Genomic DNA, 72,089 nt, shown 5'->3' with positions numbered 1-72,089 from the left:
CGAATTTTCAAAAATTCAAAATCTTCATTTTCAAACAGGAATTTCGAAAAAGTAGGCCTTTAATTAGCGCAAAATCCGGTCAAAACTCTGTCCGTTTGTCAAGTCAAAATTCGGGCCACAAGCCCATTTCAAAACCTCACTTCGAGTCCACTCCTACAACTACACTACAGTTGACTAGGACACACATTTTCAAAGACCTTGTCTTCCTTCAAAACTCACTCAACACAAGTGGCACACACCCACTTCACGAGTCAAATCTTTCCTCTTTTAGCAAGCGTGATAGAATGGTCGATCGTGTTTTGATTCGTCGCCGATCTCTTATCCAGTTTCCAAGATGCCCGGATCAAGTGGTGAAACGAACCTCCAGCAAATTCAAGAAAGTAATGATCGAATCCTGGCCGCGATAACCCAAATGCAAATCACTCAAGAACAAACCTATGACCGCCTTGAGCTTATCGAAGGCCGTATCTTTGATGTAGAGGGAAAGTCGCCTCCCCTAAAGGTGGAGTACTACAATTTTCCGATGACGAGTCTAAAGATGAGAATCCTGCCCTAGGAACAACCGCAGCTGAGAAAAGACTCCAATACTTAGAGGAGCAATTGATGTACCTTAAGGGGGATGACATTTACAGGGAGAACAATCGCAAGTATGAAGCCGTCAATTCCAAATTGCCCACTAACTTTAGCATGACAGATATCCCTAAGTTTAAAGGACATGAGAACCCTTTGAACCACATCCGCGCCTTCAAGGACTACATGTCTATCAAAGGCATCAAACCCGAGATGTTCTTAAGGATCTTTCCTTCATCTCTTGACACCATCCCGAAGCAATGGTTCTACACTTTAGATCACAAAAAGGTCGCTACTTGGGAAGACGCCGCGATCGAGTTCTCGAAACAATACGCGGATAATGCCGAGATCCAAGTCAACATGCGTACTCTAGAGGTTCTTACCCAAAATGACAAAGAAGGATTCACCGACTTCCTAAGTAGGTGGAGGAAGACTAGTACTCAACTAGTTGAACGCCCGGATGAGGCCACCCTCGTGTAAAAATTCGTGGATAATCTCAAACCCATATATGCCAACCATTTGAGATATCAAAACATCAAGACCTTCAAGGACTTGACTGTACTAGGGACACGAATTGAAGATGACATCCGTAAAGGACTCTTGTCCAAAACGGTAGGTCGAGGATATCAAGGGTCCACAAGTCGTTCATACGGCTCTACTAGCAAGACCGACGAAGTTAACCTTCTCGAGCCATCCAAGAAAACTAGCCCACCAAGGAAGTTCACAAACCTTGGGGATACGTACTCCAACGCTCTAAAAAGGCTAATGAAGCAAGGTAAACTCCAACCCATTGGACCTACTCCCGAACCTGAAAAGAAGTCCAAATTCTGGGATGAAAACTCCTACTGCGAATACCATAGGGGCAAAGGGCACGACGCAGAAAAATGCTACAAGTTGAAACACGTGCTTCAAGATATGATCGAAGATGGTCGACTCCCAATTCCACCAGGAGGTAAGCCCAACAACACTCAGAATCCTCTTGGAGTTCTAGTGATTACAAGTGACGAATCTACCTTAGATTGCTCACATCTCATTTCTCCCACCGAAAATGAAATTCATGCAATTGAGAAAGAAAGACTCTACTCTACCATCTCCCCTATCATTTCCGACTTCATCGCATGGGCAAGGAGTGTAGATAGACAAGTGTGGGAATTAGAAAACATGGTAACGGCCTTACGCAACCCCAATGCAATGCCTAAAGAACGCGTACCATTGATCTTCTCTCAAAATGCCACTATGCAAGAAGTAGTCGCCGTGGTTGATAAACTAGTCGATCAAATCATACAACTAGAAAGTGATATCATGAGGATGAAGGAACTAGCTGCAATCAATGGGGTTTGGGCCGATGACGATGAAGACGAATACCTCATTAAAAACTCCTTAGTCAAAGAAATAGTCCAAAATGGTGAAGACCAAGATGTGGATCACCTAACTCGTTCGGGTCGCCCATATCAAAGCACTACTCAAAACGGTCCAACCAATGTCATCACACCAAATGACAACGAAGACGACCCCACCGATCATTTGCTCAAGCAATTACAGAAAACCAAGGCTGATCTTTCAGTCTGGCAACTAGTGGCAAGCTCATTTCCGCATCGCCAAGCTTTACTGCAAGCTTTGGCCAAATTGAATGTAGCGCATAACTCTACTCCCGAAGATGTAGTCAACTTGGTCTTCCAAGAATCACCGAGGTTAAGTAATCCTATTACTTTCTCAGATGAAGACTTGCCACCTTTTGGCGCTAGTCACAACCTTGCTCTATACATCACTGTCATTTGTCTAAAGAAGAATGTGCCAATGACTTTGGTAGATGATGGCTCCGCGGTCAACGTCATACCCCTCAAAACGGCATACAAACTAGGCATGAAAGAGTCGGATTGGACTCCCACCAATCAAGGTGTACGTGCATATGACGGTACACGACGAAAAGTGGTTGGACTTACTAGCCTAACCATAGCCACGGGACCAATCGAACGAAAAGTTAACTTCCAAATAGTGGACATCGAAGCTTCATTCAACATACTTCTGGGAAGGCCTTGGATTCACGCTTCCAAAGCGGTAACATCCACCCTTCATCAAAAGATCAAGATCCCACTAAATGGCAAAGTTGTGACGATCACTTCGTCACCCATCAAGGCAATAATTGAGAAGCCCATCAAGGCAATAATTGAGAAGCAATCAAACAATCAAGTCCTTGCGGATCCCATATACGAACTTGGGGGCTTCTAAAGTGTGAACGTCATAGAAAGTGAGTTGGCACCCTTATACTATAATCCCTACTCCAACTTGGTGGTCAACCACATACTCAAGTCTCAGGGATACTTCCCTGGAATGCCTTTGAACCCAATTCGGAAGAACACCTTCGCACCATACAAGAAAGGCAACTCGACAAGGATACCACTTGGACTAGGGTGCAAACCCACAACAGAAGAAGTTCTCGAAATGCTCGCTCAAGTCCAAAATCGCAATCACGTGGGAGTCCAAATGAGGCCATATCTCCCCACTTTAAATGGATATTTCGTTCAAGAGGGAAGTTCAGAACTCTTTCATGGATTTCCCGAACCTTGGCAGTATCTTGAGAGGAAGTTAGCCGGAATCGAGATCTTTCATGATTGCTACTTCATTCCTCCCGAAACGGTTCCTACCGTCAAAACCCGTCAAGCACCTTGCTTCGACGAACAAGCCGTTAGCCTACTGTTTGGAGAAGACTGATTCATTAGGGCCGCGCAGGATGAGATCATTACTATGATACTTCAGGACGATCGCTTCAACCCCACCGCGTTGATCACAGAAATCGACACAAAGCAGCAGAAAGGATGGAGAAAATCTATCAAATGGACCAACAACCAAGGAAGGCTCTTCAAGCTCACTACTGTAGAAGGAGAGATGTTCAAAGGAGAACCAGAAGACGACGAGTTCGAGTCGGAGTCGGAGTCGGAGTCAGAGTCGGAGTCTAGAGATGTCATTAGAGAGTCTACTCCTGTTGTCATCCCCACTCCCTTCGTTTCTCCTAGCCTAGCATCAAGTAGTCACGGTAGTTCGGGAATGCCCCCATTCATCGTTCCTTTGCCGCCACCGACCATGGATCGGTTGGCTTCTTTGTTTCAACTTTACTCAAATCTTAATATGAATAAAAAACAGTTCGCTTACTCTCTGTGTTCTTTCGAGTGCAATTCTGTTTACGATGATACTGAGGATGACCAAGACCCAGACTTGACCGAAATACCTCCCTACGTAGCCAAAGAAATATTACAGGAAGGGGAAGGAGGACCAGTAATAGAGGACACCGAACCCATCAACGTAGGAACCGAATTAGAACCCAAAGAACTTAGGATAGGGACTACCTTGAGCTCTACCGAAAGGGCCGATTTCATAGACCTCCTAAATGAATTCAAAGACGTTTTCGCTTGGTCCTACAAAGACATGCCAGGGATCGACAGGGATATCGCCGAACATAGGATTCCGATTAAGCGGGTTTCAAACCCGTGAAACGAAACTTCGACGAATGAGAACAGAATGGGCTCTAAAGATTAAGGAAGAAGTTGATAAGCAATTCAAAGCCGGGTTCATCAAAGTTTCCGAGTACTCTGACTGGGTAGCTAACATAGTACCTGTGCCCAAAAAGGATGGGAGAATCCGTGTTTGTGTTGACTTCAGGGACCTAAACAAAGCGAGCCCGAAAGATGACTTCCCTCTACCTCACATTGACATATTGGTGGACAATACTGCAGACCACGCATTACTATCCTTCATGGATGGGTATGCGGGTTATAACCAAATCAAGATGGCCATGGAAGATATGCACAAGACCGCTTTAGTCACCCAATGGGGAACCTATTGCTATACAGTAATGCCATTCGGATTGATCAACGCCGGAGCTACATACCAACGCACCGCAACTACACTCCTACATGACATGATGCACAAAGAAGTTGAGGTATATGTAGATGACATGATCGTCAAATCCAGGGAAAGAGAGGGACACATTGCAAACCTTCGCAAGTTCTTCGCAAGGCTACGAAAGTACAACATGAGACTTAATCCTCAGAAATGCGCATTCGGGGTAACATCCGGAAAACTCCTAGGATATGTCGTTAGCCAACGCGGTATAGAAATAGATCCCTCAAAAATCAAAGCTCTGATCGAAATGCCACAACCTCAAACAGAAAAAGAAGTCAGAGGATTCCTGGGAAAGGTACAATATATAAGTCGATTCATATCGAAACTTACCATGATTTGCGAGCCTATCTTCAAGAAACTCAAGAAAACAGACCACACCATGTGGGATGATGATTGTCAAAAGGCGTTTGACCGAATCAAGGAGATATTGGCTAAACCACCAGTGCTCATGCCGCCACAACGAGATCAACCTCTTGGTTTATATCTCACGAAGAATCGAAAGCGCCATGGGTGCTATCTTTGGCTCAAACCGTAGGAAGTGAAGAAAGAGCTATTTACTACCTAAGTAAGAAATTCTTGGAATATGAGTGCAAATACTCGCAACTCGAAAAGACATGCCTCGCTCTTGTGTGGGCAACGAAGAAGCTACGTCACTACATGCTTAGCTACTCCGTCAAGATATATTCCAAAATGGATCCAGTCAAATACCTCTTCGAGAAACCCGTCCTCAACGGACGTCTTGCAAGGTGGACTCTGATGCTCTCAGAATTCGACCTCAAATATGTGCCACTAAAAGTCATAAAAGGTCGCGCCATCGCCGAATTCTTCGCAGAAAATCCTATCAACGACGCGCAAACCATAGACACTTGGTCATTTCCCGACGAAGATATACTCCAAACAGACGTAGACTCGTGGGATCTATACTTTGATGGAGCATCAAACTTAAGAGGATTCGGAATAGGAGTGTTGCTCACTTCTCCTGAAGGTGAGCATACACCAATCGCTGTCAAACTCGACTTCGAGGTGACAAACAACGCTGCAGAGTATGAAGCTTGTCTCATTGGACTACAAGCGGCAATAAGCTTAGGCATCAAAAACCTCCGAGTACATGGGGATTCATTACTAATCATCAACCAAGTTACAGGGTCCTGGAAAATCCGAAGCGAAAGCCTCGCACCCTATCAAGCTAGGATAGACCAAGTGGCTCAATTCTTTGACCACGTAACCTACCTGCACCTACCACGGGAGGAAAAACAATTTGCAGACGCTCTTGCGAAACTTGCATCTTTGATAAATATGCCAGACCACATGGTAGAAATGCCTTTGTGTATTGAACGACGATCAGAACCAGCTTATGTCCATCAAATCACCGATGAAGAAGAAATCGCATAGGAACCCTGGTTCCAAGCGATCCTGAATTTCAAGCTCAATGGTACCTATCCACCGGATATGGACAGAAGGGGACAACGTGCTATACGCCTATTAGCTTCCCAATACATCCTGATGCAAGGAGAATTGTACAAAAGAACACCTCTTGGTGTAGTCCTACGTTGCCTTGATCATTCACAGGCACAAAAGGTGATGGAAGAAGTCCACGATGGAGAATGCGGTCCTCACATGAGTGGGCCTATGATGGCAAAGAAAATCACACGCTTAGGATATTATTGGACTACCATGGAATCCGATTGCATCAAATACGTGAGACATTGCCACAACTGCCAAATCTTCGGGAACGTACAACACGTCCCTCCTTCGTTGCTATATACAATGACATCTCCTTGGCCATTTTCCGCATGGGGAATTGACATAATCGGAAAGATAACCCCAGCCTGTTTCATTCTAGTAGCAATTGACTACTTCACCAAGTGGGTAGAAGCGGCTTCCTACACTGCTCTTACGGCTAAAAATGTGGCAAAATTCATACAGAACAACATCATCTGTCGATATGGTTGCCCACATGAGATCATCAGCGATAATGGGTCACACTTCCAAGCTGAAACCGAGCAATTGATAGCCAAATACAAGATTAAGCATCACCACTCTTCGCCCTATAGACCATAGACTAACGGCGCGGTAGAGGCGGCAAACAAGAACGTTGTCACAATTCTCAAGAAAATGACTGACAACTATAGAGATTGGCCAAGCAAGATACCCTTTGCTTTATGGGGATATCGTACATCGTTAGGGACGCCCACCGGGGCTACTCCTTTCTATTTGACCTACGGCATGGAGGCCGTACAACCAGTCGAGCTAGAAATACCATCCTTGCGTATTCTACTCGAAAGTCAAATCCCTGAAGCCGATTGGAAGAGAGATAGATATGAAGAACTCATCCTCCTGGATGAACGTAGGCTACGCGCCTTACATAATGTCCAAACATATCAAGCACGTATCAAACGAGCTTTCAACAAAAGGGTTAGGCCAAGAAACATCAAAGAAGGAGACTTAGTACTCAAATCGGTTAGAGCTCTTTTACCTGTCGACCCAAGGGGAAAATTCAAACCTAATTGGGCCGGACCATACCTAGTCAAATCCATACTCCCAGGCGGTGCGGTTAGAATCACAGACCTAGATGGGAATGAGTTTTCAAACCCCACAAACCTTGACCAACTGAAACGATACTATGCCTAGAATAGGACAAAAACGCGCCTCCCGTAAACCCATGTGTCGCTCTTGTGGCACTAAATAAACGGCCCCTGGCCAAGCTGAAATAAGCTAAGTGTCACTATGCTCTTGCATCTTGACAAGACTGTCATCCTCATATCACCAAATAAACTGAATTCGCACCTTGAGAACAAACAAAAGCTCATGCTTATTTTCTATGTTCATTACAAGCTCTTGCTTCGAACAATTATTCTTTTACATTTACTCAAACTACGCGCAAGGGTTTGATTTCGCTTTTTTAAGTGAATACGTAGGCAATCCTTCACCGGATTCAACCCAATATACCTAAAATGTAAATAGAAGGACATTTGCATTGCATTTGAAATTCAACAAGAATAATAAAAGAAAATCACAGCGGTTTCTTAACCATTCAACCTTTTTTATTCCATTCATTTTCTAATAATAATAGTACGTTACATAATAAAAAAATAGAATAGGCTAGGATCCTAAAAAATCCCTCCTTTTTATTACAACAATAATAATAATACTCAAATAATAAATAAGGACTCGGGCTATTCCGCCATCTTCCCCTTGCCCTTGTCAGTCTTGTCATACTTCTTGTCACGACCTCGAGCCGGGCGCTCTTGCACCACTTCAGACCTAATCACCAACGGTCTTTCTCGAGGCCTGACTCTTCCATTCTTGCCAACCACCATTTCCGCAACAGGAGTAGTCTTTGATTTCTTCGAAGGATGAATGACCTGAAATCCAGCTTCTTCTTCTCCTTCTGTCAGATGCTTCTCCTTCTCTTTCTCTCCCTCGCGCACCTTGTAGTCGACAGGCTCGCGTTTCCTCAGTCTCTCGCGTTCTTCCGAAGTTGCAGCCTTTCTCCACCTCAGGTAAGAATCCGACACCCACAAAGCATTGGCGGAGAAGCTCAAGAACCACATGTTCCTTTGGGCCCATTTGATAGCCCACTCCCTTCGGCTCTCGGTGGTAAGCGCCACAGCAATCTGCGGAACGGTATCAAGCCTCGGGATAGTCTGCTTCAGCCCGACTTGCCTCATCAATCTTTCCGGAAAGATGCATACCATGAACTCTAATCCCGGAATGCGCACGGACCTAGTGGGATCCAAAGAAGACACTCCAGTGACAGACTTGAGATGCCACCACGGTACGACCCACCTAATCAACGGGCCATCATCACTCTTCAGCTTGTTCTTCCAATAGTCACAGACCCGGGTGAAGTCCACCATGTACAACCGCGTCCTCATCGCAATCATACGGGAATGATAGGAAAGTGCATGAACTGGGGGCTCGAGTAGTCGGAGCCGTTCCATAATCCAAACCTACCAAAAGCAGGAATTAGACACCCACCAAAAAAAAAAAAAAAAAAAAAAAAAAAAAAAAAAAAAACGACAAAAAAAGAAAGGGTGTCTTTTACCTGTAAGATGACGGGACTCCCCAAAAGTGGAAGATCACGGTTGGATTTCCTATTATCCAAACCCAAGATAATCTCCCCTAAGCACAAGCAAGCTGGGCTCCTGCGCAGCTCCATTTGCTCGATAAGACCCAAAAGACGGGGATCACCTCGCAAATCTTCATCAACGTGTCCATGAAAGACATACACATGCAGCAAACAAAAGCCAAATGCTCTCCTCCTAGCAACATAAGAGACTGTGGGGTCAGCTCTGTTGATGAATCGGTCTACAAAGTCCAGCATTCTCACGCCTTTCGGGATAACTAAGCGATCCACCTCGAGCCTAGTCAATCCAAGCAAGTCTCTGAATTTGGTCTTATACCCTTGTGAAGTGGAAGGAATAGCGGGTAAGTGCTCGGGATCCCACCCACCAATAGCAACAATTTTCTCCGGAAAAGGACAAATATCACCACCTGGGAACGCGAAAACATGACAATTTGGGTCCCAGTAGTCAAGGCAAGCATCCAAGAACGGTTTTACAACCTTAATGAGTTTCAAACTCAATAGCGACCCAAGGTTATGAGCACCCATATCGTGCTTCTCAACATTCGAAAATTCATTAGTCCATTCCTTCAAACGGATCTCCAAAGTATTCATGATGACGAATTTTCTCTTGAAAATTTATTTTGGGAGTTTTTATGAGATTAACGAAGAAAAGACGGAAGAATTATATGATTTAAAGCTTCGTCGACACTTCTATTTATACTAATTGCTGTTTCCAAAATCCGCAAGGAGAGACAAACTTGGGAACGGCGCAGCTCCTCTGCTGCGCCTATTCAAAGCGACGCAGCTCATGCTGCGCCTCTTCCCCAGGCTCACCCTCTGTGATTTCCGCGTTTGGATCTTTCCTAATTCTATAACGAATAATTTCCTATTCCTACGGGATTTTATTTTGATAAATACGAGCAGTTTACCATGTTTCAAACTTCCTAAATTCGCGGGCACGCATTTCGAGGCGACATCGACACCTTCGCCATTTTCATCACACTTAATTCTTCTTTTTATTTTTATTTTAATTCATTTATTTATTCTTAGGAAATAAAATTTCATTTTAATTAAATTTCATAAATTTCATTTTAATTTCATTTTTAGGAAATAATTCTCTTTTGTTCTCATTTCAACATTTTCATTTCTACACTTACAGATTTCTATTTTTTTCTTTTTTTAGGGGGTAACCCTCCCTACCGTCCGGTCATTTCCGACAAAATTTTTGCTTTTTTTTGCATTTTTTGCATTTTTTGTATCCTTTTGAGTCTCATTTTTGCGCTAATTAAGGCCATGTGTATAAAATGTATGTTTTGCGTGATTTCCATGTAAATTTCGGCAGCATGACGGCGTAAACCGTTGTCTACCAAACCTGTTCAAGAACTAACCTGCGGTACAAGCAACACAACCAAAGAAAGCAAAGGCACTCAGGCCATCATATATACAAATGTACAAGCAAGCGGGGGCTTGCGCCCGAACCAAGTCCAAAGTCCAATAACCGGGGCTTGCGCCCAAACAAGTCAAAAATGTTCAAAATCAAATGTCCAAATGTACAAGTCTACAAAACTACGCCAAACTACTGATGGACACCCTCCAACTCAGCAACCCTCGCCGTAAGAGCAGCAATCTCGGCGTCCCGAAACTTGAGCTCCCTCAACAAGCGAGCCGTCTCCTCCCGAGACTGGGCCAACTCTCGCTCCAGCTCGCGGTCGCCCTGTAAACAAGAAATTGGCTCGTGTCAATCAACTCAAACAAAACTGAAAATCAAAAATCAAAAGAAATCAAACGAGGTTCGTACCTGACGACCTCGACCACCGACGAGTGCCTCGATGGCGGTAGCTCGTAGCCGGTTGGCCACCCTCCATAGTGCAACGAACCGAGATGGCGCGACCTGCATTTCAAAAGAATTCTCAGTAAAGTGAACAGAGTTCAATCAAATGTGTTCTTACACGAAAGGTATATAAGCTGGAGGCTCACCCTCCGAATCGATCTTGCCCGATCGTCTAGGCCAAAGATCCGTCACGGCTACGTCAAAGTCACGCAACTCGGAGATCGTCGTCCTCCCAGTCGCGTCAGTGTACTCAAGAGTCTCGGGGTACACTGGGGGCTCGACGCCCGCCGCCTCGACCTCCTGCAAAGACAAATAGCTCTCATTAATCGATGATCTTTCGTCGTAATTCTCAAAATCAAATCAAGAAAAATAAAAGATACTCACCACTACTGGCCAGTACGTCAACCTCCCGTAAAGGAACGCCGAGTAGTCCTCGCCAGGCAGAAGAAGGTCGTCGCCACTGGCACCAGCCAGTCCGCCTCCCTCTCGGCCTCGGTAGGCTCCCGAACATCGTCCTCGGAGGGTCAATGGGAACCGTCAACGCGCCCCGAGAGCACTGACGAGCCAAACGCTCGCCCAGATACCACACAGGACCCATCGACGTCCACAACAGCAGCCGACTCGGGCTCCTAGGTCGAAGGACCTCAGCGACAAAAGGAGGCGCTCCAGCGTACTCCGCCCAAGGTCTGGGCACCCACTGCGACAAGATAAGGCAAAGATCATTCCTATGATCAAGTGAAAGCAAAGTACAAGAGATGTAAATACGAGTGGGATACTCACGCTGCTCAGCTGAAGGGCGTTCACATCCCGTCGGTAGACATTGTGAGAAGAGCGCTTGCTCTTCGTCCTGCACATCACCCAATCCCTCACCACGGGATAGGCCTTCTCCAGCGGCTCTGTCCTCTTGGGCGCGAGACTCGGGAAGTAAGAGTACACCCATGCCTATAAAACAAGATAATCAATAACGATCTTTCGTGATTTCGATAAAGAAAGGAGTTTACTTTGGAAGGTTCATACCTCCAACAGTAGTCCAGGTCCGACAGCGCCAGGAGAAGTCCCCTTCTCCATCAACTCCGGACGAACCATGGCCCTCATGAAGCGGATGAGGACCGCAAAACCAAGAAGATGACCCGGTCCCGGCGCCCTAGGGAGCTCGGGTCATAAAGAAAGGGAAGAAGCTTTGTCGTGACCTCTCGCCCTTGTCTCCGAGGTAAATCGAAGACAAGAACCACCAAAGCCACGACGAGCCCTCGTCACCAGACAAGGAGGAGGAGGAGCGATCTCCCTCCCGTCGATCGTCACCGGACTCCGGGTCTTCCCCGCAAAGTAGTCTCGGACATAGGTACGGGTACCAAGCCCTAAGATCGCAATGACCTTCGGCGACGATGGTTCCACCGATCAATCTCCTCGCCTCGGCCGAATCCGCTCTCATAGCAGTCTCCGGCCACACCATCTCCTCGGCCCCACACGGCAGACCAGAAATCATGCCGTAGTCCTCTAGAGTAACTCCCACCTCACCAAAAGGCAGGTGAAACGTGGAAGTCGTATCCCAGAATCGATCCAAGAAAGCGCGGACCAGGCTAAGGTTGGCCCGCAACTTCCTCTTCACGATATCCCTCCAGACCTGAACCAGAGGACCAAACGCTCCGCGCTCGATCATGGCCCTCTCCTCCGCCGACAGCCGCTCGTAGTGCTCCATCGCTGTCGTGTAACCCGAGAACGACCTGATGTTCCCGGCCTCCTATAATGATTTGAAACAAAGCTATCTTTAGTTTTGAATGAAATTTGCAAGAAGTTTGGATAAAAAGAATGAAAGAGAATAGGTGATGAGTAGTGAATTCTTATTTACCAAGCTCTTCACCGTCCTGTAGGACAGGTGACCCTCTGCAGCCCACACGAGGTGCCTACTCTCCCAAGTCTCGGCCCACGCAGGAGCTCCCCTCAGTTGACGACCTCCTCGCCTGACGTTGGCCCGTCTCGGGGCCTCCTCCTCCTCCACCTCCTCGTGTGCCTCGTCTCCAGTGGCCATCGCCGCATCGGTGAAAGCCTGCTCCAAAGCCTCCTCAACCGCACTGGCGTCTATCTCCATGGGAGTCCTCCCAGAAGTAGAAGCCTCATCACCTGCAACGTTAAAGTAAATTTAGGCCGCGTCACTTGACGGCAAGCCTTTGTTAAGGAGTTTTCGAGCCTCCAGGGCCCTGAAAGCTGTCCTTTCTGGCCATCTTTGGTCATATTCCCGCCAACCCGATCACTCATGTGATAAATTGGGTCAAATCAAGTCCAAGTCAAGGCCTAGTCCCGGGTTCAAGTCGAAAATTCGGCAGCATTTCGTTATAGCGGCGATTATGCCCTAGAAAGGTGCCCTGAAAAAGTTGTCACGAACCAAAATTTCGAGATGATAGGAAGTTTAACCATCATCCGAGGATCCCAAATATCAAATTTCGTCGCCAATGGACAATCCTAAGGCTATTTTCGAAGCAATTTACGGTTCAGCTGTAAAACCGTCTCAAAATTCGCTCAAGGGCTCAAAACTCGATGAAAATTCAAAGCAAATACATGGTTATGTTCCTAACATTGCCTACTATCCATTTCTAGCATCAATTTGGCAATGCAAATCCATTTGGGGGAAAAGCCCCAAATTTTCGATCCAAAGGGTCGAAAACCCTAATTCTTGCGGCTCGAAATTCGACAAATACGGATGATTAATGCAAGATTAAGACACATACCTCGATTAGTCATGTTTAATGCAAGCTTTTGAATCCAACCTCGACGGAAATGGTGAAGATTTGAGAGAGAAATTGAAGGAAATGTATTTCGAAATAATGAAACATAAACCTTCTGATTTCGCGTTTTTACGCGGAAATAGCCAATTTGGGGAAAAGACGCAACAGGCGATGCGCCTCTTCCAAGGGACGCAGCTCTTGCTGCGCCTCTTCCTTGTGTTCCCTCCATACGAATTTTCAAAAATTCGTTATGAGTTCGTTATTAGTGGGCCCATCTTTGGTGCGCCTCTTCTTCAACGCTATTGTATTCTTTTGGTCCGTTTCGATGGTTTTCTTTCGTTCCGGCCCGCATTTTATCCCGCGCAGTAATATTTTGCAGTATTGCTCAATTCATTTTATCCAGCGCAGTAGTATTTTGCAGTACTGCTCACTCAAGACTCCTTTCATGACGATCAAGATGTTCCTAGTCGTCAAAATATTTTCCCCCAGCGCAGTAGTATTTTGCAGTACTGCTCACTCAAGATTCCTTTCACGACGATCAAGATGTTCCTAGTCGTCAATATATTCCCCAACAAGAGTTCGCTTGAGACCGACGCAAGCAGATTCGACCTCAAGTTTTTTTGCCAGAGTTCGTTTGAGACCAACGCAAGCGGATTTTCCCCCAGCAGTTTCTACCGACGTCCTGCTGCTTTCAATATTTCTTGTTTCCCCGCGGAGTCCGACAGGGTGTCGTTCTCCAGAAGTTCCTATACCCGAACCTTGGTTACCCTCTAGGTTGAACTTATATTTGACCTCCTTTCCGTCGATGCTTTCCTTTAGGGTCCCACACCCTAGCACCAATCCTTATATAACTTTTAGGTCTTACCCTTAGCTCCCATGCTCAAACCTTAGCTCCTACGCAACTCCGAAAGCATCTCGAGAAGAAGTCTCAGGTATGGTCTCTTCTTATGGCTGGCGAGCTTCCTTACGTAGTCTAATGGACTTTAAACGACCCTCCCCGATAGTCGACAGACTCTAAAATGTTCCCGACGACAGGTCCTTGGCTCGAGACCCCTTGAGCGCCTCGCGTCGCCATAGTCGTCGAGGTTGTAATCTTCGATTGACCTGATGGCTATACTTTGACTTTCGCCTTGTCCAAGCCTCGGTCAAAGTGGGGGCTCAGAGACACCTCGTTTCGCACCTCCCGCAAACCACCCGGTGATGATTGGGCCGCATGTTTGATTCGCGGAACGATTTGTGACAGTTCGTAAGATTATCGTCAAGTGTTTGCTCAAATATTAATGTCGACCTCTTAGTTGTCATCTACGTCCTGATATGGTCGTTTTGGCAGTAATTAGAGTACATTCGGAGTCCGGGTCAAAAACCGTCTCCATTTTTCGATATTTGTTAAATCCCGAGTCGAATGTTGGAATGTTCCGGATATTTCTATTCCATATTTCACAAATTTTATCTTTTGGCAAATAATATCCCGTAATATTCAAAAGATAATCGAATTATTTCCGTCCTACCATAACTCAAACACGGAAATCTTTCTTGACAGGAGGAAACCTCCCGGGAACAGTGCAGCGAGCGCCTGCGCCTCTTCCAAGGGCGCAGTGGGCTGCTGCGCCTCTTCCCAGTGCCCTTCTTTGCTTGATTTACGTATCTTTTTTATATCTTTCCGAGATTCACTTCCAAAGAGTCTCCGAAACCCTATTCCTTCACGTGATTAGTATAAATAGGAGCCTTCGTTCCTCATATTTCTCACGCGAGTGTCCGCCCTTCTCTTCTCCCTTTGCATTCTAGACTTCGTTCTTACTAATTGGCGCCTACGTGCTTGGACTTCCGACCACGTAAGCTCGGATCTTCCGGTACCACCTCTCCGTTGCATGACCGACCAATTTGACCAACTACACTCAATCAACTTAATTTAATCAATCGTTTTCCTCTTACGAGGGCACTCTCTTTGCATTCGCGTCGAGCATTCACTAGTCGATTTTCTTAGTTCATCTCGTTCCGTCAACATGTAAGTCTGAGGGTGTATAATCCTTATTTATTTATTGTATTTACTTTTATCGTACCATTATTGTAAGATTTATGTCGAAAACACCATTAAAATCGATTTCTAAAACCGTACTTTAAAACCTGTTTTTGCGGATTTCCAGTAGACAGACGTCGAGAAAAGACGCAGCAACTGCTGCGCCTCTTCGAAGGAGCGCAGTTCCTGCTGCGCCTCTTCGTGAGGCTGCCGCAGTTCCTGCTTCTTTTCTTCTTCCTCGTCCTCTGTAATTCGTGTGCTTTCTTATTTGTTTTCGTATATTTGTTCTTTAATTAGTTCACATGATAGTTTAATAATCATATGTATATTGTTCATTCATCATTAACATGTTTTAATTATTCAAATTCGACTTAAATCCCAAGTAATCTCATATTTGCGGGTTTTCGTCATTTAATTCAACCCGGATTTTAGAGATTCAATTTGTTCATATTGGGTTTCTGGAATTCGCCTTTGATATATTTGCATCCATATTTGTTGTTAATTCGTCATATATTCATCATATCTAATAATAGAGGACTCATTCATTAACATCGCTCCTTCTTGTAATTAATTCGTTTAATTTCGTCTCATTCATGTTTTACCGTTTTATGACCCATTCACATGCTAAATAATACATTAAATCACTTTCATCCGAGTCAATTGTCTTATCAATCCATAAAACTAACAATTAAAATTAACGATTTGCAGTTCCGGCTTCACAGCCAGAACCCACCCTTGGAACAGACGCAACAACTGCTGCGCCTCTTCCAGAGGGCGCAGTCTCTGCTGCGCCTGTTCCAGGATGAGTTCTGTCTCTGAACTCCTTTTCTGCCTTGACGTAATTAGTTAGTTTACGCACTAATTAACTAATATCCGTAATATCGCTAATTCCTGTTAGTTTATTTATTTCTTTTATTCTTTTATTCTTTTTCTCAAATCATCCGTTTTAAAGGTATTTTCGACATAAATCGCCTATTCCGATGTAATTATTGTAATTTCCTTTATTGTAATTTTCATCATTGTATTTCTTTTATCATTTGTATGTTTTCACATGTAAATGAGCATTAAATCCAACTTCGACCCCAATTGTATGCTAATTAATTGTTCACCGACTTAGCCTAATTCTTCACATGTTAGGATTAATCTATGGATGTTGCATCGCATGCATATAGCCGACGATATATCGAGTACGAATAACTTCCCTAATCATTAGTAGAGGCCGCTATCGAGGCGGGCGGGATTAGGTGTTCGATCAAAAGAGCTTCCTAATACGTACCCTCACCCCTTACTCCAGATCTCCGTGAGCACCCGTGTTCATTGGCATCCACGAGAGTCATTCTAGACATAGAATGCTAAGGGTAACGATTGCTTAGTGTTCATGTCACTACTTTGTGTCTTGACATGACACGAGGTATTCGAACGGTTCCAATTTCCCATAAAAATTGGTGGCGACTCCTTACAAAGTGCAAACGCTTGTCCCCGTTTCTCACCAAGCGCCCCCGTGGGCGGCCCGCTGTCCACAATAATCAATGTAAATTAACCAACGAACATTAACAAACCGCGAGTCTGACTTTCATAGTCATAACCCAACTCGAGAACTGTCGCATAAACTAATGCGCCTCTTCCAGAGGACGCAGTTTATGCTGCGGCCTGTTCTGAGATGGGTTCTGCCTCTGAACTCTTCTCGTTTTGACGTAGGGTCTCTAATTAGGTTTTCTAATCAACTATTATTCTTATTATCACCATAATTCGACATATTTTCTATATAATTCATATTTTCCATATTTTCTATTTTATTTTTATTTCTTTATTTTTATTTTCCTAATTTATTGTATTTCCTATTTTCTTTTAATTTCCTTATTTATATCAATTTCCAATTTCCTTATTTTTTTTTCCAATTTTCCAATTTTCCTTATTTCATCTATTCTTTTATTTTCTTTTATTTCTAAAACTCTTTTGAGCATGTTTATGACGTAAATTCAAGTTTATCAATTGTAATTTATTTTTTTATTTCGTATTTATTTTGTTTGATTTATTTACTTGGTTTTCACATGTAATTAATCTAAATATTCCAACTTTGACCCAATTGATTGCTAAACTACTTGTAAACCGACATAGTTAATTTTTACATGCTAGGATTAATCCGTGGATGTTGCATTGCATGCATATAATCGACGACATATCAAGTATGAATAACTTCCCTAATCATTAGTAGAGGTCGTTATCGAGGCGGGAGGGATTAGGTGTTCAGTAAATGGACTTCCTAATACGTACCCTCACCCCTTACTCCAGATCTTTGTGAATATCCGTGTTCATTTACATCCACGAGAGTCATTCTAGACATAGAATGCGAAGGGTAACGAGTTCTTAGTGTTCATGTCACTACTTTGTATCTTGACATGACATGAGGTATTTGAACGGTTCCAATTTCCCATAAAATTTGGTGGCGACTCCACAAATGCACGCTTATTCAAGCGCTTCCGCGCGCGCAGCGGGTGGCCCATGTCCACAGTTTGTCAGGTCTAATTGTAAACTTCATCTGGTCATCTAGGGATGTCATTTGGGGCGTGGTGGATATAGGCTTCCTCATACCCATATCCACCCAGAAAAACTCGTACCCATCCCCGCCCACCACCCGTGGCGGGTACAAGTTTTCAAAACCATCCCCGCCCTAACGGGGGGAAATATAAAACTGTACCCACCTCGCTTACCCATTAACCCGCTACACCATAATTTTATTCGATACATTTTTTCGCAGAAGTTGATTTAATCACTATTAATTTCCATTTTTTTTTGAATTTATCTTTATAAGTTTAGTTTTTCACCAATGAAGTTAGTAAAAAACTTTATAAAATAGCTATTATTAACATTACATCTTAATTATAACTAAATAAGATTTAAAAAATTGTCAGAATCGTATTAATTTTTTTAATGATTGGCGGGTAGGCAGGTATGAGGTGGGTAAGATGCAAAATCCATCCCCGCCCCATTACCCCTGGCGGGTACAATTTTCGTACCTGCACCCGCCCACAACCCGCCAAAGCCTTACCCATCCCCGCCTCAACTAGGGCGGGTGCGGGGCGGTACCCACTTGTACCCTCCCCGTTGACATCCCTATGGTCATCTATTCTTATTTCTTTGGTTTTCGGTTTTTATGAGTTGGGTAACTTGGGTAAAGGGTATTTTAGTCAAATTTAGTTTTAGGAATAACAAATTAAATAAAGCAATAGTTTTTTGGCCAATTTGTCACATTCCCTTTAGTTTTTTTTACCAATTTGACACAAGCGAAACTTTTTTTACCAATTTGGCAACTATCCTCCACTATTTTTTTTACCAATTTGGTTACTTGGCCAAAAAAATTACTACCATTTTTTTACGGAATTACTTTTTTTTGGTGACGAGGGAACCCGCAGCCGCTACCTTTGGTCTGTACTGGGTAAATCCTCGGATGTACGTGATAGCCTACAAACCACGTATACCAGGTAAGCCACCCAAGGGTGGCAAGCTTGAAATCTATTGGGTACTAGCTTAAAACCCGTGCAAAGTTACACGGGTATACTTGTAAACATTTTTTTAACATCATTTAAAATTATTTTAAAATAATTTGTTTATATACGTGAAATATTTAAAAATGAGTAAAATATTCATAAACATCCGTTAAAAGTTTAACTTCAAATTATTGATCATAACTTGGAAACATGAATATTTGTTAATAACCTAATCACTATTACTAAAAGCCGAACTATAACATGTTGATGATAGGAAATCGACATAGCTTAATAAAAAAAAAATCGAAAGATCTCGAACCGGATTTAGCCCAATACGTAAATTAATAGTCACTCTGAATGCACCGTTTACCAGAGAAAAAGGATTACGCATCTGGGGTAGTACCTCAGACCTTGTAGTTTTTGAGCATATACACATTCTTTCTGAGCATATTACCATTTATAAATATAGTTTTTGAGCAATATTATATTTTTTTAGTGTAATGTTTTAGTAAATGTGCTCAAAAAGTTTATACTAAAGCAGAACTCAAAAACTTTAAAATAAAACTAAAAAAATAAACAATAAGAGGTACTACCTCAGATGTATAGTCTATGAACTGCGTTTACCATCGGTTAGAGAAAGTTCCAAATATCTATGAATTGAAGACATGAGATAACCAACCAACTTAATCTTTGCAAACTTCATAATTCATACATTTTTCAAAGAGTAACCGAACATAAACATATATTGAAAATACACTAATTAACCATACTATAATAATAGAAATAAATAACGTGCAACTCGATTCATAACCTATTTTCACACGTTGTGTGCGAACCGGGAGTTACTATTTATTAAAGAATGGTTCACTATTTATTTAATTAAATCATAAAAATGTACATAAATGTTATTTTTAATCGTGTTTTCACATGTTTTGTTGTCCGTTGTATTGTTTCGTATTATAAATTATAAAATTATTTCATAATAAATTTATTGTATACACTGTATAGGATATGAAAATTATTTTTAAAAAATCGTAAAATTTTAAAACCAACTATTATATTAGGAAACCTTAGAATATAGAGGAGTTAGTAAGAATATAAAAGAATTTTATGTATTGGGCTATTTAGTTAGTGACCTATTTTCAAAGGATTATAAAGTTGGAGGGAAAAAACATATTATGGTTGTTGTTTTTATTATATTACAAGTATTGGTGTCCGACTTTGCCCGGGCTACCTCTACTTACCATTAATTTTTTTTCATTAAATAAAATTATTTAAAGTTGCATAACCCATAAATTTATCTGTAACACCCCCTCATACCAGGGTGCCTTACCAGGACCACCCTACCATGAAAGAGTGTTACCATCTCGGTTGCCCGAGGTTAGTATATCAAAAGCAACAATCCAAAACAACTTTATTAAAGTATAAAGAGTTTAACGATTACATAATCTCAGACCAACTCAAAATAAGAGTGTAAGGAACTCAATACAACTGAAATCAAAGACAGCTAAACTCGTAACAGTGGAAGCTAGACTCGAAGTGATGACTCCCCATGACTGTCCCATAGCTAAACATCTGCATTACTGGGTCATAATCGCTCACCATCCCCAAATGGATCACCGCAGTTTTACAAAACAACAACACGGGGTCGATTCTTCGCATAATTCAAATAAGACAAACAAATAATGTAACCGGCCGATCATCCTCCACGAGAATCGACTACACACCGAAGTGTGTGCCTGCCGGATTACCCATCGCAACAGGTAATCCACTCCGCCGGTGGGGGACCGCAGCCCATCCCCACCAAGTCCAGCTCATCAACGAGCGACTATCAATCCCTGTCCCTTAATGTGCACATCCCCTCCCGTGACGAGTTCCACGGAGGGCGAACTAGGGTGTGAAGCACTGAAGCCACTCCCGCAAGTGACTCCACCACAATCCACACACACATCACAGTACCACAGCATCACAGTTGTCACAACACCACCACTGTCATAACACAACCACATCACCACCGTCACCACAACACCCATACTCCGATGATCAGCAGATAACAACAATTACAATACAAACACAATCTTAAATCAATTAACAGTAACTGAGTAGGGGAAACCCTACCTTTTCACAATCCGCTCACGCTGCAATCAACCATACAAATGCATAACAAATATCACATCGTCACCTACAACAACAATCACATAATTCCAATCACTAACCGCAAAACCCCATTTCCCCCAATTCATGATTAAAGGCAAACCCTAAAATTAATCATGAACAAACATGGGAATAAAGACTTACCGACGAAAGGGTGAAGGATTGAATGCGATTGCTGAGATTATCCACACATACAAAGAGGAGAGATTGGGAGTGATTAGAGCGTCGTACGTTTGATTAGGTTTTGTAAAATGATGTTTAGAAACTGGTTATCGAAATTATATAACCTCTAATTACTCCCGAATTAAACCGCTGAAATATCACTCGCCAGACCGGATACTCGATCGAGTATAGAGTATACTCGGCCGAGTGTTCCTCGGCAGTAGCCAAACAGACTACACGACCTACACTACTCGACCGAGTAGGCCATACTCGGTCGAGTACCGGCCTATAAAATCCGTAGTATTACATTATCATTAATATATTTTTCTATGACATATCCTACAAATAAGATGAAATAAATTTTGAGACAAATTCACTACTCGCTATTAATATTTTACTCTTATTAGCCGTAATTAAGCTTAAATAGCAAATGTACATGTCAAGTTCAATAGTGCCCAACTTGTGTGTGATCAGTTTATTCAATCTGATTCGCTTGTTGGTGGTGCTGCAATATTTTTTTTTTTTTTTCAAATTTTTAATTCTAATAAGTCTTTAACCTTGATATTCTGAAATGCAGTACACATGTATTTGAATCTTGATAGGAAGCTAATCAATGTAAATTGTTGATATTCTGAAATGCAGTACACATGGTCAATGAAATCTCAGACGAATGCTAACCATTCTTTGGGGAGGGGAATTTAAGAAGGAATAATCATGTAGTCGTAATACAGTAATTTCGTGGTGTGACTTTGTAGTGGGTGGTGCGAAATAAGGGAAGGTCGGGACAGAGGACGCTGGAGTAGAGAGGGTTTGCCGGAAGGTGGAGTCTTTCGGAGGGAGGTATGCCAATGAAGAAATTGTAAAATGTCTATGTGAAGGAAGGGTATACCTTACAAAATGAAACGGAGAAAATCCCAAATTGATTGAAAGGAGGCCAAGACAATTTAATCTAATATTTTCCCGCGTGTTTCAGGTAACTCTCTACTCGTTGATTTTTCCTTTTTCATTTCTATTTTTAATCCAATAATCCAATTAGTAGTTTCTTAAGTTTGAGCTGCAATATAAATTTGATTAGGGTTCTGGAAGTATTTTAATTAACTAAAACACTTGAGTACCTAAATTAATTAACAAGTAGAGTCAAAGTAAAACCCAGTTGTTGAATTGAATATTTCTAGTAAATGTTTTTTTGACCAATTCAAATATTTAACCCAATTTCTCTCCTTTTCTAACATAGTTGTTGGATTTTACAGATTAATCAGGCTTCAAACTTAAAAGTCATTAACATTAATTAAATCATCATTAATTATTATTTGGAGGACCGACTTAGTCAGTTGATGAATCATATAGACCTGTTCTTTATTAAAACCTGTGAATTAATCCTATATAATATTAGCTCATCACAATTCATATCTGATTTTTCGAGTTTATATCCTACCAAGTATTTCTTATGAACCCATTTAAGATGTCCAAGATTTTTGTTTGTGTCTTAATTGTATGCTCATTTAGCTGGGATATTGTGGTTGGAATCACTGATTCTACCGACTGTAAGTTGCCTCTACTCATTTTATTTGCGTTATACACCCGCTTCTGCTTCAATCTTTCGTTTCTAACTTAACAACAGTGTCTTTGTTATTGTATACGAGTCTGGTTTCATGTATGAGTATTGTACTTCAATCTGCTGTGCTTGAAATGCTACAAAGTTGGTAGTTCAGACTTCAAAGTTGCGAATAGGCTTGTAGCGGGTATCCTTGGGAGAGACCTTGTCATATTCTTAACGGAGTTGATCATGAGCTAAACCCATAATGAGTCATAACCGTGATAATTATATGTTTATGCTTGTCGTGTTGAAGAATATTGATTCCCTCTCCAGTCTTACCTTCTTGCCCATGTGTAAAGGGAGCCACGAGGGCAAATATGTTGCTGACGAGATTTGAACCCCGGTCATGAATACCACATCTGCTTGACCATGGATCTTTGTTTCCTTATATTCATGATATTTTCCCTACCCTCAATGGTTCAAGTACATATGTTAAGTCAACTATGAGAATTTATGTCACTCTGAAACATGTTATATATCAACAGTTTCGGAGTTATGGTACTTTGATGTACTTCTAATGCTCTGCTTCATGCCGGCTTCTGGCTTCTTGGCCAAAATAAAACTCCTTGTTGGGGAAAACAAAGTTTGGGAGCTATTAGGCAGCTTTTAAAAACCACTGCCGCAGTCTGGCGAGCGCAGAGTAGAAACTGATATATTAGAATACAGAGTTTCATTTAGATGAGTCTTGTGTGCAGTTATAAACAACCAGATAGATCATTTTCCTCATTTTCTTTGTCAAATAATGACTGTTGGAAACCCTTTCACTAAGCCACTTGTTTAGCTTCAAGACGACAGTGACATATGAATACATAATTAATTGACGAGATCAATAACAAGGTAAACACACTCGTCTGTCTTTCAGTTGTTTAGGTTATTTAAATGAATGCTTTCTAATTAGACCAAAAGTAATGTCTGAATTGATTAGTCTGTTATACGAGGTGTGGAATTGTGAAAACTCATCAGAATCATGTCCTGAATTTTTTTGTTTGTAATGCTTGAATAGGTCAATCTAGGACTTGACTAGTTCTTCTGTTTATTTTTCTTGCCTTGCAAAGTCCATTGGCTCTTCAATCATGTTTCCGCAAAGTGTTTGCAATGTCACCCTCCAAAAGGTTATATATGTATGCCACATTTACTTACTTCACATGGAAGATATAGTATGTCTTGTACGCTTATCACCTTCTACCTCATGTATGAGACATCTAATTTATTACACTAAACGTTAAGTATTTTGGGATTATTTATGTTAGGCTGCAATGATTCTGATTAAGCAGCCAAATTTATGCGATTAATGTCAAGATTAAATTTGTCATTATACATGTAGTGGCTGCATTGAGGTCTCTCAAGAAAAAATGGCAGAACACGCCGCCAAATTGGGTCAAACGTGATCCTTGTGGTCGTAGATGGGAGGGAATTTACTGCAAAGGCTCTCGGGTGACTGATATGTGAGTTACTAAAAATAAGATAAATCTTGAAAAAACTATCAACTAGTTGTCATTAATCAGTCTATTCTTTGATAGTTACAGTTTTCCTTACCTATTAAACCTTGGATGATTTAACGTGCAGCATATTGCCAGGGACAAATTTAGCAGGTCCACTGCCTGAAGACATATTGTCATTATCCGAGTTGCAGAATTTGTAAGTTCTTCAATACCACTAATCTTACACTGATTCTCACTCATCGTTAGTAATGCTAGAATAAATGTAGGCATCCGTTCATTATGCACCCAGACCATGTTTTGTGGCTATGCGGAGGAAGAGGGAAATGAACACATGCACACACATAGATCTTATTTTCCTAGAGACGGATTAATGTGATAGTTGTAACTTGTAATGACTATTTGCTCATGCTCACGCACACTGATCTTATTTTCCTAGAGACAGATTTATGTCGGTTGGCTTAACTTAAGATGTCATAACAAGGGTGTAATCTACTAAGAGTGTGTTTGTATAGCATATTAGGAGGGAAGGGGAGGGAGGGGAGGGAGGGGAATAGAGGGGAGGGGGAATGGAGTAAGAAAGTATTCCCTCGACGTCTTCCCTATGTTGGAGGAATATTTATTTTTTATTTGAGGAAAAATTTGACTCCTTCGTTCCCACCACCATGTTTGCTGATCAAACAATGGTATTTGTATATTTTCCTTTCCCTCCCCTCCCTTACCCTTCAAATTCATCTATCAAAACAAGCTCCAAGTGATGAAATTAAACGAAACAAGGTTGGAGAATAAAGGCGCCTTTTGTTCTTGTCACTGGCTTTGAAATCCTCCATTGGAAGCCATTAAATTATTAGAAGAAAGCTTAAGCTAATGTATAGAAATCAGAGAGAAAAGCCAAGCTAAATCAACGGAGGAGTTGTTTTACGAATGAATAATTAAGTGTCTTACAACCGAGCTTATTCATAGGCAAAGAAGGTTATAGCTCAATAGAGCTCAACAATTCTAACAAACAAACTGAGATGAGCTGGCAGTGTAACAGAAATCTGTTACGACTATAACTAATTCCAACAGGCTTTGATCTAACTAGAGCATATTTTGAACCATCAGCTTTGTTCTCGGCTTTAATTTCATTTATTTGAAAATGTGAGACCATTCTTTTCCATTTCCAATGAAGCCAATGACTCTTTGATTTTGGAATTTGATGGAATAAAGCAAAATGAATCACTAAACTAGATATTGTGAAGGAGCTGCTTGTTGATGCAATTTTCATAACAGGTCATCTGGAAATTGAGCCTCTGAATTTCGACACACAGTTAATGCTATATACACTGAAAAGATACAGAACATTTATAAACCCTAAGAATTATATGAATATTTTAATTTCAATAGTTATGTATTGAATCCCGGAAAATTGGCTACCACCTTATAACTTTATATCAGTAGATACAAGCTATTGCGGCTGCGATCTTTATTATGCTCTGACCATTTACTTTCTCCCCTGTACATCTTTATATCAGTAGATAAATCAGCATTCCATGCTCATTGTTCTTTTTACTATTGCCACTATATGCCATTGTATTCCTGTGTAATGATCACTGTTTCGGCCATGAAGGGATCTGTCAAACAACAGAGGTCTACTGGGACCTCTTCCGACAAATATTGGAACATTGAAGAATTTACGAAGTCTGTAAGATATTTACCCTCTCCATATTCATGAAATATGACTTATCCATCATTCCTTACTGCAGTGTGAGTGATCTCACCGTGTTCTCTTGTTGCAGTGTTCTTGTCGGCTGTAAGTTCTCTGGTTTAATTCCAGAGTCTATTGGACAGCTCGAGAATCTAACTAACTTGTAAGTATATTCCCTGTTTTCTTTTCGTGAAGCCCCCATAGTCAAGAAGTAATTTGGTCTATTTTCAATTTATAAACTCAATGCAATCAGGGTGCGGCCTCTAGAATAACTATTAGTGGCCTAACTTCATAGTCACACCTTTGAATGATAAAGTTTTGTAAAGCTCTTTTCGATATGAACCCCGTTACATGATTTTTTCAGATTTCTCAATTCTAATCAGTTTATTGGACCCATACCACACTCTATTGGCAATCTCTCAAATCTTATGTGGCTTGATCTAAGTGACAACCGTTTGAATGGAACATTGCCAGTTTCCAACAAAACAACTCCCGGGCTGGATATGCTGCTTAAAGCTCATCACTTGTAAGCTATTTTCATGCCCCTTTTATGTAATTCCCTTTCTTGCAGTTTCGCAAATCATCAACATTGATATTTTTTGCAGTCATCTTGGACAAAATAGATTCTCTGGTGAAATACCACTTGGACTTTTTAGCTCAAAGATGGCTCTGGTACATATGTAAGTTCTTTTTGAATCAACTAACCAAGATGATGTATGTATCCATGAAAATTTATTGAGGATATTCTTGAATAAAAGTTGAACATCAATTCATCTTCGGTATGAAGTATGGAAAATCTTTTTTTTTTTTTTTGAAAAACATGCTTGACATACCATGTTGTGCCGTTTTATTAAACCGTAAAGGCTTTTGAAAAGATTTTAAGCTGGGCAAACTTTCAAAGGTTTTGGGGATCTGTACTGAAATAAAAACCTGGTTGATATCAGTGTCAAGATCCTTGCAATTAATGTGTTAATGCCTTGAATTTTTCGCCTTATGTTTATTATTCCAAATGCTGTTTCTATATGCTTTTCTCATCTGTAGATAAAATCATAAAATGATGCACCCTAAGTCTATTGTTCTGTTTATGACTTCAACAGCATTGTAAATGACAACCAACTGAGTGGAACTATCCCAGACACATTAGGGCTAGTGAATACTTTGGAGGTCATGTAAGTATATCTTGCACCTTACATTGTTTTGCCCTGAGTGAGAGAAGTCAATTTCAATCAGTCTAATACATACACCTCATCTTTACTTGGCTTGCAGCCGGTTGGACAGGAACAAACTTACAGGAATTGTGCCTGATAATTTGAATACTCTGACTAGCATGACTGAGCTGTAAGTAAACCAAGAAGCTCGTAAATCAGCCAACTGCATCTTGTAGGACTTGGTTTTCATTTTGATAGTGTTTGTCCTAACATTTATTGCAATTATTTTCAGCTACTTGGCAAACAACAATTTGAATGGTCCAATCCCCGATCTTACTGGAATGAATCGCCTTTCATATCTGTGAGTAGTAGAAATGATTTGTTTGTTGTTAGCATGTTTCACCCAGGCTCTTTAAATTATATGCGTGTCATATAGTGAAGTAGTAATCTGTCGATGCAATTCGCGACCCAATTCTCATTATAAATGGTCTGAAGACAATTTCCAACGTCTCTCTGTTAAAACATGGGTAATGCTGCATACATTCAACCCCTCTTCAGGTCTTACCTCACCATGGGCAGGAGCTTTTTAAGGCAGTGGGGGTAGTGTTGTTGTATGATGTCTTATTCTAACTTATGTGGCTAATTTAACTCTTTCCCGATTATGTTTCCTTCTGATGCTATCTTGTTCTAACTTGTTTTCATTCAATTTGCTCTTTCACTACGTTTTTGCAGAGACCTGAGCAATAATCCTTTCAACCCTCCGGATGTTCCTCAGTGGTTCACGACTTTGACAAATTTGACTACATTGTATGTTTCTTCATCTTTGTATCTACTGATTCGCTACTATTTACAAGGAAAAAAGGAAAGAAAGTACATATGCTGGTTTGAAGATTAACGTCAATAGATGCTCTCTAAGGATTACAGAAGCTAGATCACATGGTGGTTAAACTAAATAACTATGGTTGCACTGCATGAAACTGATTCGTTTCAATTACTCGTTCTAAATGTAAGGTATTTCTGAAGGGAGTATTTTGAATTAACCAATGGAATTTGGTTTAGCTAACAGAATAGCCATCTCTTAGCCTCCTTGATCATTGATCAATTCAAGTGGGGTCTAGCCGTCTAGGAACTACAATCTTTGCAAATCCCGTTGTAATGTCATCAAAAAATGCAAACCGGTTTGGTGATTAGTCTCATGTTAAAAATCATGGCAACTTAATTGACAAACTGTGTGTAAATACTTTTGAATTATGCTCGCTGAGCCACATTCTCAAGTAATAACTAGATAGACCTTGATTTCCAACCTTGTGCAACTAATTTATATTTCATAAATGTTCAGGCGGATGAAAAATGCTGGACTAAGGGGGAATTTACCGACCGGACTGTTCACCCTCCCTGAGCTACAAACTGTGTATGCCTTCTCTTTATGCTTTAGTTCTGTTTCCACTATTTTTAGTTAACACTAACTTCTATACAGAAACTGACATCTAGGATTTCCTGGAGTTATAAACAAGAACATGTATGTTAAAGAAATGAAGTAATAGTGATACTTTTGTCACACTTTTATGGCATAATCTTGCATATTGGAAAAAGTATGTAAGAGTACTTAGAGAATACTGGAGAGCACTTATTTCGCCCTCCAATTACATATTGTAAAAAGTCTTATGCATCTCAAAAAAAAAAAAAAAATAGGATCGCCCTCACCTTTCCACTTGTTGGCACATGCTTTCTCACCCATGACGTAGTTATGATGGAGAGCTTGCTTTTCTTTGCTCTTAGGGAAAGGCAAACGAGAGATTGCTTTCCCGTTTTCTCCAGAGACTACATGAAGAGCAAACTGTTGTGTTAAAAAACGTTATTTTTGCTCTCTGAAAATGTAGAGTGTCGTGACTCTTGAAAACTACTTTGGAACATCCTTTTGTACATTCTCTTCCACTTGATACGCAAGAATTTACAAATCTATGTTGATGAAAGTTCTCCGAGTTTACCGGTTTATACTATGAGGCTTCCAGGAGTTCTACCCTTTCATCTCCATGTATCAATGAATAATATTCTGACAAATCACAATGAACGCTTTCAATCTGACAAACTCTCTTTTATTTTTCTTACATATGTTTTCATTAAGTGCATTATACTCATCATTTTGAACAACAGGGTACTGGCAAACAACCAACTTAATGGCAGTGTGGATATTCCTGCCAACTTCAGCAGCAATCTGCGTCTTATAGATTTGAGGAACAATTCTTTAGGCGATTTTCAAGGAGGATCATTTACCAATAGTGTTCTGTAAGCAGTTCCATCCTTCACAATTTTATCCTAAATGGACAAAATTTTAATTTAATAAGCTCTATTTTCTCTCTATTTTTCCCCCCTCTCATTTTGGATGGCGTTCATTTTCTGTAGGCTTGATGACAATCTTTTTTGTCAAACGCCAGAAGCAGCGAGAATTTGCCAGACTACCCAACCTTCAAATTTGTCAGACTTCATTCCGCAGCTGAATTGTGCCCCTTTATCTTGCTTTTTAGATTCAACCCTTGGATCCGACTGCAAACGTCCATACCTTGGAAGCCTAGTTTTCAGATCATATAACTTTTCCGACCTGACTAAAATACTCTACTACACTTTCTTAACTGACTCTTTGCAACCGCTTCTAGCATCTTTTCAAGTACCAATAGAGAAAGTATGTTTAGTTAGTTCGTCAGTCGACTCAAATGGTTTTCTTGTGTTGAACATCTCATTCTTTCCATCGGGTGATGCTTTTTTTAACCGCACTGGAGTATCTACAATTGGCAATGCCCTCAATAATCATTTATTCAACTCGCCTTATGGACCTTACTATTTCGCTGATTTGAGTTATTCTGCCTTCCCAGGTGATATTTTGATTTTCTTGTTCTTTTCTTTGTTACCAAGTTAATTTCTTGTGAGCCTTTCTGCTTACTGTCACTTATTTGGACTAATCTGCAGGCCGAAGTAAGCATATAGGCCTTATTATCGGAACGACTATAAGTTCCTTTGTGCTTGTGCTGCTTACAATTTGTGCTGTAATTTATGCCCGTCGTCAAAGACAGATAGCTAATAAAACAGTTAAATCAAACAATCCTTTCTGTAAGATCAGCTCCAATGACACATTAATCTATTTATTTGATCTTGTTTTTATATATTTTTGATTTTTTATACGCTTGTTGCTTTTTAATATGTTAATGCAGTATTGTGGACTCAAGGAAAAGTTCCTCAGATAAAGGGAGCCAGGTGGTTCTCGTTTGAAGACGTTAAACAGTGCACCGATAATTTTTCAGCTGGAAGCGAGATTGGAGTTGGAGGTTATGGAATGGTGAGGTCACCCTGTTGCAAATACTATCTTCATCCCAACCTTATCGCCTCATTTTCATATTATCGTTTCAAAAGAAATTTGTAGACTTGTAGTCCTGTATATTGTGAGAAAATATTGGTCAAAGTTGACATCATTTGACCATCAAAGTCAAATAGGAAATTTAAAATGGGTTGTGGCATGTAGGGAGTACCTTTATTTAATTGTTCCAAGATAAGCTTATCTTTCCTTCTTAGGATATTGAGATATTTTAAAACATCCATTTCAGCCAAATATCACTCAACTTGGTTCTTTTCCGTTACATTGTCTCATGCTTCGACGCTTTAAACGAGTCTTGTATGAGATTGTCTCACGTGACAAATCGAAGTTCTTATGTGCTCCTCATTTAACTATAAGGTTAATGGGTTAGACTCACGTGTAAGACCGTCTCATTATATGTTTTTGTGTGTGTCTAGTTTCATTCTTTGTGCAGGGGACTTATTAGTTAAATTCTCCAAATTCTGTTTTATTGCTTCCTAAGATTCCTTTGCTTTTATTAAAACACTCTTTAACGTAGCTTTGGTGACCTATCTTGATTCGGACAGGTTTATAAGGGAAAACTTGAAACAGGACAACTAGTTGCAATCAAAAGAGCTAAACAAGGATCAATGCAGGGAGCAGATGAATTCAAGAATGAGATTGAGCTCTTATCTAGGGTTCACCACAGGAATGTTGTTAATCTAGTCGGCTTCTGCTATGATAAAGGGGAACAGATGCTGGTTTATGAATTTATACCAAATGGGAACCTAAGGGAAGCTCTTTCAGGTACTTCTTTTGTCACCTAAGACAAAGATGAGCAATAATCATTAACTGATCCAATTCATGGAAGTATAGACCAGACCAGACAACAAACTGACTTTTATTTTTTGGATCGACTTCGTATGCAAGTGCATGCAAGTGGGGGATTGAAAAAAAAAATGGTCAACTTTACCTCTCTTTTATCCTCTCTCCCCTCCACCAGTGAATTGGCAAGGAAAAGGTTGTAACTTGCATTCCCAAAGGTCACCCAAAAGCAAATAAAAACGTTTGTTAGAGATGGCCTAAAAATGAATACATAAACTTCTTTTCGGGACAGACAGTAATAAACTAACAAAACAACTCTCATTTCCAGAATATATCTCTTGAATTATGTACTTCATATAATGAGACTGATTTCGGTGAGACGCTGCAGGTAAATCTGGAATTGAATTGAATTGGAGTAGGAGATTAATGATAGCCCTTGGTGCAGCTAGAGGCTTGGCATATCTGCATGAACTTGCTGACCCACCAATTGTGCATAGAGACATAAAATCCGACAATATACTACTGGATCATCATTTAATCGCTAAAGTAGGGGATTTTGGCCTTTCCAAGCTGTTAACTGATCATAGGGATCATATCACCACTCAAGTAAAGGGAACACTGGTAATTCTTTGCTGCCTTAGCTTCTACAGTATTTTTACAGGAGAGAGTAAAGTCAGAGTGAAAAATATGGATCGATTTGAATTTCTCTACTTGTCGCGTGTTACTAATCCAGTTTAGAGGACATTACCGGCTATGACTCAGGCTTGGTTAGAACTTAGAATTTATTCAACTCGGAAGATCGGATTGAATTCAGCTTACAACCAGCTATGGAAATTCTCTTTTTTTTTTTTTTTTTTTCTAAAACTGAAGTGAGCAAGTGTCATAGTCATCTCGAACTATCGAGAGTCCCACACAATTATGTTAAGAGGAGTATGAAAGGTCAGAGTAACTTAGCTTGTGAGGGTTTAAAGCGTTTCTTTATTGCTTGTTTCGTTCTCCTTGAGGGGGATATGGATAGCTCAAGTTTCAAATATTGTTACATGAAATGTCTCAACTCTCAAGTGTCTTAATCCGAAAAAGCTTGCATGAGACTATTTCACATATAAGACCAGCTCAAATATGTATGTGTTATTGATTTAATTAAATGTTACGGTTTGATGTAGGTCTTTGTGATTTTAATCGGATTAATAAGTGTGATTTTTAACAATCGATTGCAGGGTTACTTGGATCCAGAATACTACATGACCCAAATATTAACAGAAAAAAGCGATGTCTACAGTTTTGGAGTAGTAATGCTGGAGCTAGTAACAGGAAGAATACCAATACAGAAAAATAGGTACATTGTAAGAGAGGTAAGAGAGACGATGAAGGAGAACGGGAACATCCACAGCCTCGTTGACCCCACTATTGGCTCTGTCCATTTGATTGGTTTGGAAGAATTTGTGGACCTTGCAATGAAGTGTCTTCAAGACTCGGGAGAAGAGAGGCCATCAATGGGAGATGTGGTCAAAGAAATCGAGGATTTCATTCAGGCGAATAATATGCATGTGACTGTTGATTCGACTACTACCTCGGCTACCTACGAAGGAACAAGTGGGGTTGATCTTTATGGCCACAGCGGCTTCTTTGATGTCAGAGGGAATAGTCCTTTACTAAGATGAGCGACACTGTGATCGATAACAACCATCTAGTAAGAACCGCGGTAAATCAAGGTTACTGGAACTCCACATGCATTCAGATTTCAGGCATTCAACTCTAATCTCGGGGAGAGATGAACAATTATATGGTGGTTGAAGATTGCTGGCTAGTGCTGAGGCATTAGTGCTCAGCTTTCCTGCGATGATGTGTCTGTATAGAAAAATACATCTGTTAATATATGTAGCGTATATATGTGTTAAATAAGTCACTAATCCATTTTTTAAGTGAGGTATATAATATAAATGGAGTTTGTTGTATACATACAACCAATCTTTTTTGAGTTTTCGTGATAATAAATTTCTCGACACGATTACTATTTGGACATAAAACAGCTTTTAGAATAAAAAAATGGTACATTAATACGCAATTTTAGAAGCACTTGCTACATCATATGTCAACTAACTTAATTTGTAAAGTTAAGAGGGGTGGTATACATGACCCGGGTTGAACTTGTCAGCCTCCATTTACACAAAAAAAAAAAACACTTCCTACATGTAGTGTAAAACTCCAAAGTTAAAATGAATTGTTTTAAGAGCATCTTTATCAACAACCCTTGAAATAAGCTAGAACTAAATGAAGAGCTAAAGAGAAAGGATATGAGTAACGTGAACTTGTTTTTGTGATTAAATAAATTGTTTCTTCACTGGTGTTTATTTATAGAGCTTATAACAACTAGTGACAACTAACTTGCTAACTACCTACAACTGACTCTTAACAGACTTAGCAGTTATTACAACTAATTTTTTTATAACAAACTCGCCACTCTACATCATACTTTCCTTTCCCCCCATCAAAATATCACTCTTTAAATGCAAGAGCAGGTTCCCAAGTAGACAATTTTACACTTAAAACTTGCAGCTTAAAAATGGTGCAAAGTACTCCCTAAGAAAATTGATACTCCCCTGAATCAATTGGGAGAAGTGAACATAATAAATTCAAGGAAAACAACTTTGGACGTCTTAAACAAAGAAAATAACAGAGATGAATTTAATCCTACCGTCTCTATCAGACTATCATCCACAATCACAAGTCATTATCTCCTTCAGACAAGAACCTCCTGATTTCACCAACCCTTAGTACCAACAAATTTCGGTCAAAGTAATGTATTGTATTACGGAGTATGAGAGAGGAAACATGGACAAGTGCCCAAAAAAAGAGGGCATGGATGTGTTCAAAAATCATGAGCATAGATTCTTCAAATGTTGGAAGTACACATGAACTAGGTAGGAGTCCCAAATCGAGTGTCTGATAAGATTACAACGGCGAAAAAAGAACATAAACCATTACCATCTTCATTTCAAGAGATGCATACATCTAGTCGTCATTCTCTATCTTCATACTGAGTTGGTTACTTCAAATTCTCTCACTTGAATAATTCACCATTTAGCCAGTCCCTGCAAGAAAAAAAGGGATTACATCACTGGCTGATCTACGTGCAAGGATTCTGCTTCCCAGGACACCACAAAGTCCCAAACAAATAGAACATTTTGGTTTGTGATAATATTATACCTTAAAAAGTATTTTCAATGGGACACACAGAATCGAAATTTTTTTTGGGTCTGCCACTCGATTACAAGTTGTGCATCTTCAACTAATCCTATGAATAATTGAATAAAGAGTAGCGCATTATGCAAAACCTATGAACGCAAAAGCAAACAAACATACTTGCTGATGTCATCCAAGTGATCGTCAAAGTCCACAATGTCTTGCCATTTCTCAGATGATATATAATCCAGTAGCATTACGTTGGCTGATGGCTCCTTAATTCCTAGTCGGCCACCGTCCTCTAAGACAGCCACTTTCCACTTGGATCCATCTCTTCTGTACAGCTGATATAAAATAATAAGGGTGATGATAGGAACGCTTCAAATAGGTGAAGATTCAATTAACCTAGAGTCTGCACATATATTTAACTACAACATACACAAGAAGAAACACGTAAAGCAACTAAGCCATTACATTTTGATTTAACTTTTCACTTTCCTATGGTAAGGATAATTAATCCGCCTAATATCTCTCATTAGAGCGTGAAAATTTTGCAATCTCGTATCTTTTTTGTTGTCCCATGAATTATATCAGAACAAACAAGTTCTAGACTCCAGAACAGTAATCATCACTCGTGAAAAGAGGGCCCGTGCGTCGTTAATTGATGCCAAGGGCTCTGATCATATAGCCACTTAGCATGTAAGCACCCGGCCACATCGTAATCACATATATACCCTGCCCATATCAAGAGATATATGGAAGGAAAGAGAGAGCAGGGTGACAACTTCTTGTTTGGTTAGCAAAATTGACCTGGAGGGAAGTGAAGTCTACAAGCCCAATTAATTATTTCCCTTTCCCTCCTCTTCCCTCCCCTCCATTTGAGTACATCATGCTCCCCAAACACTAGTGTCTTGAAGAGACCTTCTATGATCTCTTCTTTGAGCCAATAGCGCAAAGGGTGAGGAGGAAGCTTTGTTTGTGTGTACTATTGCAAAGACTGGTTAGATGGTGGTCAGTGGTTTCTCTTGTTATGTGCTACAATCTACATAATGAGGAACTTCATGTTGAGAACTGAGATCTATGTGAAATAAGCCGCATCTACATGGTTTAGTCAATTTCACTAAATTTGGCATGTACGGCCGTACGGGGGACTTGTTATGGTTTAAGCAAACCAAATGACAGACAAACATGTTTCAGTTCTTCAATTCCTGATGCAGGAATGCTAATATGTATAATTAAATAATTAGATGTATAGTCACTATAAAGACTCGGAATATTAAGGAGTGCAAATCAAATACTTTGACCAACTTTTTTTTATCAGTAGAAGTAAACTTTTTTCTTAATATGGCCAGTTGAAGCCAATAGGGTATAACATACTCAGAGTCTACATCGAGAAGTTATTTGTTAAAAAAATTATTCACATCATCAAAAAAATTTATTTTCCGTCACACATTTATGCTCAAAAGCACAGCTAAAAGAAACACAAAATGAGTTTTCAAGGCCGCCTGTCAGTTTGTCACACTGACCCAGAATAAAAAGTTCATCTCTCAGACTCAAACTCATGTTTTTTCAATCCTGTATCTCGGTACATTACTCAGTCACAAAGTAGACAAACCAACTTCAAATTTCTACCTCTCTGTATAATCTACTATGGTTTGACTTAAAACCCACAATATTTTGTATTTTTAACTTGGAACAATACTCCACAAAAGAAAATTACGTGCAGGCTCACCAACGACCCTCAAGATACAAGTTCATTTCCAAATTTCCAACCATCTTTCGGAGATGGGAATTATAGCATGGCTTCCAATTTTCATGGTTCAGCAAATATTACTAAATTCCTAACTACAAGACATGACAAAAAGTTGTTAAGGACACTCTAAAGGCTCACACGACGCGAAATGGTCAAACGATCTGATATACTTGAAAATATACAAAAGCAGCTACTCCAACTCACCCTAGACATACATAGGCACTATATTACTTCGACACTTCATATGAGCTCACGTACCCGTGTCTGACACTCGATCCTTGGACACTGGTATGACACTCGGGCACTTCATTTTAGACCAAAAACTTGACATTTTTTCATTAAAAAGCCGTGCCCGACACTTGGATACACACTTGTGTCCGACCCCTCAAGCCGAGTCGGAGTAACACAGCCTAGGCAGATAATTTAAGTAAAACAGAAGTGTCAGTATGAAGTCAACAACATTACCCCAGTGCCTCAATGGCTCCCGCAAATTGCGGGGTAAGGGGGGTCGGATGTACGCAGCCTTACCCTTGTGTTAGCAACACAAAGAGGCTGTTTCCGAATGACCCAAGATGAAAATTGCGTCGAGAACTGCATTGAAGGACTGCTACTTCACAAAAGAAAGATGGGCAGCCACTTTAGTGAGCCTTTTTTATTTATTCCATTATAATCCATAACCTCAGTATGAAGTCAACATTACCAAAAAAACTGAAAGATACACGGAACGAGGAGTTACCTGCATAACGGGGCTCCGATCTTTCACTTTTGATAAACTTGCCAGTTTTTTATTGTCCAACTATGAGCCAAACAAAGACACAAACCAAGATCAGCACGAAAAAAAAAAAAGGAAATGAGCACCTACTAGCTACTACTAGCATTAAAAGCAATAGAATTGTAATGAAGGAAATACTATCTGTAATAGTTCTATCCAAATGACATACCAGAAGAATTCCGGCTTGAGGGAAGTAGCGACAAATATGATCTCCGATGTTCTTAGCCACATTACAGAGGTCATTATCATCAGACCTTTCATTTGCGTGAAAATAACCCACCAAGCTCAAACCTTGACCACCATAATATTCTTCTATCTAATTAAAGAGGCGACAAATCACTAAATATAACTTCTTTGAAGTTGACAAGACCGGGAAAAAGATGAAAAAAAAGGGTGAAAGTTCTATCATAGCGATTTAAATGACAGCAATTCTACAATTGGGCAAACACACAAAGTAGTTTAAACTTACAACAGAAGCAAATATTATATAAATGACTAGAAGTAGAAACGGAACTTACTTGCATAAGAGCAATTTCGAGGGGAGGAAGAAGGCTAATGTTAGAATGGAAAAGGGGTACAGCATCACAGATTTCAACCACTCCTTTTGTCGATTCATAACGACCAACTAATACGCCATTGACAGCACTGGTCCTATGCTTTAAGGCATGTAGCACTAGCTTTATATACCCATTTTGTGCAATTTCATACACCAATTCACCCGTCATTGCACCTTTACAAACAATCACAACCAAATTAAAAAACTTCAGCTCACCCATATATCAAAGTTACAACATTCTTTTTCTTTTTTGCAGGCAATCACGTATGCGCGGGGTTACCTATTGCGCACCCGGTAAAATTTAAAAATTAAAAGATCAAAGCTTTCGAGTAAATTATGAAAATGATGGTACAAATTAAGGCTAATAGCTGACTTAGAACCCTAATTTGATCAATACAGTAAAGTAAAATTCACTGAACAACATCTAATTATGTAAAATTCACTGAACTACATCTAATTAGGTAAAATTCAGTACAATAATTGGGAAAGTATGAAATACTAAAGAGAGAAGAGAGCAAAGACCTTGATGAAGGAAGATGCAAAGAGGTGTGCACTGTGTTGTTAATTTTGAAGAGAAAATGAGTACTAAGATCTAGATATGATTAGTACAGGTCCACTGCAAAACGACGACCTTTTTTGTTTTGAGGAATTTCCAATTAATGTTCCTGGTTTATGAATTTGAAATACGGCATATATTTGACTTGTTTCTTATTTTACTAGCCGGAAAGCCGCGGCTTCGCACGCGACATCCAACTTTTGATTTTTTTTGCGAAACTGTAAACCGATTCAAAGACGTCATGTAAAATAAATGCTTAGTTTATTCAAACAATATTAGTAATATACATAGTACGTGCATTGCACATTTTAGATTACATTTACATATGCTTCTATTTACACAAATGTCTCATGTAAAATATTTCAGCCATTAACATCGTGCTCAAAATTGATAATCTCTCCCACTGTTTTGAAAACTATCTAAGAGTATCTACAATGGTAAGCTAGTTGGTACTAGTTTACCTTTGCCACATCATTTTTTTTGAGCTTACAATCATTTCAAGCTACAACTTATTTCAACGGTGAAGCCGATTTCCTACTAGCTTGATGTGACCCACCTAACACACTCTCCTATTTTTTTTTTATTCAATTTTAAATTTCTAAATATATAATTAAACGGATAATTCACGCGATACCCTTGAGTTTTGCAACTTTGCACGAAATACCCAAATTTTTGATCCGGAAAATTTAAAGAGGTCATAACTAGTGTTTACAAGTTCAAAAAATGGTGAATTTTTTTTTCTAAATCGCTCATCTTTCCGAGAACTACTATTTGAAAAAAAAAATTGTCGCATTTTGATCCCGTTACCGTGCCTCAAAGTCTTTTCGACCGAACAAACTCTGAGTGATCATATCTCTTGGTTACGAGTTCCAAACTCGTCAAATTTTTTTTTCAAATCGTAGTTCTCGGAAAGATGATCGATTTGAAAAAAAAATCTTCACGTTCTGAGTTCGTAAATACGAGTTATGGCCTTCTTAAGTTTTCCGGATCAAAAATTTGGGTTTTTCGTGTAAAGTGGCAAAATTTAAGAGTGACGTGTGAATTATGAGACCATTATGTTCCTATTGGCTATGTTCTTTTTGTGGGTCCATTTGAGCTAGTAGCCTCAAAATTTTTTGAGCAAAGCTAATCTATTTGGACTACTCCAATGATTGAGCTACTAGCTTGCAATTTCTTAAAATTGCAAGCAAGTCATTTTTCTCAACCATTGGAAATGCTCTAATGCATCACCTAAATGGGCAAGCCTACAAAGAGTTGTCATAGCGCGGTGCAATTAAAACAATCTTATATTATACATTTATACTCCTTCCGATTCTATATATTCTTCCCTATTTCCTTTTTCGGTTATTCGAGTTTTCTTCTCTATTTCTCTTTTAGATTGATTTGTGTGCGTGGTTTAAATTCAATGGCATGTGAGGTAGTGTAATACTCCGTATTTATAAGTCTCTGGGTACTCTATCGAGTAGGCCTTACTCTGTCGAGTAAGGGTGAGTTGCGTTTTAAAATAGTTTCTGACCTGTTGGGTACTCGATCGAGTAACTATGATACTCGATCGAGTAAGGGGGGCACTCGATCGAGTACCTTAGCTACTCGATCGAGTAGCCGGTTTACGGGGAGTTATTTCTCGGGTTTTGTTAATTATGCGATTAAGGTATATAACCTTTTCCGTCATTGTTCTTAAACACTTTTCAAAACCTAAATTACTGTCAAGAGAGAAAGCAAAGTACGTTCTTGCTATTAATCGCATTGTTAGCAAATCCCGGAGTTTGGAAGGTCGGATTGCACCTTTCGTTATACCGTTGAGATCCTTGCGTCGAGGGTAAGATCTATGTACCGTTTTTACAGTATTTCCTTTAAGTTGGTTAAACCTTAATATGGGGATTTGGGGGTTTTGTGTAGATTGTGATTTGGTAGTGTTTATGTGTTTGTATGATAGGAGGAGGTTTTGTAGAAGAGGTTTTTTGATACAGCTGTTGATACCGTCTGATAGTTGTGCTTTCCAGGTAGGATTTCCTACTTAGTATTAGTCCCATAATGAGATGATTGTTGATGTGTTGAGATTGATTGTTTAATATCGTAATTGTATTGTGACGGCTGTGATTGTGAGTGTTTGTCTCTGATTCTCGAGATGCGTTCTCGGCTAAGTGGAGTCACTTGCGGGAGTGGCTTCACGCCCTAGTTTCGCCCTTCGTGGAACCCGCCACGGAAGGGGATGTGCACATTAATGGACAGGGTTATCGCTCAATATGAGGAGCGGGGATTTGGTGGGTACGGCTGCGGTGCCCCACTGGCAGGGCTGGTCCAGTGGACAGGTGATTGAGATTGATGGGACTGGTGTGATTGTGTGTGTGACGGTGTGAATATCTGTTTATCGTATTGTTGTTATATATAGATTGTGTGATTAGTACTGACCCCGTGTTGTTGTTTGTAAAACCTGCGGTGATCCATTCGGGGATGGTGAGCAGTAATTGAGCAGGTTTGAGTTGAGTACTAGGATAGCTGGGATGTGCCACCGTCTGACGATAGAAGTCTTCCGCTGTAGCTTTACTAGTTTTATAACATTTCGATTAACTCAAGAGACAGTTGGTTTTGAGAACATGTATCGTATTTTGGTATTTGGTTTTGATTGTAACCTTTCACTAAACTTATATTATTTAAAGTTGTTTTGTTATTGTCTTATGAATATCATGCCTCGGGTAACCGAGATGGTAGTATCCTTATACCTGAGTGGTCCTGGTAAGGCACTTGGAGTATGGGGGTGTTACAAATGGTATCAGAGCGACGATCCTGAAACCTGTAACCAATAAATCTAATGAATATAGGGAGTCAATTAAAATGAACCCGGGGTAAAGGTTGTAGGAGCTAATGCAAAGGCTTGGGAGACGTCCTGAAGTCGTGAACTCGCCCTACAATTTTGAACCGGTCACATGGGGAGTGTATGTCAAGGTCGTATGCGTTGTTTGTTAGCTTGTGTGTGGATGTGATGAAGTATGTGTAATTGTTGGATGTTTGGAGTAGAAAGTTGAGAATGTGAAAGAAAGACTGATGAGATATATAGAACTGTTGTTGGAATAAGAAGTATGATGGATGTTTTCTATGTGGCGTTTAATAACATGATATAGTTATTTAATTGATCATATGAAAAGTTGTGTAGCATTATATGCTTAGTTATGATATAATGTTGGGGTTGATAAGTTGTTTATAATGTTGGGATATGATATAGCATGCGGGTAGCGTTTTCGAGTTAGCATGACTCGATCGAGTGGGACTGACTTGATCGGGTGGGTGTTTGACGATTTTGAATCCAGAATCGTGTTTTTGGGCACTCGATCGAGTACCTCGGGCACTCGATCGAGTAGGGGGTCACTCGATCGAGTAGCCAGGCTACTCAGTCGAGTATGATAGAGGTCAGAAGGTCTGTTTTGGGTCTGGAGTCGGGGCACTCGATCGAGTATAGTGGGCACTCGATCGAGTAGCCTGTTACTCGATCGAGTAGGTTTAGGCACTCGATCGAGTAGGGCCTGGGCAGCTTGTTTTCGTGTTTTGAGGTTTTGGCGCGTATGTTTATATCCACCCCTTTTCTGATATAGTTTCAAGATGCCGCCCAAGAAGAATGCTTTGTATGCGAGAGCTGAGCTTATGAACATAGATGATATCGTTAAGATGTTGGAGCATCAGGATGCTCTTACGGAGGCTTTAAAGACTGTGGGAAAGGATAAGGATAAGGAGAAGGAGAAGGAGGTTGATCACTCAAAAATCAGCCTCTATATAGCGAGGTTTAACCCGAAAGAGTACAAGGGGGTTGGGGAGCCTAACCTTCTTGATAACTGGCATAGAGAGATGGAGAACATACTAGATTTGGTTCACTGTCCTGATGAGATGAGAGTAGAACAAGCTGCGTTCTACCTGAGGGAAGCAGCTGGTAAGTGGTGGGATACGGTGAATGTAACACTACGGATTTTCCTTGATGACTACTCGACCGAGTAGAGCCTACTCGGCCGAGTAGTGCTATGGTTGCGTGTTATTTTGGTTCTGCCGAGGAATACTCGGCCGAGTATAGTGAATACTCGACCGAGTATTGGACACTCGGCCGAGTATGCACTTACTCGACCGAGTGTCCGGTTTGGCGGAGTGTGATTTCGACGGTTTGATTAGGGAATGTTTAGGGTATTTTATATTTCCGCGTCAGTTTCTAATATCATTTTAAAAGCTTTATCATTTCTACGTTGCCCTAATCACACCCAAATCATTCCCTAATCCTTCTCTTTAAGCATTTCGTAGCGTCATTGTGTGGGTTATCGTCGTGATTCTTGCGTATAAGTTCTCGTTGCACTGTTGGTAAGTTTTATCTTCGTGATTATTTGTACTTTTTGGGTTACTGTACATTTATATGAGAAGGGGATTTTGGGAATTGTACAGTGTAATCGTGTTGCATGATCATTGTATAGGAGAAGACTTCGTAGAGGAGCCTTTTTTATTGTCCGTGTTGCATACTGCTGTTGATTGCTAAGGTAGGGTTTCCCTACTCGTTCATCGTGCTTTGTATGACATGTTGTTGTAATTATCGTTGTCTGTTGATCATCGGAGTATGGAGGTTTTTGTGACAATGTTGGTGTGAGGGGATTGAGATGACTGCGATGTCATGTGATTGTGATTGTGGTGGAGTCACTTGCGGGAGTGGCTTCACACCCTAGTTCGCCCTCCGTGGAACCCGCCACGGGAGGGGATGTGCACATTAAGGGACAGGGATCGTTGTCGCTCATTGAGGAGCTGGACTAGGTGGGATCAGCTGCGGTCACCCACTGGCGGCGATGATTACCTGTTGCGATGGGTAATCTGGCAGGGCTACACACTTTGGTGTGTATTCGGTTACTGTGTGAGCTTGGATGATTGGGAATTGGTGATGAATAGACAATTATTGCATTTGTTTGTCTTATTAGTTGAGTATTACTGACCCGTTGTTATTTGTGGAATCTGCGGTGATCCATTCGGGGATGGTGAGCAGGCTTGACAGGTATTGCTAGTGAGAGCTTGGGGATTGTCTTGGGAGATTTGCCACCACGAGTCATAGCATCACCGTCTGAGTCTTAGTGGGTTTTCAATTAATGTTAAGACTTTGAAGTTGTATTTTGTTAAACAGTATTTGGGTTTGGATATTGTAAACTTTACATTTCTCAGTACTTTAATAATCGTGCTCAATTCAGACGCTTTTGGTATGTACTAACCTCGGGCAACCGAGATGGTAACACACTCTCATGGTGGGGTGGTCCTGGTAAGGCACCTTGGTATGAGGGGGTGTTACAAAGTGGTATCAGAGCCGAAGATTCCGGCACCTAAACAAATGAAGTTAATGAACTTAGGGAGTCTAAATAAAATGAACCCGGGGAGAGTTGTTTGGAGCTACCGCAAAGACTCGGGAGACGTCCCGAGTCGCAAATTGGCCCTCACTAACTCGACCCGGTAACATGGGAAAAGTGGTGAGAGTTAGGTTTTGTATGTACATGTATGTGATGATGAAGGTTGGTAAAGGTTGATAGTGGAAAGTATATGTGTTAAAGTTGTGAATGCGGTGATGGGAGGAGATGGTAGATGAGACGGGTTGTGAATAGTTGTCATGTTAGAACTCGAATAAGCATGAACTGTATGCTGATATGATTACAATGTGGCATTAAAGTTTTAATATATGCATTGTATGCTGATGTGATTATAACATGGCTTTTAAGTTCTTAAGATTATGTATTTTCTACGGGAATAGTGAGCATGATAGGGGAATTGTAATCTGTAAACCTGTTTATAGCGTAACTCGGCCGAGCAGGGCAGGTACTCGACCGAGTATGGAGTACTCGGCCGAGTAACCAAGAACTCGACCGAGTGTTGTTTGATGGAAAGTAGCAGTCGCTACTGTTTGTGATAACTCGACCGAGTATGAACGTATACTCGACCGAGTAGTGTCCACTCGGCCGAGTGTTGTTACACTCGACCGAGTGTTGTTTTTGTGTTTTGACGTTCGCTTCTGGAGTCGATACTCGACCGAGTATCTGGGGGGATACTCGACCGAGTTGGCTTTACTCGACCGAGTATGATGTATACTCGGCCGAGTGTTCTTGTGGCGGAAGAGTGTTAAATTTTGAGCATGTGTTTATGTTTCTTTAATTCTTATCAGCTCAAAATGCCGCCCAAAAGAACTCCTACGCAGATCCAAGCTTCGGAGATGACTCTTGACGAGGTTGCTCGCATGATTGAGCAACAAGAGGCCCTCCTTGAAGCTCTCAAAAATGTGGGAAAAGGGAACGAGAAGTCGATGGATGCAACCCAGCTTAGCATCAACATTGCTCGTTTCCACCCTCCCACATATAATGGGGTAGGTGAACCAAAGCTGCTCGAGAAGTGGCACCGTGAGATTGAAGCTCTCATGGAAATGGTTAAGTGCCCCGAGGACATGATTGTTGAGCAGGTAGTGTACTACCTAAGAGGTGAAGCTGCAGTTTGGTGGCAGAATGTCAAGGATGATGCTAGAGCTTACTACCAGGCGGAAGGGGCTATTCCGTGGTCTGGGTTGAAGAGTGCTATGAGGGAGCAGTTTGTGCCGGAGCATATCCGACACAAGATGAGATCCGACTTTGATTCTTTCACCATGACCGAGGAGATGACGACCACCGATTACTACCATCGGTTTTTGGAGCTATCTCGTTATGTTGAAGATATGCAGCTCGGGCAAAGAGGTTTGGCTCTCCGTTTTGAGAGGGGCTTATCTGCTAAGATCGTGAGTCGTATGCCAGCTGGGGTTGCTACTGACCTCAAGGAAGTGTATCTGAGAGCGGGTCAAGCTGAGAGAATGGTGGATCTCTCAAGGGAGATCGAGGAGAGAACCGCCGTAGAAAAGAGGAAGGCCGATGGTGGAAACAATAGTCACCAACCAACAAGAAAGGGAATTTCAACCATGCCAAGGCTTTTTCTAGTGGAGCTGGTTTCTCCGGAGGTTCTCGTGGTCGGGGAAAGAATGGGGGTCGGGCGATGAAGTGACAACACCAACCTTACGTGCTTCAACCGTGGTGGGATAGGCCACAAAAGACGGGAATGCACGAGCTACAAGCCCGACAATGGTTCGGGAGCTCGATCGGGAATTTTTCTCGGGGCCGACTCGAGTTTTGCTAGTAACCGACCGGGAGGTTCATGGGGCAACAGAGGTGGACGGGGGTAACTGGGGGCGGTTACAACCGCGGTGGTGGTGGATCTTATCGCGCGTGAACAACAGCGTCACTCAGGATTCGGCAGCTAAGCCAAGTACCTCCAATGATTCAGTTCAGGGTGGAGGACAGAAAAACAGTGGAAAGCTCTTCATGATGGACAAGCAGGAAGCACAAGATGATGCTCATGTAGTTACCGGTACCTTTCTCGTTCATAATGTACCGTCCTTTGTTTTGTTTGATTCCGGGGCTACACATTCTTTTGTATCTAAAAGTCATGCTGTGTCTATGGGTTTGGGGAAGTTTGAGGTTGTAAAAGATGATGTGTTCATACCTTCAGGGGAGTCTGTGTCGTGTCTCAAGTTATATAAGTGTATATCCATGGTGATTGGAGGGGTAGATTTACCAGTAGACCTGTTAGAGTTTTCTATGGATGGGTTTGAGGTGATTGTCGGGATGGATTGGCTAGGTAAGTATGATGCCAGGATAGATTGTCGACAAAAGAGAGTGTCCTTAAAGGGGCCCAAGGGTGTTAGGGTGTCCTATAGAGGGTTTTTAGTAAAGCCTAAGTGTAGGTTCATAGCTGTGATGACCTTAAAGTCATGTTTAAGGAAGAAGTGTCCCTTGATTCTTTGTCATGTGAGAGATCACCGAGTAGAGCCGCCGACAACTTCTGAGATATCCGTGGTGAGAGAATTCGAAGATGTCTTTCCTGAGGAAATACTGAGTTTGCCTCCCAAGAGGGATATTGATTTCAGCGTGGAGCTTAAGCCGGGAACGGGTCCTATATCTAAGGCACCTTACCGTATGGCACCTAAAGAGTTGGCAGAGTTGAAAAAGCAGATACATGAATTGTTAGGCAAGGGTTATATCAGGCCTAGTGTGTCACCGTGGGGAGCTCCAGTCCTTTTTGTAAAGAAGAAAGATGGGAGTATGAGACTGTGCATTGATTACAGAGAGCTCAATCGGGTCACAGTGAAGAATATGTATCCGTTGCCGAGGATTGATGATTTGTTCGATCAGCTAAGTGGAGCAGGTGTGTTTTCTAAGATTGATCTGAGGTCAGGGTACCATCAGCTGAGGATAGAAGATGAGGATATTCCTAAAACAGCATTCCGATCTCGTTATGGTCACTACGAGTACGTGGTGATGCCTTTTGGGTTGACCAATGCGCCAGCAGCTTTTATGGATTTGATGAACCGAATCTTTACACCGTTTTTGGATAGGTTTGTGGTTATTTTCATCGACGATATCTTAGTTTATTCTAAGACTAAGGAAGAGCATGAAGAGCACTTGAGGATAGTTCTGCAGACCTTGAGAGAAAATCAGCTCTATGCCAAGTTATCCAAGTGTGAGTTCTGGTTAGAGGAAGTGGCTTTTCTGGGCCATGTAATATCTAAGAAGGGGGTATCTGTGGATCCTAGTAAGATTGAGGCCGTTACCAAGTGGGAATCGCCGAAGAATGTTGCTGAGATTCGGAGTTTCTTAGGCCTTGCCGGCTACTACAGGAGATTTGTGAAAGATTTCTCTACCATAGCGCGGCCTATGACATCCTTGATGAGGAAGGAAGTTAGATTTGTTTGGGATGAGAGTTGTGAAACGGCGTTTCAGACCTTAAAGGAACGCTTGACCACAACTCCTATCCTAGCCTTGCCAGAGGGTTGTGAGAACTTTGAGGTCTATACCGACACTTCAAAGAATGGTCTTGGTTGTGTCTTGATGCAGGGAGGGAAAGTGATAGCCTATGCTTCGAGGCAGCTGAAGCAATATGAGGAGAATTACCCTACTCATGATCTGGAGCTGGGTGCAGTTGTGTTCGCTCTTAAGATTTGGAGGCACTACCTTTATGGCGCAACTTTTAAGGTGTTCTCTGATCATAAGAGTCTAAAGTATATCTACACTCAGAAGGAGCTTAACATGCGACAGAGACGGTGGATGGAGCTGATTGGAGATTATGATATGGAGATCATTTATCACGAGGGTAAGGCTAATGTTGTTGCAGATGCATTGAGTAGGAAGAGCGTTCATTCGCTATGTACAACTATGTCCTTGCTGAAGTTGAGAGATGAGATGTCTAGTTTGGGGATCTTTATGATTCGAGAGGGGGATACCATCGGGGATTTGACGATCGAGCCAGAGTTGTATGAAAACATCAAAAGTAAGCAAGAGCTTGATCCTAAGATCCAGGAGTGGAAGTCAAAGGTAGAGAGTGGAGCAACTTCCAGGTTTTCTATACATCCAGATGGGAGTGTTCGTTTTGATGGGAGATGGTGTGTTCCTGACGATGCAGAGTTAAGGAGAATGATCTTGTCAGAGGCTCATTGCACTCCTTATTGATTCACCCGGTGGTGACAAGCTTTACAGAGACCTTAAGAAGACTTTTTGGTGGCCGAACATAAATAGGGATGTAGCTGAGTTTGTGGCTAGATGTTTGACCTGCCAAAGGGTCAAAGGTGAACAAAGGAGACCACAAGGTAAGATTCAGTCTTTGATAGTACCCGAGTGAAAGTGGGAGTCGATCTCCATTGACTTCATTGTGGGGCTACCTAGGTCACAACAAGGTAACAACATGATTTGGGTGATTGTGGATCGGTTAACCAAGTCAGCCCATTTCGTTCCCATGAAGGATACTTGGTCTAAGATGCAGCTGGCATTGGGTTACAGAAGGCATGTGGTTCGGTTACATGGTATACCGAAAGATATCGTTTCTGATCGTGATGCGAGGTTCATATCAAAGTTTTGGCAAGAACTGCAAGAGTTGATGGGTACAACGTTGAAAATGAGTACAGCTTTTCATCCGCAACCGATGGTCGACGTAACGGACCATCAAGACCTTAGAAGACATGCTAAGGGCATGTGTTATGGACTTTGGGGGCGGTTGGGAAGACAGACTTAATTTGATCGAGTTTTCATACAATAATAGTTATCATACAAGCATTGGGATGGCACCTTTTGAAGCTTTGTATGGCCGAAAATGCCGAAGTCCAGTGTGTTGGGATGATAGTTCCGAGGCAGTGGTTTTAGGGCCACAACTGGTTCAAGATATGGTTGAGCAAATCCAGTTGATTCGCCAAAAGATGAGAGCGACTTAAGATCGCAGTAAGAGCTACGCCGACTTACACCGCAGGACATTGAGTTTGCGGTAGGTGACAAGGTTCTTTTGAAAGTGTCACCTATGCGAGGTGTTATGAGGTTTGGGAAAAAGGGTAAGCTAAGCCAAAGGTTTATAGGTCCTTATGAAATTTTGGACCGTGTTGGCGAGGTAGCCTACAGGTTAGCTTTACCACCAGCGTTGGATAGAGTGCACAATGTTTTTCACGTATCTCAACTCCGGAAGTATGTGAGTGATCCGTCGCATATCCTTGAGATGGAGAACATCGAACTTGATGAATCCTTGTCCTATGCCGAGATTCCTAAGAAAATTCTTGATCGCAAGGTTCGTAAGACCCGGAATGGTGAGACGGTCTTACTCAAGGTCCTGTGGTCTAATCATAATGTGGAGGAAGCCACATGGGAACCTGAGGAAGCTATGCGAGAACGTTTTCCTAACCTTTTTGATCAGGTATGTTTGGTTACGGGGACGTAACCGTTGTCTTTTTAAGGGGGTAGGAGATGGTCGCGATGGTGTTTTGTTTTGTTTTTCTTTGTTTTGGTTCGAGTCGGGAAATGATTTTGTGGTAACTTGTTGTGGTGCTTGTATAGTTCCTTGGAGTTGTCTTATGTAGTCGGTATAGTCTTGTGACGTAGTGTTGCGCTTGCTTGTATAGTAGAGTGTGAACTTCGGGACGAAGTTCTTTTTAAGGGGGGAAGATTGTAACACTACGGATTTTCCTTGGTGACTACTCGACCGAGTAGAGCCTACTCGGCCGAGTAGTGCTATGGTTGCGTGTTATTTTGGTTCTGCCGAGGAATACTCGGCCGAGTATAGTGAATACTCGACCGAGTATTGGACACTCGGCCGAGTATGCACTTACTCGACCGAGTGTCCGGTTTGGCGGAGTGTGATTTCGACGGTTTGATTAGGGAATGTTTAGGGTATTTTATATTTCCGCGTCAGTTTCTAATATCATTTTAAAAGCTTTATCATTTCTACGTTGCCCTAATCACACCCAAATCATTCCCTAATCCTTCTCTTAAGCATTTCGTAGCGTCATTGTGTGGGTTATCGTCGTGATTCTTGCGTATAAGTTCTCGTTGCACTGTTGGTAAGTTTTATCTTCGTGATTATTTGTACTTTTTGGGTTACTGTACATTTATATGAGAAGGGGATTTTGGGAATTGTACAGTGTAATCGTGTTGCATGATCATTGTATAGGAGAAGACTTCGTAGATGAGCCTTTTTGATTGTCCGTGTTGCATACTGCTGTTGATTGCTAAGGTAGGGTTTCCTACTCGCCATCGTGCTTTGTATGACATGTTGTTGTAATTATCGTTGTCTGTTGATCATCGGAGTATGGAGGTTTTTGTGACAATGTTGGTGTGAGGGGATTGAGATGACTGCGATGTCATGTGATTGTGATTGTGGTGGAGTCAGTTGCGGGAGTGGATTCACACCCTAGTTCGCCCTCCGTGGAACCCGCCACGGGAGGGGATGTGCACATTAAGGGACAGGGATCGTTGTCGCTCATTGAGGAGCTGGACTAGGTGGGATCGGCTGCGGTCACCCACTGGCGGCGAGGATTACCTGTTGCGATGGGTAATCTGGCAGGGCTACACACTTTGGTGTGTAGTCGATTCCATGTGTGAGCTTGGATGATTGGGAATTGGTGATGAAGGACAATTATTGCATTTGTTTGTCTTATTAGTTGAGTATTATCGACCCCGTTGTTATTTGTGGAATGCGGTGATCCATTCGGGGATGGTGAGCAGCTTGATGGTATTGCTAGTGAGAGCTTGGGGATTGTCTTGGGAGATTTGCCACCACGAGTCATATCATCACCGTCTGAGTCTTAGTGGGTTTTCAATTAATGTTAAGACTTTGAAGTTGTATTTTGTTAAACAGTATTTGGGTTTGGATATTGTAAACTCTACATTTCTCAGTACTTTAATAATCGTGCTCAATTCAGACGCTTTTGGTATGTACTAACCTCGGGTAACCGAGATGGTAACACACTCTCATGGTGGGGTGGTCCTGGTAAGGCACCTTGGTATGAGGGGGTGTTACAGTGAAAGTGAGTGCTAAGGAGTTGTATGCGAACCAAGGTTTACCTGCTATACCTTGGGAAGAGTTTCGTAAGGCTATGAGAAAAGAGTTTGTACCGGAGCATCTGAGGAGTAAGTTGAGAGAGGAGTTCGATGGGTTTAAGATGACATCTGACATGTCTGTGGCCGAGTACTACAGGCAGTTTAATGAGAAGTCTAGGTATGCCGAGGATATGGGTTTGAGTGAGGAGAACCTGGCGCTGAGGTTTGAGAGGGGTTTGACCCCTAAGATTATGGATAAGTTACCCGTGGGAGTCCTTACTGACGTTAAGGAGGCTTATGAGAGGGCTGGGAGAGCGGAGAGGTTGGTGGAGATGGGTCAGGAGAGAGTGGGTGTTGAGAAAAGAAAGTCTGAGAGCGAGGGTGGTGGCCAGTCTAGTCACAAGAAAGGCAACCACAATCAGTCTAAAGGGTTTTCTTCTGGGTCAGGGTTCAGTGCTGGAGCTTCCTTTGGGCGTGGCCGTGAAAGTGTTAGTGGTAGTTGGGGAACGACCTGCTATGGTTGTGGTGGTGTAGGCCACAAGAGACATGAGTGCACAAGTGCACCTGGAACTTTCCAGAGACCTGCGCAAAGCTATGCGAGTAATAGACCAACTGGATCATGGTCAAACCGGGGAAGTCAGAGATACCAGAGTGGAGGTAACCGCAACGGCGGTAATTCTTATCAGAAACCACCGACGAACAACAACAACAATCAAGGGTCGGGTGCTAAGCCGACCACATCAGCCAGTACTGTCCAGGGAGGTGGACAGAAGACCAGTGGAAAGCTGTTCATGATGGAGAAGAAAGAAGCTGAAGATGATGCACACGTTATCACTGGTACTTTTCTTGTTAACGGTATTCATACCTTTGTTTTGTTTGATTCGGGGGCGTCTCATTCGTTTGTATCTTTGAGTCATGTTAAACGGTTGGGTTTGAGGGTATATGAGTCTGTTAGTGAAAAAGTTTTTATACCTTCGGGTGACCTGTATCATGTGGGAGGTTATATAGGGATGTACCTATGATAGTTGGGGAAGTTGATCTACCTGTAGACTTGCTAGAGTTTCCTTTTAACGGTTTTTAGATGATAGTTGGGATGGATTGGTTGGGAAAGTATAAAGCTAAGATAGACTGTCATCAAAAGAAAGTGTCTTTGAGAGGTCCTAAGGGTGTTAGTGTGTCTTATCGTGGGTTTCTAGTCAAACCCAAAGTTAAGTTGATTAAATTTTATTACTTTGAAGTCTTACCTGAGGAAGGGGTGTCCTTTGATCTTGTGCCATGTGAGAGATGACCGGATAGAGAGTCCGACAGTTGATCAGATACCAGTGGTGGGAGAGTTTGAGGATGTGTTTCCGGAGGAGATTCCGGGGTTGCCACCGAGAAGATAGATAGATTTCACAGTTGAGTTGAAACCGGGGACGGGGCCAATCTCTAAGGCACCGTACCGGATGGGTCCTAAGGAGATGGAGGAGCTTAGGAAGCAGTTAGATGACCTGATAGAGAAGGGATACATTAGACCTAGTGTATCGCCGTGGGGAGCACCAGTTCTTTTTGTGAAGAAGAAAGATGGGAGTTTGAGGTTGTGCATAGACTATAGAGAGCTGAACCGAGTGACAGTGAAGAACAAGTATCCTTTGCCAAGGATAGATGACTTGTTTGATCAGTTGAGTGGTGCATCAGTCTTTTCCAAGATTGATTTGAGGTCGGGGTACCATCAAGTGAAGATTAGAGAGATGGACATACCAAAGACAGCTTTCACGTCGAGGTATGGCCATTATGAGTATGTGGTGATGCCGTTTGGGTTGTCTAATGCACCGGCAGTGTTTATGGATTTGATGAATAGGATCTTCAGACAGTTTTTGGACAAGTTTGTGGTGGTGTTTATCGATGATATCTTAGTCTACTCAAAGACTAAGGAGGAGCATGAGGAGCATCTGAGGATTGTGTTGCAGACTTTGAGGGAACATGAGTTGTATGCTAAGCTATCCAAATGTGAGTTAAGTTAGCGAAAGTTGCTTTTCTGGGGCATGTGATCTCTAAGGATGGGGTAGCTGTGGATCCGGCAAAGATTGAAGCAGTAACAAAGTGGGAAGCACCAAAGAATGTTGCTGAGATCAGAAGTTTCTTGGGTTTAGCTGGATACTACAGACGGTTCGTGAAAGATTTCTCCAAGATAGCTAGACCTATGACAGCGTTGATGAGGAAAGAGAACAGGTTTCGTTGGGATGAGAGTTGTGAAACGGCGTTCCAAACATTAAAGAAGCGTTTGACCACAGCTCCTATCTTAGCATTACCTGAGGGGATTGAGAACTTTGAGGTTTATACAGTTGCCTCAAAGAATGGGTTGGGATGTGTGTTGATGCAGAACGGTAAGGTGATTGCCTATGCTTCTAGGCAATTGAAGCCTTATGAAGAGAACTACCCTACTCATGATCTGGAGTTGGGTGCAGTGGTGTTTGCTCTCAAGATATGGAGACATTACCTTTATGGAGCAATCTTTAAGGTATTTTCTGATCACAAGAGTCTCAAGTACATCTTCACTCAAAAGGAGTTGAATATGAGACAGAGGAGGTGGATGGAGCTGATTGGCGACTATGACATGGAAATTATCTACCATGAAGGGAAGGCCAATGTTGTTGCAGATGCTTTGAGTAGGAAGAGTGTACATTCTTTGTGTACAACTCTATCTTTGATGAGGTTGAGAGATGAGGTAGCGAGGTTTGAGATACATATGATGCAGAAAGGAGATGCCATGGGAGATCTGATAATACAGCTTGATCTTTATGATGATATTCGAGGTAAACAGGCGTTGGATCCTAAGATAATGGAGTGGAGAGCTGGAGTAGAGAAAGGGACAGTGTCTCGATTCTCTATTCATACAGATGGTAGTTTGAGGTTTGACGGTAGGTGGTGTGTCCCTAAAGATGAGGAGTTGAAAAAGACTATCATGACAGAGGCACATAATACACCATATTCAGTACATCCAGGTGGTGACAAATTGTATAAGGATTTAAAGAACACGTTTTGTTGGCCTGGGATGAAGAAAGAGACCGCTGAGTTTGTGGCCCGTTGTTTGACATGCCAGAGAGTTAAAGGGGAACAACGACGACCACAAGGTAAGATTCAGTCTTTAACGGTACTTGAGTGGAAGTGGGAATCCATTTCCATGGATTTTATCGTGGGTTTGCCAAAGAGTCAACAGGATAACAACATGATTTGGGTAATAGTGGATCGACTGACAAAGTCAGCTCACTTTGTTCCAATGAAAGATACATGGACTAAAGCACAATTGGCTATGGCCTATCGAAAGAACGTGCTTAAGTTACATGGAGTCCCTAAGGACATAGTGTCTGACAGAGATGCGAGATTTATATCAAGGTTTTGGAAAGAGTTGCAGGAATCGTTGGGAACAACTTTGAAGATGAGTACAACATTTCATCCTGCGACAGACGGACAGACTGAGAGAACGATCAAAACACTTGAGGATATGTTACGAGCTTGTGTGATGGACTTTTGTGGTAGCTGGGAACAGAGGTTGGACTTGATAGAGTTTTCTTACAACAACAGCTATCACACTAGTATTGGTATGGCACCGTTTGAGGCTTTGTATGGGAGGAGATGTAGGAGTCCGATTTGTTGGGACGATAGTGCTTAGGTAGTGGTTTTAGGACCAGAGATGGTACATGAGATGGTTGAAAAGATTAAGATGATCAGGGAACGGATGAGAGCAGCTCAGGATAGGCAAAAGAGTTATGCAGATCTACATCGCCGGGATATAGAGTTTCAGGTTGGGGACAAGGTTCTTCTGAAAGTGTCTCCTATGCGTGGGGTTATGAGATTTGGGAAGAAAGGCAAGCTGAGTCAGAAGTTTATCGGGCCTTATGAGATCTTGGAGCGAATTGGGGAAGTTGCATATCGTTTGGCTTTACCAGCTGCGTTAGAGAGAGTGCATAATGTGTTTCATGTATCGCAGCTGCGGAAGTATGTGAGTGACCCGTCACATGTGTTAGAGGCAGAGAACTTAGAGCTAGATGAGTCCTTATCATATCTTGAGGTGCCTAAGCAGATTCTTGACCGAAAGGTTAGGAAGATTAGGAGTGGTGAGACAGTTTTGCTTAAGATCCTTTGGTCTAATCACGAGACTGAGGAAGCTACATGGGAGCCAGAGGAAGCTACGAAACAGCGTTACTCTTTTCTTTTTGATCAGGTATGTATGGTTACGGGGACGTAACCTTGTTTCTTTTAGGGGGGCAGGAGATGATCGCGAAGAGTTTTTAAGAGTTTTATACCCCTTTTTGTATGTTGTGTCGGTAGGTTTGTCGGGATGAGTTGGGTTAGTAACATGTTTTATGTTGAGTTTTGTTTTGGTTGTTGAGTCGGAAGTGTTGTGGGTGTATCTTTGTTTTGTTGTGGTTTGAACTTCGGGGACGAAGTTCTTTTTAAGGAGGGAAGACTGTAATACTCCGTATTTATAAGTCTCTGGGTACTCTATCGAGTAGGCCTTACTCTGTCGAGTAAGGGTGAGTTGCGTTTTAAAATAGTTTCTGGCCTGTTGGGTACTCGATCGAGTAACTATGATACTCGATCGAGTAAGGGGGGCACTCGATCGAGTACCTTAGCTACTCGATCGAGTAGCCGGTTTACGGGGAGTTATTTCTCGGGTTTTGTTAATTATGCGATTAAGGTATATAATCTTTTCCGTCATTGTTCTTAAACACTTTTCAAAACCTAAATTACTGTCAAGAGAGAAAGCAAAGTACGTTCTTGCTATTAATCGCATTGTTAGCAAATCCCGGAGTTTGGAAGGTCGGATTGCACCTTTCGTTATACCGTTGAGATCCTTGCGTCGAGGGTAAGATCTATGTACCGTTTTTACAGTATTTCCTTTAAGTTGGTTAAACCCTAATATGGGGATTTGGGGGTTTTGTGTAGATTGTGATTTGGCAGTGTTTATGTGTTTGTATGATAAGAGGAGGTTTTGTAGAAGAGGCTTTTTGATACAAATTTGTGATGATACCGTCTCGATAGTTGTGCTTTCCGGTAGGATTTCCTACTCAGTATTAGTCCCATAATGAGATGATTGTTGATGTGTTGAGATTGATTGTTTAATATCGTAATTGTATTGTGACGGCTGTGATTGTGATTGTTTGTCTCTGATTCTCGAGATGCGTTCTCGGCTAAGTGGAGTCACTTGCGGGAGTGGCTTCACGTCCTAGTTTCGCCCTTCGTGGAACCCGCCACGGAAGGGGATGTGCACATTAATGGACAGGGGTATCGCTCAATATGAGGAGCGGGGATTTGGTGGGTACGGCTGCGGTCCCCCACTGGCAGGGCTGGTCCAGTGGACAGGTGATTGAGATTGATGGGACTGGTGTGATTGTGTGTGTGACGGTGTGAATATCTGTTTATCGTATTGTTGATATATATAGATTGTGTGATTAGTACTGACCCCGTGTTGTTGTTTGTAAAACCTGCGGTGATCCATTCGGGGATGGTGAGCAGTAATTGAGCATGTTTGAGTTGAGTACTGGGATAGCTGGGATGTGCCACCGTCTGACGATAGAAGTCTTCCTCTGTAACTTTACTAGTTTTATAACATTTCAGTTAACTCAGTAGACAGTTGGTTTTGAGAACATGTATCGTATTTTGGTATTTGGTTTCAGTTGTAACCTTTCACTAAACTTATATTATTTAAAGTTGTTTCGTTATTGTCTTATGAATATCATGCCTCGGGTAACCGAGATGGTAGTATCCTTATACCTGAGTGGTCCTGGTAAGGCACTTGGAGTATGGGGGTGTTACAGGTAGTGTGTTTTGTGTGGTTCAAATTCATTTTTTAATTTTTTTTTGCAAAAAATAAGGGGGAAGAATATATATAATAGGAGGGAGTACTCGATAGTCATTAAGTTTATCAATTCTACGTGACTAAAGAGAAGTGTCACTCCCGCAAATAAGGTAGAATTTAATGGCTAAAACTTGGATGGATTCAATCTTCTCCAAAAGCAATCTTGTGGATTTTAATTTGCCTGAGGGCTGAGGCTATGCTTCTACTTCGAGTATGTCACTCCCAGATACCCTAATCATTAAAAAAAAAGAAAAAAGAAAAAAAAAGAGAGAAGCGTCACTGACATTAAAAGATACGAAGATACGAAGGTGGGTATGAGATTCCAATTTAAAGGGTTTTAACTTTTAAGGGAAGACATATAAAAAAGCAGGGACTCAGAGATGTTTTGATCCATTTGAATATGCAACAACACATAGAGAGAGTAAGTTATTCCTCTATAAGATATGAGATATGACGATTTTATCCAACATCGCTACATCATAACAAGTAAAACAACTCCCTAGCTGTTAAGTCAAGCACAAAATTATCCATAGCTTCCAGACAACTATAAATTTGTACCAACATTGCAAGTTGCATCAGATATTGCATCACTTGCCTGCAATTTATTACTCCATACCATGTTAGTATCATCCATTGTCCCACTTTGATAATAAGTGATATAACACATTTAACCATGTGTTTTTGTTTAGAAGATGACCTTTTTACTGAAAAAATAAAGCAAAGTTGAGAGTAAATCCATCACAAATTTTGTAAGAAGTCAATCGTAACTTTAACTTCAAGCTTATGTTTGTTAACTGCAACCTACCTTACAAGTAGATGGCCCATATCCAGAGTATTCATACCTGCACAATTGTCGACACCAATGAATAAGCATTTGGTAGAACCACTGGGTAAAGGATAATGACCCCATATATTAGTAAGACACCTGACATGAGGAATTGCACAACGAAAAAAATTAGACACAACATAGTTGATATCGTCATCAGGTACCAAAAATAAATACCTAAGTACTACTAACAGAAGCTAGCGGTAAGTAGGGTCAATCTCCACAGGGAGGCAAAAATGAGATTTATCTGTTTTAAGTTAGTCTAAGAGTAACGGGGGTTTGAGTACGATTTCTAAACTAAGAGAGGAGACAAGAGAAATTGAGCGATAAAAATAAAGGGGTTAACAAAAAAGAGAGAGAACTAGGATTGTCGGGTCATCAATGAATGTCAGATAATTGCAGCTAAGGTCACAAATCGGTCGATTGTATCGGTCTAAGGGGCAACGAATATCTCCTTCCGGTCTCAATTCGCCCTAAAATACTATTAGCTTAGCTTCCGCCCTCACTAAAGCATCCTAATGTTCACTGCAGGTCTCACCCCTTCCAACCTTTCGGTCTAGGTCAAGGCTTACCAAGATTAATTATCTAGTTGTGTCGACTCAAGTAGACAAGAAAAATTATATGCAGTGATTAACAACAAAGACATGATTTAAGCAACAGATCTGCAAACCTAATTAGCAACTAACATCAATTCATTGAATCCCCTATATCCTAGTAGAAGAATTAGCTAAACATAATAATGAATAAAGCAAAAGAAAAGGAAGAAGCAAGAACAAACATAATGAAGGAATAAGCAAAAGAGAATTAATATAAAAAAGAAAAGAAAGGTTACAGAAGTTTAGAATCCGACAAAAGAACAAGGTAGCAGCAGTGATTAAGAGTAAAAACAGTGATTAAGAGTATATGAGATGTGATAAGTGATGTTTATTAACCTAATGACGACTTCCTTATATAGGAAAGTGAAAATAAACAAAAGATAACCTAAACACGGATTAAAAATCCCGAGTATAATAGCTAAATACTCGATCGAGGACTTTTATATCACTCGATCGAGCAAATCCAAGCTAAAACCTCTCGATCGAGTACTTTAGGTACTCGATCGAACACTTATTAAATAGGCACTACTCGATCGAGTAGAAAAAGGAGTCGATCGAACACAATTATACTCGATCGAGTACTTTCCAGCGCACAATTCCTGCTTCGCACACTGAACTTCAAACGGCTGCCATTTCTTCTTTACTTGGGAAAACAGGGCGTTTCCGGTGGCGTTGGAAACTAAGGGGACAAGCTTTCATCTCCAATTGGAATCACCTGAAAATCAGTTGTAGAACTAGAGATATGGCTCTTCAAAGTAGGCACTAGCAATTTGAAGTTCTTCCTTTGCTCGCCTAGCTATCTTATTTCTTTGCGCATCACAATTAGTAGTTTCCAAGCTCCGACTCAACTCATCTCCTAAATGCACGTGTAGGGACATGTATTAGGCTTGATTATGCTCATCTTCGGTTCATACCTGCAAATAATACAAGACAAACCAAAGTAGACGATTCGGGGGACATTTGTAGCTAAACACTACTAAATATCCATAGAAATGCGTGCAAATGAAGTACAAAATACCTATATAAAATGCACGCATCAAATCTCCCCAAACCAAACCTTTGATTGTCCCCAAGCAAATTAAATGCAAACTAATGGAACGGATATGAAAACTCAGAGCTAGCTATAACTTGTCTACTTGAACCAATTTAATGCAATCGAAAATTAACAGTCATAGCTACCACAGTCAATACGCAAACGAGTTGTATGATGTCCATAAATAGAGCTGACCTATCGACCTTGCAAGACCAACAAAATCGGACTCTCACGGGTCACTCTTCTCTCATGAAGCAAAGGGTGAATATAAATGTGTAAGAGAGAAAGAGAGAACAGTCACTCACCTAAACTGCGACCTACATAACATGCATGCAACAAAAATGACAGATGATTCAAGTACCATACACACATTCCAACCAACAATGTCCGTCACAGCCGAGGGTTTACAAATGATATGGAAAAGTGAGGCTACAGGCGAGAAAAGGCAAAATAAATTATGGAAATGTGGAGGGAAAGCGTCAAGCTAGCTCCTAAACAGGACAATATAAAACCATCCGAATCTCAGCTGACTAGAAAATAAAGCACAAGTGCCCTTCGTTGGCAGAAAACTCACTAACCAAATACACTATCTCCTCAAAAGATATGAATAAAACAGAGGAGTAGACCGTCACAAGATAGACTAAGCACAAAACAGCCTCTTTTCAAATTCCAATTCTTTTTCTTCTTTTACTTCACTGATTTCACGTTTTTTCTTTTTTTTTTTTCATTTTTTTTTACGTCTCTTCTTCATTCTTTCTTTCCAATTTCTTTCTTTTTCACCAACTCCGTACAAATGAAAGTGAGCCGAACTCGCAACAAAATGAAACATACCGCAATAATTATACTAAACTAGCTTGACTGGCAGGCTAAATTTTGGGTGTAGCTAATGGGTCAAAAAGGCTATATTTGGCTAAAGTGGAGCTAAATGGGTAAAAATGAAAGAAAGGGATATTGTAAGCACCTCCCTGCATGTGACACCGACCACAAACCCGAATGTATGCAAGTGACAAGCAATCGAATTTCATAAAAGTGCAAAATTAATGAAACATGTTATGCAAGGAGTACTACTCTCAATCCTACATGAAACCGGTCACAAATGACACCAGTTATACGGCTCTAAAACTTAGAAATTTTAAAGTAGATTGCCAATTTATCAGGTCAAGTCTACACAGTCAGCTATATTTTCAACATTAACTCGTAGGTATGTGCATGACTAAACTAATAACTGTCAATTAGATGCAAGGCTCAAGTAAAAATGACAAGTTAAAGTGCAGTTTCATCACGGAAATCTACCGTTCTGACTCAACCTATATGCAAAATGAAATGTGAATATTTTTTGATTTTTATAAATTTTTAATTTTTATGAGATTTTTAATTTTTATAAAAATAAACAACAATGGATACAGAAATTAAACGTGATAACAGAAATGCAGTAAAAACAATATACAGACACAGATATGGATGCATAACCTCCCCAAACCAAACCGTACAATGCCCTCATTGTACCCAAAAATAGGGAAAGGAAATGCAAACTAAAACGGAGAGAGTGGAGATACGGAAAACTCACAAGAATACGCGAAGAAGGGACCTCCCCAAACCAGCCAGCAACATGGGAGGTCACAAACAGCTTCACAGTGGCGTCACAGGAAGCGAATCAAAGCAAGCTAACTCGATCGAGGAACAGGAGTTGCAAAAGTGATCGATCGAGGAAAATGGGCTACATAAGTACTCGATCGAGGAGAACTGGTTACTCGATCGAAATGGCAATTTCTGTGGGTGCTCGATCGAGGAAGATTATCATTCGATCGAGGGAGTTAGGAACTCGATCGAGTAGAACTGTGCTCGATCGAGAGCCCCCTAATGCACGAACTCCTAGGCCTAAGTGAAATACCTGCAAAAGACGCGAATAGCAACCACAAATACGACCAAATACCAAGCCTAAATTGTTCAGAGTCTATGGTTGCAAAACCATTTATTACACACACAAAACTGAAATGTAAAACAGCTAAGAATTTAAACTTCGGGTTGCCTCCCGGACAGCGCTAGTTTCAGACAGGTCCCATCTCGACCTTCTTTTCTTTCAGTCAGCTACTCCAATTGAGCCCAGTCAAAACAGTTCAAAGCACGCAGCAGCTGATCAGATAACTGCGCATGTGCTACACAAAACTTTAAGTAGCACCATAATATAATAATAATATAGGAAATTGAAATGTGCATCCGTTTAAGCCTAACGAATTTCCTATGACAGCTCCCAAATTTATCCACAAAATAATTCTGCCCTCCAGCTAAGGGCGGAATATAGAAGCTCAAATTAACCGCGAGTGGAAAATAAGAGAGCTCATGAGCATTTGACTCAAAAATAACGTGAGTATAATCCAGATGCACTGACGGGTTTGTATTGTGAGGTGAAGGCATCTGGTCTGCTAAAGGGGAAGGTGGGTATTCATCCCAAATGCAAGGGACGGTAAAGTCAATTGGGTCCTCAATAATAGGTTCATCCATAATATCATCATAACTATCCCATTTAACCTCAAGACCGTTAAAACTTTTCTCCTCACTCTCCTTATAGCTAGACTCGTCAGTAGGGAAGTTCTCAAAGAGAGCTTCTCAGTCGTCCTCACTATCTGCGCAAGAATCATAGTGGGGTTCTAAATTATCCTTATAAAAGGGATTATCAACCACGTTAATGGTCTCCTCTATTACCCCGTTAGTATTTCCTAAAACGGTTTCCAAGGTCTTACCCACCCCCTCATCTGAGTCAACATGAAGAGAGAAATTGGGTTTAAGAGTTTAAGTAGCAAACCATTCAAAAAATTCTAATACTTCTTTTACAGGGATTCCTTCGAAATCCCACTTACCATTAGCCTCAAGGTATGCTCGCGTAGGGGCATTAATTCCCCGGATGATAGACTGGCATATTTGGAGTCCCGAAAGCGTTCCTCGTCTTGGTTCGAGCCACTCCTCCCACCTGTCTATATAAGAACCAAAACTTTCGTTCTCTCTCTGCGGCAAGTCAAGAACGAAAGACATGAGAATGGTCTCAAGGAACTGAGGTTCCTTGAGACAAGAAATAGACTAAATAAAAACAGATAAAACTACGCTGCCTCCCCGGCAACGGCGCTAAAATTTGATACCGTCGTCAGGTACCAAAAATAAATACCTAAGTACTACTAACAGAAGCTAGCGGTAAGTAGGGTCGATCTCCACATGGAGGCAAAAATGAGATTTATCTGTTTTAAGTTAGTCTAAGAGTAACGGGGGTTTGAGTACGATTTCTAAACTAAGAGAGGAGACAAGAGAAATTGAGCGATAAAAATAAAGGGGTTAACAATAAAGAGAGAGAACTAGGATTGTCGGGTCATCAATGAATGTCAAATAATTGCAGCTAAGGTCAAAAATCGGTCGCTTATATCGGTCTAAGGGGCAACGAATATCTCCTTCCGGTCTCAATTCGCCCTAAAATACTATTAGCTTAGCTTCCGCCCTCACTAAAGCATCCTAATGTTCACTGCAGGTCTAAGCCCTTCCAACCTTCCGGTCTAGGTCAAGGCTTACCAAGATTAATTATCTAGTTGTGTCGATTCAAGTAGACAAGAACAATTATATGCAGTGATTAACAACAAAGACATGATTTAAGCAACAGATCTGCAAACCTAATTAGCAACTAACATCAATTCATTGAATCCCCTATATCCTAGTAGAAGAATTAGCTAAACATAATAATGAATAAAGCAAAATAAAAGGAAGAAGCAAGAACAAACATAATGAAGGAATAAGCAAAAGAGAATTAATATAAAAAAGAAAAGAAAGGTTACTGAAGTTTAGAATCCGACAAAAGAACAAGGTAGCAGCAGTGATTAAGAGAAAAAACAGTGATTAAGAGTATATGAGATGTGATAAGTGATGTTTATTAACCTAATGACGACTTCCTTATATAGGGAAGTGAAAATAAACAAAAGATAACCTAAACACGGATTAAAAATCCCGAGTATAATAGCTAAATACTCGATCGAGGACTTTTATATCACTCGATCGAGCAAATCCAAGCTAAAACCTCTCGATCGAGTACTTTAGGTACTCGATCGAACACTTATTAAATAGGCACTACTCGATCGAGTAGAAAAAGGAGTCGATCGAACACAATTGTACTCGATCGAGTACTTTCCAGCGCACAATTCCTGCTTCGCGCACTGAATTTCAAACGGCTGCCATTTCTTCGTTACTTGGGCAAACAGGGCGTTTCCAGTGGCGTTGGAAAGCTAAGAAGACAAGATTTCATCTTCAATTAGAATCACCTTAAAATAAGTTGTAGAACTATAGATATGGCTCTTCAAAGTAGGCACTAGCAATTTGAAGTTCTTCCTTTGCTCGCCTAGCTATCTTATTTCTTTGCGCATCACAATTAGTAGTTTCTAAGCTCCGACTCAACTCATCTCCTAAATGCATGCGTAGGGACATGTATTAGGCTTGATTATACTCATCTTCGGTTCATACCTGCAAATAATACAAGACAAACCAAAGTAGACGATTCGGGGGACATTTGTAGCTAAACACTACTAAATATGCATAGAAATGCGTGCAAATGAAGTACAAAATACCTATATAAAATGCACGTATCAATAGTCAGTGAGATAACATTGTCACTTCTCTTTGGCAATTAAGCAAATATTTAGTGTTCAATATAAGAGGTTAAAGATGATGATAAGAAGATAATAATAGGATTATGATAAGAACCTCGTAATCTTCAATATATATAATCACCGCAAAGGATGAGGACCTTCTTCTTAGCTTTGTTTCCCGCCATTGTTTGTTTAATTTTTTTCGAGTTCAATTATTTGTACTTCTATGGAAATTTAAAAGAAGTAACAAAGTCAAATTCCCTATTCTCAGTAATCTCTAAACAATTAAAATCAGTTTATTTTTTACATAAAGATAACAAAAAAATTAAGATGTGGAGAATGGAGGATGAAAATGATAAGAATGATAAAGGAGAAATTTCTGCATACATGGATAAGAATGAAGTGAAGGATGAAGACAAAATTTCAGGCGGTGGATGTAATACTCAGCATATTTAAGGACTCTGTTGACCAAGAAAGACCTTAGGGAGGAATGGGTGAGGTACTAAGATTGGAACATGAACTTTATAGGATTGATTACTCGACCTAGCAGAGGCTACTCGGCCGAGTATCGTCTATACTCGACCGAGTAGAGCCTACTCGGCCGAGTACTCAAGTACTCGACCGAGTATGGCTGCTCTTGACGTGTTAATATAAAACGCAACTTCGCGAGATTCATTTCATTTCTCATTTTCTCGACAGTTCCTCTTTCTCTAACCCTAGCCTGCCACTCTCTCTCTCTCTCTCTCTCTCTCTCTCTCTCTCTCTCTCTCTTATCACCCCTACCTCCTTATACTCTCATGTATCTATAGCCTACATCTCCACCATGGGAAATACGGGGTTCGCTTAGGAAGGTTGCGTGCGTGGTCGTTGTCCGTGTCAGCGTCAGTTCGCGTTATTAGGTAAGTCTATGCCTTGTGTCCCTTTTAGTAGACTACTAAGGATAGTTGTATGATGGGGGTTGGCTATCGTTGTAGGATGCGTGTTGGAGTCGGGCTTGGCTGGGTGAGGATGCTTTTCATGGCTTGCGTCGAGGTAGGGTTTCCCTACTCAGTTACTGTTAATTGATTTAAGATTGTGTTTGTTTTGTAATTGTTGTTATCTGCTGATCATCGGAGTATGGGTGTTGTGGTGACGGTGGTGATGTGGTTGTGTTGTGACGGTTGTGGTGTTGTGACAGTTGTGATGTTGTGGTGTGTGTGATTATGGTGGAGTCACTTGCGGGAGTGGCTTCACACCCTAGTTCGCCCTCCATGGAACCCGTCACGAGAGGGGATGTGCACATTAAGAGACAGGGATTGTTAGTCGCTCGTTGAGGAGCTGGACTTGGTGGGGATGGGCTGTGGTCCCCCACTGGCAACGTGGGCTACCTGTTGCGATGGGTAGTCTGGCAGGGCTGCACACCTCCGTGTGTAGTCGGTTACTGTATGAGATCGGGAGGCCGGGGTTGGTGGATGATCAGCTGGTTATTTATCGTACTTGTCTTATCTTAATTGCTCAGTAACTGACCCCGTGTTATGTTTTCAAAACTGTGGTGATCCATTCGGGAATGGTGAGAAGTTGGCTTAGCAGGTACTGTTGGTTGTTGCTGTTGGGCATGGAGGGAATCGAGTCACCACGCTACCGGCATCGGTGTTCAGACGCATGAGTTCTTTAGCAGTCATAGTTATCACTTGTATTCAGTTTTGTACCGTGGTTGTAAAGTGTTAAAAGTAATTAATTATATATGTTCTTTTATTGTCTATTTGATCTACTACCTCGGGTGACCGAGATGGTAACACCTTCATACACTGGGATGGTCCTCGGTAAGGCGTCCTGGTGTGCGGGGGTGTTACAAAGTGGTATCAGAGCCGACGATTTTGGAACCTGAACCAATGAATCCAATGAATGTAGGGTGTCAACTAAAATGAACCTGGTGTATGTGCGTTGGGAGCCCCAACCGATGCTAGATTTTGGGTGAGTAGGCGCCCTCATTTCAAAATCATGGCCTTATCGTGCTTAAGCCAGACACGGGAAAAAGGGTAGCTAGTAAGAGTCGTTGCTTAATGATGGTTGTTGTGTGCATATGTGGTTAGAATAATGTGTATCAACGTGCGTAGAAAAGCCTAGAGTTGGTGAAAGGGTTTTCTGGAATGTGTGACCAGGGGAAAGTCAAATAATTTGTTTGTCAATGGCTGCGTTATGCGATGATTGATGTCTTGTAAACGTTTAGTTTGAGGTGAGTACAATATGATCGGTGGAATGTGTAATAATGTGGTATATGAGTTAAACTTTGCGGGTGCAGTAGTTAATTGTTACATATGCTTAAGGGTGACATGTAAGTTGTCCTTATAGCAAAGTAAGGGATGTAAGTAGAAATGATGATCGAATTGGTAATGGATGTGCAAAAATTCGTGTTGATGCGTGTTTATGTGATAGAAGTAAGCTCTAACAGTGACGAGCCGTTTGCACGGAACTCCAAACTATGCTATTTGTTTTGCAGGAACATTAAAAATTCAGATTTCATCTCAGCTCTTAGACACTCGACCGAATAGAAATTCGTACTCGACCGAGTAGACCACACTCGGCCGAGTATGAAGGTGCTCGACCGAGTGCTCATTTTGTGGAAAATCAAAATCGCTACTGCTCTTGAAAACTCGACCGAGTATATAGAATACTCGACCGAGTAGTCGACACTCGGCCGAGTATACCCAGTACTCGACCGAGTACTGCTTTATCGGGACTCATCCGGGTTATACAAAAACTCTATTTTCATCCCTTCTTTTCTTATTTCCGCCTCCCATCTCTTCTTCTTCTTCTTCTCTCTAAGACTCCATACTTCTCCTTCCTCAAGCTCTTTGGGTAAATTCTTGGTGGTCAACTTGTTCTTACTTGCCACAAATCAATTCAAGGTAAGGTTTTAAATCAATTTCTTCCTTTGTTTTCAAAGTTATGGTATAATTTTGTCAATATTCCGACTTTCCGTCATGAGGAACTGAAATTAAGTCTTATTCTTGTTATTCCTTGGATTTAATTGTATATAAACCTCGACTATACCGTCACAAGAGCAATTTCAGGGTTTAAATTGGATTTTTGAGTTTTAGGGTTTGCTAAAATCGAAATACCTCATCTTTTGTTTGATTATCATTCGGTTTCAAGCTTTTGGATGTCGGTAACGATGTTTTAAATAAAGTATTTGGTGTTTTGATGAGAAAATTTGTCGTAAAAGTTCGTCTTAAAATTGTATACAATTGAAAAACAGTCCATCTTTTGCAATATTGTTAGTGTGTCTAACAAACAAGAGGACCCGTCCAAATGTTCAACTTGAGACGGGTCAGTCTAGCCATGAGCCCGTGGTTCCACCGGTGGAGGCATATCCATCGGTAGTTTTCTCTGATTTCAAGCAGCGCAAGGCCTTTGTAGCCTTGATAAAGCGTCCTTTCCGACCTACTCGGTGTGTGAACCCCGAGATTTTAGAGACCTTGGGGATTAAGGGAGACATAATTCATATATTTGAGATTTTGGGAATGGAGGGGTTATACCATTTAAGGAAGAAGTCCTACCCCCACCTGACCTTACAATTCTTGAGCTCGTACGAGTATGATGCGAAGGAGAAGACCGTCTCCTTCCGCCTCATGAATGAGGATCACGATCTGATTTTGGATGAGTTTGCGGGCCATCTGGGTTTAGGGGAAGAGGGGACGGGATACCTTAGTGACGTGGCCAAGAACAGGGGTGCCCATCTCTACCTTCCTTTCTTGACTGGCCGACCTGCCCCTAGTGCCAGTACTATGCTGATCTATGATGTGCAGCATGTTTCCCTTCGTATGTTCCTGAAGATGATGACTTGTTTGTTGTATGCGAGAGATGATGTGAGCAAGCTTAATTCTCATGAGGTCATGTTGCTTATGTCTTACCTTAACCTGCACCGTAGGAAGCCGTTCTATTATAGTGCTCCGGGGATAGTGTGCTCTAGTCTGGAGCGCATGGCCCAGTCTAAGACCCGAAATAATGCTTGCGGGGCCATAGTGACCCGCCTAGCTCAGCGTCTGGCTGATTTTAAGGCCCCACCTCCAGAAGGGGATGAGTATGTTGAGACCGTTCCTACCATAGACGCTTAGTATTGGCGTCAGAATAGATGGTTGAGGAAGATGGATGACGGGTCTTATACCTGGAGGGTGAGGGGATTTATGTGGATGGTTCTTCCTGACCCTGCCCATCTCCCTGTTGTTGACCACTTGGCCGAGTGGGAACCCTGTGCTATACCTAGACCTGAGCCCCAGACCTATCTGATTGATCCTACCATTCTCTTGGACCTACCTGAGCCTGTCACGGTACCTGAGGGACAGCAGGCACCTCCCCCACCTCGTGAGCGCCGTAGGGTTAGGCAGTCTAGGGCAGACCCGGTCGAATCTGAGCCCTCTTACTCTACCCCTGGTTTCTACTCTCACCAGTACTCGCCCTACCCCACGGTGCATGACCCTAGGATGCAGCCGAGTGACTTGTCTGAGCGGATCTCAACTACTTTGGTGCTCCACAACATGCATGAGATGGCCCTTAATCAGGGCATAGGGTCACAGCTAGCGCAACCTTTTTGGTGGAGAGGACCTGGAGTGGACACGGGAGTCTTCCACATCTACGGAGTTGATTCCGGTTTTTGGAGGCCACCTGAGGAGACCGAGTTTGGCTGCCTCACAGGACCGTGGGGAGCCAACTACGGCAGCCAGCTAGGAGGGGACTACTCGGCAGAAGCAGGTTTTCCGGGTGCAGGTACTTCTGGTGCTGGTGGTGATCAGAACATGGAGGAGGGTCCTAGCTATTGATCCTTTTGTTGTATTTCCTGGATTTATTTCTTTTGTGTTGGATGTTTACTTTCCGGATTTATTTCTTACTGTTGGATGACCGTACTCGGCCATAAGGCCGTTACTTATTTAGCTTATTGTGTAGTGACTCGTTTGAGTTGGTTATGTTTAGTATGGTGGTAGTAAGTTTGGTTGCAGGTGAATTCGAGGATGCATTGTGTTGAAGTGCCTCAGAAAGCTCTATGCCTGTTTAAACTCGACCGAGTAAAGACACTACTCGACCGAGTAATGCTTACTCGGCCGAGTATACTATTATACTCGGCCGAGTAGAGTTTACTCGACCGAGTAGCCACTCATACTCGGCTGAATGTTACTGTTACAGGAACCTTTTGTGTTTGATATTTTCCGAACCATCAGATCTATCTGATTATTGGTGTGTCAAGTGTGTGGGTGCCTCATACTATCGCTTAGCGTAACCAATTGTCCAAGAATGGACTACGATCATGTTACATGTATGCATGTGCTTGGATAATATGTCAAAATATGAATGTTTCTTCACATTGCCATGGTCAACATGAAGGCTCTTATCTTGTTCAAGGTGCTGCAATTCGATATATAAACACACACACACACACACACACATATATATATATATATATATATATATATATATATATATATATATATATATATATATATATATATATATATATATACATGATGTGTGAATGATGACGTAATGACAAGAAGGTGTCGTAGCTGTCATAAGTCCTGTACGTATATATGCTTGGTTATTTAATGCAATCTTCCGTGGTGTCAGTAATTGGTTACAATTATAGCAGTCCAATCTGGATGAGTGAAACTTAATGGTCATTACGTCACTAGATAACGGTTAATTGGTAGCGTTATTATTATTCGGTGACAATATCTATATATATATATATATATATATATATATATATATATATATATATATATATATATATATATATATATATATATATATATATATAGATTACTTAATTTCCGTAACATTATATTGCTATGAGTCGTAATTGTGTAACGTCATAAATTAAGTTTCGTAGCATGAATCAATGTTAGTCGCAGTTTGTGTGTGATGTCACTATTAGGATATAGGTGTTGATTTTGGGAATGGGGAAGTTGTTAGTAGTGAACTTCGCGGACGAAATTCCTTTAAGAGGGGAAGAGTAATGTCGCAAAAGCAAATGATGAAATTATGTCTATAGTATTTGAAATTACATTTATGTCTATAGTATTTGAAATTACATTTATATTACATGCATTGAAGTTGCATTGAAGTTGCATGTATGATTCCTTGAAGTTGCAAGGAAGTTTCGCGGATGTGTATCTTTTCTGGTCGTTGTGTTACTTTTAACAAGATGGTGCATAATGAAAAACAGGTGGTATGGGATAGGAACATATTTTGCTGGGAATCTGTGATATGATTATTTCCCTGTATGTTTTGTGTGTGATAGTTGTTGGCCGGTAATACATGGGAGAATAGTTATGGTGGTATGAATGTTTGTTTGAATAATGTTGTGGGGTGGTGGTATCAAGGATGGGCAGAGTTCGTATGTCTTTATGTGTGTGGATTGTGTTCATAATGCGTAACCTTGCTGAGTATCGTCTATACTCGACCGAGTAGAGCCTACTCGGTCGAGTACTCCAGTACTCGATCGAGTATGGCTGCTGTTGACGTGTTAATATAAAACGCAAGTTCGCGAGATTCATTTTATTTCTCATTTTCTCGACAGTTCCTCTTTCTCTAACCCTAGCCTGCCTCTCTCTCTCTCTCACACACACACACTCTCTCTCTCTCTCTCTCCTATCACCCCTACCTCCATACACTCTCATGTATATATAGCCTACATCTCCACCATGGGAAAGACGGGGTTCACTTAGGAAGGTTGCGTGCGTGGTCGTCGTCCGTGTCAGTGTCGGTTCACGTTATTAGGTAAGTCTCTACCTTGTGTCCCTTTTAGTAGACTACTAAAGATAGTTGTATGATGGGGGTTGGCTATCGTTGTAGGATGCGTGTTGGAGTCGGGCTTGGCTGGGTGAGGATGCTTTTCATGGTTTGCGTCGAGGTAGGGTTTCCCTACTCGGTTACTGTTAATTTATTTAAGATTGTGTTTGTTTTGTAATTGTTGTTATCTGCTGATCATCGGAGTATGGGTGTTGTGGTGACGGTGGTGATGTGGCTGTGTTGTGATGGTTGTGGTGTTGTGACAGCTGTGATGCTCTGGTGTGTGTGATTGTGGTGGAGTCACTTGCGGGAGTGGCTTCACATCCTAGTTCGCCCTCCGTGGAACCCGTCACGGGAGGGGATGTACACATTAAGGGACAGGGATTGTTAGTCGCTCTTTGAGGAGCTGGACTTGGTGGGGATGGGCTGCGGTCCCCCACTGGCGGCGTGGGCTACCTGTTGCGATGGATAGTCTGGCAGGGCTGCACACCTCGGTGTGTAGTCGGTTACTATGTGAGATCGGGAGACCGGGGTTGGTGGATGATTAGCTGGTTATTTATCGTACTTGTCTTATCTTAATTGCTCAGCAACTGACCCCGTGTTATGTTTTCAAAACTGTGGTGATCCATTCGGGGATGGTGAGCTGTTGGCTTAGCAGGTACACTTGGTTGTTGCTGTTGGGCATGGAGGGAATCGAGTCACCACACTACCGGCATAGGTGTTCAGACGCATGAGTTCTTTAGCATTCATAGTTATCACTTGTATTCAGTTTTGTACCGTGGTTGTAAAGTGTTAAAGTAATTAATTATAAATGTTCTTTTATTGTCTATTTGATCTACTACCTCGGGTGACCGAGATAGTAAAACGTTCATACACTGGGATGGTCCTTGGTAAGGCGTCCTGGTGTGCGGGGGTGTTACATTGGAGGACATCAAAATAAAAGAAAAAGAATGATGGAGAAGATAGAATAAGAAGTTGAAAGCGGTGGAATGCATCAGACTTGATAAAATATGGAAAATAACACCAGGATCACAGGATGGCATTGATCGTAAATATTGGTAGAGTCAAAGGGTATATGCCGCGCCAAAATAGCCAAATCCCCTATTCTCTTTTGATATAAGATATAAGAAGATTGGTATATCCATTTTTATTTATTTTTCTTTAAGAATAATGGATTGCTTACGAGAAAAAGGAATATATATCGTATTTACGTCAGATTATTTGTTTTTGAACATATGAATATTTTTTCTGAGTTTATGCAATACTTCACTGAACCGAAGACATTATTCGGGTGGGGTACCCATTGAAGAGGTCCATTGTTAGGCTTAAAATCTGACTAGTACTTAAAGGGATTGAAAGTACTACTCATATCAACAAAGTACATTTTCTTTTCTGGTTATCCATGCGAAAGAACTTCACAGTTAAACGTGCTTGGCTGAGAGTAATCTTAGGATGGGTGACCTCCTGGAAAGGTTCCCGGGATGCGCATGAGTGAGGACAAAATGCGCTGGAAAGGACTCGTGTTGATCTGTGGGCCATGTACACAGCCTGACAAGCTACCGTGAGTGACCGCTCCCGACCCAAGGTTTGGGCCGGGGTGTTACAGCTTATTACCTCAAAATTTTTTTAGCATAAATGTATTTTTTCTAAGCTTATTAAAGTTTATAAGTTAAATTTTAATTAATTTTTTTTTTCCCGTTAAAACTCAATTTAACCAAGTTCATATGTAATATTTTTGAGTTTTATTGTTTTGAGCTGAAGTTTAAGTGAATGAAATCAGAAACTCTATAGTAAAATTCATAATTTTTAAAACAAAACTCAAAAACTTTTTTATAATGCTTAGAAACTATACAATAGGTTGTAGTACATCGGATGTATAATCTACTTACTGCCTACTTACGGTTCTACTATTTCTGGCTAAACGTGTTAAAAGAAAATAATTTAGGATTATCTAAAAGATATATTACGAGTTTTCTCCCTACAAAAATCTTCTCAAAAAACTCTAGCCTTCATCATTCATACGCGGGGCTTCCATCGATAATCAGTCTATGGTAATCCCCAAAATTATTTCATCTTTCAATTATTAGTATGCAGATTTATCTATTAGTCACTAACACTCTCCCTTTTGGTGAGAATCGTTTTTCAGTCCCTTATTTCGGGGTTTTCCATTTATTCGAGAGTTTAGTTTTATCGGTAATATAGACAAGAGTAGTTCGTTGATGATTGGTCGCAATTCTTTCAAAAGGTACAAATTATTTGTCAACGATCTTTGGAACCAGTAA

The 72,089-nt window shown here is 41.2% G+C and overlaps 2 protein-coding genes across 3 annotated transcripts; one reads left to right on the top strand and one right to left on the bottom strand.

The window, feature by feature from the left end:
- The first annotated feature begins 21,327 nt into the window (after positions 1–21,327).
- Positions 21,328–32,892, top strand: LOC141605228 (leucine-rich repeat receptor protein kinase HPCA1-like). Of its 2 annotated transcripts, none has more exons than XM_074423931.1 (19): positions 21,328–21,887; positions 23,836–23,956; positions 24,078–24,149; positions 25,560–25,634; positions 25,729–25,800; positions 26,002–26,163; positions 26,243–26,317; positions 26,735–26,806; positions 26,904–26,975; positions 27,078–27,146; positions 27,518–27,592; positions 28,125–28,196; positions 28,940–29,071; positions 29,189–29,655; positions 29,750–29,890; positions 29,992–30,116; positions 30,698–30,917; positions 31,324–31,556; positions 32,153–32,892. In XM_074423931.1, the coding sequence occupies exons 6-19, from the start codon at positions 26,066–26,068 to the stop codon at positions 32,594–32,596; spliced, it is 2,295 nt and encodes a 764-aa protein (XP_074280032.1). In that variant the 5' UTR covers positions 21,328–21,887; positions 23,836–23,956; positions 24,078–24,149; positions 25,560–25,634; positions 25,729–25,800; positions 26,002–26,065; the 3' UTR covers positions 32,597–32,892. The 2 variants fall into 2 exon arrangements, with proteins under 2 accessions (XP_074280032.1, XP_074280023.1); XM_074423922.1 differs by lacking the exon at positions 21,328–21,887 and adding an exon at positions 21,968–22,458.
- A 909-nt stretch (positions 32,893–33,801) lies between these two features.
- LOC141605257 (ER membrane protein complex subunit 8/9 homolog) lies at positions 33,802–37,878 on the bottom strand. Its single transcript, XM_074423957.1, has 6 exons — positions 37,722–37,878; positions 37,162–37,373; positions 36,813–36,959; positions 36,608–36,667; positions 34,299–34,462; positions 33,802–34,027 (listed from the first exon to the last, which is right to left on the bottom strand). Exons 2-6 carry the CDS (start codon positions 37,366–37,368, stop codon positions 33,997–33,999), a joined length of 609 nt encoding a protein of 202 aa, XP_074280058.1. The 5' UTR covers positions 37,369–37,373; positions 37,722–37,878; the 3' UTR covers positions 33,802–33,996.
- Positions 37,879–72,089: the final 34,211 nt, after the last annotated feature.

This window comes from Silene latifolia, chromosome 1 (assembly GCF_048544455.1).
Source record: "Silene latifolia isolate original U9 population chromosome 1, ASM4854445v1, whole genome shotgun sequence".
NCBI lineage: Eukaryota > Viridiplantae > Streptophyta > Magnoliopsida > Caryophyllales > Caryophyllaceae > Silene > Silene latifolia.
This window is presented reverse-complemented; position numbering and strand designations above follow the sequence as displayed.

Bases quoted from the DNA above. Each gene is read 5' to 3' on its own strand.
- LOC141605228 (XM_074423922.1), top strand. From the start codon at position 22,362: ATGAACCCATTTAAGATGTCCAAGATTTTTGTTTGTGTCTTAATTGTA. The intron at 26,164-26,242 runs GTAAGCTATTTT...TATTTTTTGCAG, and splicing joins CTGCTTAAAGCTCATCACTT to TCATCTTGGACAAAATAGAT. The intron at 29,072-29,188 runs GTAAGCAGTTCC...CATTTTCTGTAG, and splicing joins TCATTTACCAATAGTGTTCT to GCTTGATGACAATCTTTTTT.
- LOC141605257 (XM_074423957.1), bottom strand. From the start codon at position 37,368: ATGACGGGTGAATTGGTGTATGAAATTGCACAAAATGGGTATATAAAG. The intron at 36,960-37,161 runs GTAAGTTCCGTT...CTCTTTAATTAG, and splicing joins TCGAAATTGCTCTTATGCAA to ATAGAAGAATATTATGGTGG. The intron at 36,668-36,812 runs GTATGTCATTTG...TTTGGCTCATAG, and splicing joins CTCAAGCCGGAATTCTTCTG to TTGGACAATAAAAAACTGGC.